General features: G+C 44.1%; 2 protein-coding genes and 1 non-coding gene across 3 annotated transcripts in view; all 3 read left to right on the forward strand.

Moving 5' to 3' along the window:
• The first annotated feature begins 16,250 nt into the window (after positions 1–16,250).
• On the forward strand, positions 16,251–42,336 carry LOC104678109 (pleckstrin homology domain-containing family B member 2-like). Its single transcript, XM_030933412.1, has 5 exons — positions 16,251–16,302; positions 20,979–21,131; positions 21,926–22,028; positions 35,497–35,605; positions 42,037–42,336. The coding sequence occupies exons 1-5, from the start codon at positions 16,266–16,268 to the stop codon at positions 42,145–42,147; spliced, it is 513 nt and encodes a 170-aa protein (XP_030789272.1). The 5' UTR covers positions 16,251–16,265; the 3' UTR covers positions 42,148–42,336.
• Positions 42,337–49,725: 7,389 nt separating this feature from the next.
• Positions 49,726–70,997, forward strand: part of LOC104664133 (POTE ankyrin domain family member B2-like) — a 31,903-nt gene continuing 10,631 nt past the window's right edge. Inside the window, 13 exon segments of the mRNA XM_030932017.1 lie at positions 49,726–49,843; positions 52,444–52,604; positions 52,701–52,789; positions 55,686–55,800; positions 55,960–56,133; positions 58,949–59,055; positions 60,726–60,863; positions 63,349–63,419; positions 66,417–66,460; positions 68,106–68,144; positions 69,861–69,905; positions 70,257–70,281; positions 70,979–70,997. The exon segment at positions 70,979–70,997 is cut by the window's right edge and continues 138 nt beyond it. Coding sequence (XP_030787877.1) covers positions 49,726–49,843; positions 52,444–52,604; positions 52,701–52,789; positions 55,686–55,800; positions 55,960–56,133; positions 58,949–59,055; positions 60,726–60,863; positions 63,349–63,419; positions 66,417–66,460; positions 68,106–68,144; positions 69,861–69,905; positions 70,257–70,281; positions 70,979–70,997 — 1,145 coding nt within the window.
• Positions 62,125–62,231, forward strand: LOC115898440. The gene has a single exon (XR_004058175.1). It is a non-coding gene; the product is annotated as a U6 spliceosomal RNA (small nuclear RNA).

The raw sequence follows: 70,997 nt of genomic DNA on the forward strand, positions 1-70,997 counted from the left end.
TTTCAAAACTACAGTAGACCTGTTTTTAGATTCTGGTCTTACCTAATTTTTTTTTTCAACTTTTATTATTTTCTGCAGTTTGGACCGAATTCTAAGTTTTCTTGGCTACAAGTCTTTAAAATAGTGTTTTCAATTTTTTTTCAATTAGTCCTAAACTAAGCTGTGGTTTCTTAAAACCCTGAGAACTGAAGCCAAACAACTTAAACTTGAGAAGAAAATAACAGCAACCTGTTTACATACATAAGCCACTTTCATACCTGCCTACTGATGTATGGACTGCAGAGTAATGTGGCTTATGTTTATTTTTCCAGGACTGCTCTTTGGTTTGTTGTTGTTTTTTCTCCCTTCCTCCCTCCCGCCTATTTTAACTTCACAGGATGTGAGACTTCACAACCTGCTAAAAATGAGCTTTTGGGACCTTTCTAGGAATAAACCCTCCTGGCCATGAGAGATCAGATGAAACCCGAGACCAGAGACTCATTTTCTTGTAAAATGCTTTCTCTAAAAGATTTTTTAACAAGAAAAGGGGGAAAATGTGAAAGGAAAATATCTTGGGCCCCTAAAATCACAAAGGAAAACTCAGGCTGGAAACGGCTTAGGGCCAACCTGCCTCCCATTCTATTCAAAGTCACTCCTCTGCTCACTGAGATAGATGTGTATCTGATTGGCTACTTTGGAGAATCATCAGAAACTCAAAAGAATGTAATCATTTGTGTATCACTGATCTGTGACCTGGAAGCTCCCTCCCTGCCTCCAGTTTTCCTTTGCTTCAAGTTGTCCCAGCTTTCTAGACCAAAGCAATGTACTTCTACATATATTGATAGATATCTCATGTCTCCCTAAAATGTGTAAAACCAAACTGTGCCCTGACCGCCTTGGGCACATGTTGTCATGACCCTGAGACTGGGTCACGAGTGTGTCCTCAATCTTGGCAAAATAAACTTTTTAAATTAACTAACACCTTCTTTTGAGTTTGCTGCTGGGCATCCTCCTTGTGTTCATTGTTTCCTGTGTTCATTCCTCCTGTGTTTCTCTGTTAATGCCCATCACAAATTGCTTGGGTAACTAAAGCTTTGGGAAGTAATTTAAAATGGAAGAGTGTGACTCTACCCTAGACTTCGTATGTGTAGGAACTGCTTTGGGAATGCGCGGCACTTCATCGTCCCATGGGATTTTTAGTAGTGTGTTGTTCCTGTTTGGAAAACAAAAATATCACATGGTCTGTGTTTTTATGTCAAGGGTGCAAGGGACCTTTTTACATGAATCAATGAAACTGCAGGACCTAGCATCTCTGTTTCATGCTACAGTGAGGATTTCTTGATGGAGAGAGCATTCTGAATCCTCCAGCAGTATTGAATATTATGCTTCAATATTGTTAAGCCTAGTCACCCTGCTGTGCCGTGGAACACCAGAGTACCTGCATGTCATCTGAGCATCCCTTTGTAGCCATTTCCAATTCTCCCCTCAGCCTCTGGTACCCACTGTTGACATTGTTGTTCTATGAGATTCACTTTGTTAGATTCCATGTGCATGAGATTATGCAGTACTTGTGTTTGTCTTCCTCTCCCTGGCTCATTTTTTTTAACTTAATGTCCTCCAGGTTTCTCCATCTTGCTGGTAGTGAACTGATGTCTGGAATTTTGATGGCTGAAGAGTATACCGTTGTGCATAAATCCTTCCATTCCTGCATTTTTTCAGCTGTGGAAAGACAAGTGGGTTGATTCTACACCTTGGTTATTGTCCAGAGTACTTCATGAAACACGGGAAGGGAGATCCCTCCTTAAGGTAGGTTTCCTTGGCTTTGCAGGTATGGCCAGTGTTGGGATGGCTGGAGGAACTGGTAGTTGTGGTGTTTCAGAAACCTCCAGCTGTCTCTCCCAGTGGGTATAAGAATTTGCATTCTCACCAGTAGTATGTAGGAGTTCCTGTGTCAGCAAATCTACACTGCCCTTATCTTCACAAAGTTGTATTGCTGTTCCTGGTCATACTCGTTCTCTGGGGAGTTTGACAGTATCTGAGTGTGGTTGAGATTTACAATTTGGGGGATGATTACTGATGTGGAGAAACTTTTCTGTTACCCGAGAGTCTGTTTGAGGTTTTTTCAGAAATGCCTATGCCAGTCCCCTGGGCATTTTTAGCGTGTGTATTGGTTTTTATGTTTTTGTCCACTTAGGACCATTAGTTCCTCGAATATGTTAGGTAAGAAGCCCTTCCAGATCCCAGTTTTCCATAATTTTCTTCCAGTCTGCAGGATGCCCTTTATTTGGGTTCACTATTTTCTCTCCTTTGTTGAAGCTGTGTGCAGCTCTGAAGTTGTCCTTAGTCTCACATGGTTACATTAGCTTTTGTTAGCAGTGATTTCTGTGTCCCTTTGAGAAGAAAAGCGAGATGGAGAAGCCATTGTATGGTCTATGGGTATTTGGTTCCTATGTCTTCCTTTTCTGTTTGTAGCTTAGGTTCACAGGTTCGGGTTTCCCCACAGTGGACACGCACCCTATGCGTTTTCCTTGGAGATTTTTGGTTTCAGAATTGCAGTTAGGTGTTCAGTGGATTTCGTGTCGCTTTTTGTGTCTTGCGTAGAGGAAGGGTTTATTTCAGTCCTTTGCACGTGACCCCCCAGTTTCCTCAACCTTTGCGCCTTTGGTGTGCTTTTGGGGGAAAACAAGAATCCCATGGGTTCAGTGTTCATAATTTTGGGTTGATTATTTGGCTCCTTCGTTGTGTCCATTCGGTTATCTTTCTGTGTTCATGCCGCTAATGGGTGGATTGGGCCACTCTAGGCTTTTTGTTTTGTTTTGTGTGTTTTCTTCCTTTTTTCTATTTCTGTTTCCAAAGCTGGGTTTTCTAAAATGATAGCTACTTTTATTGTGATCAAGGGGTACACCTGCAGATTCACTTCCCTACATGGTTATGCAGTAGAATTTTGATACTTGGGGTCCTAAAGTACCCGTCACCCAGATAGTGAACATAACACCAGTTGGGTCTGTCTTCCTCCAAGGCTCCCTGCCTCCCTTCTTTTTCTGTCTGGTAATACCCAGCATCTGTGGATTTCATCTTTATGTTGATGTGTATTGGGTGTTGAGCTTCCACTTACAAATGAGAACCTGCAGTGTTTGATCTTCTGTTCTTGCCTCAGTTGCTTAGCAGAGTGGCCTCCAGTTCCACCCATGTTCCTACTGAGGGCATGATTTTGTTTCTGTGTTTGATTTTCCTTAGTGGCTTTTTAGCATTCTGTGATGTATAGGTGCCACATTTTTAAAAATCAGATTTTCTGTTAATGTGCATCTAGGTCAGTTCTATGTCTTTATTCCTGTCAGTAACACTCCCGTGGACATGTGAGTGTCAGTGTCTTTTTGATAGATGCATGTATTTTTCCCTTGGGTAGATGCATGGGGTGGGATTGCTGGGTCAAAGCATAGCTCTGCTTTCTATCCTTTTTTTTTTTTTTCCAGAAATCTTCAGATTGGTTTCCATAGTTTGAGATCTAGTTTGTATTACCTCCAAGAGAATAGCTGTGTTTGATTTTCTCTGCTGCAACACCAGCGTGTTATGTTTTGACAGGACAAATGGCCACTCTGACCAGTGTGTGATGGCACTGGTACCTCATCTCTGATGATTAGTGATCTGGAGCATCCCCCAGGCCTGTTGGAATAGCAATCCCTTGGAAATGTCTTCTTAGTTACTACCCATATGTATGTTGCTCAGGCCACTGCGTGGCCCCAGCACGGTTGGTTTGCACTGGGACTTGGGGATTGTTTGTCGTCGTTACTCAGGACAAATGTTACACTGCTGTTTCTACAGTGAGTAGTGGGAGTGGCGTATGGGGACATACGCTTATGCCCACAGTTCCATCAGAAATCCCACTGCCTTAAGACAGTCTCACGGAAACCCAGTCCCAGCCTTGCAGCACTGGGTAGCCCTGTGGCATTTTGACATTGGGTGTGTCTGCATTGTTAAAGTCATCAGCACGTTGCCATGCATTTATCCACTTCTGTCAATGTTAAGGGAAGTTCATTGCCTCTGCTGCTTCAGTAACTGATGTCTGGTGCATCAACTGAATGCATTTCAGGCTTATAAGGAGTTCACCCAGATCTATGGGTAAAAAAGCTTTTCACCATGCCCACCTCCCCAGTGAGTGACCAGTGTCAGAGAGCTTTCGGAATAGCTGAACACCTGGCGGTTCCTGGAGGGAGGGTGGTGTGCCTGAACACTAACACCTTACCTTGCCCTATGCATCTCTTCATCTGTGTCCTTGTAATACCCTTTGTAATAAACTGGTAAATGTAAGTCATTGTTTACCTGAATTTCGTGAGCTGCTCTAGCAAATTAAACACAGGGAGGTATGGGAATTCTAATAGATCTAAAGAAAGAACTAAAGCAAAACTTACTATAAATAGAGAGTTTATTTAGGCCAGATTTGAGGACAGCATCCTGGGAAGCATGGATTCAAGTTGCCCTGAATATATGCTTCGAGTAGCAACAGTTATAAGTGGGATTTTAAAGGGCAAAAATGGGGAGAGTTTCTAAGTTGAACATAAACTATTGGTTGGCTGTATATTGTTCTTTGTATCACACATTCCAGCAACATGAAGAAAATGGTTGAGGGTCACATTGTGTAACTTGTAGTAACTGTCTTGGTAATTTATCAGCTTGTCTGGAAACTACAGGAAAGGGAAGATAGAAAAAACTCCAAGTCCCTTGACACGGTTAACCCTGAGTATGGTTGGGGCTGTGGTAACTAAAGACCCATTTTCTACACTTTGCCGGCTGTATGTTCTTCAGATTGCTCTGAGCTACTTTTCTTTCTCACTGACTTGAATCTAGTTGATCACATGTTCCAGAGGCCCTGGCTTGCAGCTAGTGTCTGAAGGGTGGGCAGTCTTGTGGGACTGGGCCTCACCTGTGGGATCTGATGCTATCTCCAGGTAGATAGTGTGACAGTTGAATTGCAGAACACCTAGTTGGTGTTCGCTGCAGAATTTTTTGTTGTTGTTGTTGAGACTGGGTCTCGCTCTTGCCCAGGCTGGAATGTAGTGGTGTGATCACGGCTCACTGCAGCCTCCCCATCCCAGGCTCACGTGGTCCTCTTACCTCAGCCCCAGAGTAGCTGGGACTACAGGTGTGCGCCACCATGCCCTGCTAATTTTTGTATGTTTTTGTATGGTTGGGGTTTCACCATGTTGCCCAGGCTGGTCTCAAACTCCTGAGCTCAAGTGGTCCCTCCACCTTCGCCTTCTAAAGTGTTGGGATTACAGATACGCGACACTGCGCATGGGCTTGCTGCATAATTGATTTCTTGCTTGGTATGTGGGGAGAAACCCTCACGCATTTGGTCACAGAAGTCTTCTATGTTGATTGTTGTGATGTGAGAGCAGAGGAAAAATAGTATCTTTTTCCACTCAGACTGATGATGCTCGCTCTGTACTCCTACTTCAGAGAGGTACTGAAAAGCTGATTGGAAGTCTGTGTGTTTGGTTCAAGTCTATCTCTTGGTGAGCTTCCCTGGAGGGTGTTAGGCAAAGATTGGCTTTTTCATTACAGAACACCCAGTTGTCAGTATCAGTGAACCTTTCCTCTTGGGACTGTGCCTTTGCTCAGAGCTCGAGTCTGGGAAGTAAGGAAGAAGACAGAGAATTTGACTTGCGCGGACTATATTCTCCTTCTAAGTGTGGCCTGTCACTTTGAGCTGTGTGTGGTGTGGCCACGCGCAGTCTCCAGAGACATCATCTTCAGGATCAGGGAGGGTCCCTGTCTACATGGGTGGGTGCCAGGTGACCCCTTTGAAGACTTTCCATTAATTCTCCTGATTTCTCCCCCACCTTTAGAATTCTCTTACCTCCAATTTCTGAATCTATTTTTATGTGGCAGGAGTTGGCTTGCTGTGTTTTGGCTTCTGTTACCACATGACAGAGCAGAAGTGGCCATATTTTATGTTAGTTGCCACTTGTCTGTTTGTCTTAGAACCTTCAAAATGTTGTGTCTCATCTGCTTTTGTCTGCTGCTGTTCTCTTTGTGGATTTATGCCTTGTTTTCTCCTTAACTCTCATTTTAGTTGCATTTCAGGAGGGAGTGGAGCTAGCCATCTGTGCTGCTTATAATTTCATCATTAATGCTGGAAATAGAGCAATCACCTGCATGTCGAGCTTCACATTACTGGTGCTTCTTTTCTTTCTTTTTTTTTTTTTTTTTTGAGACGGAGTTTTACTCTTTCACCCAAGCTGGAGTGAAGTGGCGCGATCTCGGCTCACTGCAACCTCCTCCTCCTGGATTCAAGCGATTCTCCTGCCTCAGCCTCCCAAGTAGCTGGGATTGCAGACACCCGCCACAACACCCAGCTAATTTTTGTATTTTTAGTAGAGACAGGGTTTCACCACGTTGGCCAGGCTGGTCTCAAACTCCTGACCTGCGGTGATCTGCCCACCTCAGCCTCCCAAATGCTGGGATTACAAGTGTGAGCCACCGCCCAGCTTGGTGTTTCTTATGTCTTGGATCCATGTTTCAGTGCCACTCTTGTGTCTTCTCCCTTTTAAAATAACTCCCCTGTGAATTGTAGTGTTGAGTGATAAGAACTATTAATTCTCTAGAAATACACAGGGAGAGAGAAGAACAGAAAGCTGGATGTTTCAAATCTGCCTTTTTTGTTTTTCCCTTTGAGGCTTGGGTCCTAGGTAACCTCCAGGCAGGGCAGGCCAGCCAGATCAGGACCAGGAATTGGTCTAGGCTGATGGGGAGGTGGAAGGGAGGGGATGCCTGTGCAGTAGTGATACGTAAGTCTCTGGGAGGCTGAAGGCATGTTGGTCAAGTGACAGTGTCCAAGTGATGATACTGTCCGATCCAGGTGAAGGTACCACAGGTACCTTAGGAGGCGTCCAGTGTCACAGAACTTTTATTATATATCCCCTTAGTTTCTTCTGACTTCTGGAGATTGGTGTGTAAGTGCTTGCTCAGCGGTGTAAGTCACTAAAAGCGGTATATTCCCAAAACCAACGTATTCCTTACTGTGTGAATCCGTGGTTGGTTTCCCCAGGGCCATTTCTCTCCAGCAGCTTGAGTTTAGGCTGGCTCAAAGCCTGCACCTGCAGTCTCCCCTGCTATCCAGGTTTCAGTACACGTGAACTCTCAACTCAGAAGTCTAGTCTTTTTGTCTTAAAAGGGAAATCCCAACATTTAGATAGTAAATGCAACAAATGACCCCTACTATTAACATAGTAACCATTTGCATTATCCAACGAGAGGCTATTACACAATTATCAAAGTGTTTCAGGCGTTTCAACCTTTTTTTTTTTTAAATCAAACCCACGGTCCTCAACTGTGTGAAATTGAACTCATACTGTTCTTAAGCCACTAATGAAGACATACTAATGAACACATGCTAATGAAGACTGGGTAATTTATAAAGGAAAGAGGTTTAATTGACTCACAGTTCCACGTGGCTGGGGAGGCCTCACTCTCATTGTGGAAGACAAATGATGAGCAAAGTTAGGTCTTACATGGCAGTAGGCAAGAGAGTTTGTGTGAGGGAACTCCCGTTTATTAAACCATCCGATCTTGTGAGACTTACTACCGTGAGAACAGTATGGGGGAAAAACTGCCCCCAAGATTCAGTTACCGTCCCTTGGCCCCGCCCTTGACACATGGGGATTTTTGCAATTCAAGGAGAGACTTGGGTGGGGACACAGCCAAACCATATCATTCTGCCCAGGTCCCTGCCACATCTCGTGTCCTCACATTTCAAAACCAATCATGCCTTCCCAACAGTCCCCCAAAGTCTTAACCCATTTTAGCATTAACTCAGAAGTCCACAGTCCAAAGTCTCATCTGAGATAAAGCAGGTCTCTTCTGCCTATGAGCCTGTAAAATCAAAAGCAAGTTAATTACTCCCTAGATACTATGGGGGTACAGCCATTGGGTAAATACACCTGTTCCAAATGGGAGAAATTGGCCAAAACGAAGGGACTGCAGGCCCCACGCAAGTCTGAAATCCAATGGGGCAGTCAAATCTTCCTTTTTTTTTTTTTTTTTTTTTTTTGGAGACAGAGTTTCACTCTTGTTGCCCAGGCTGGAGTGCAATGACCCGGTCTTGGCTCACTGCAGCCTCCACCTCCCAGGTTCAAGTGATTCTCCTGCCTCAGCCTCCTGAGTAGCTGGGATTACAGGTGCCCACTACCATGTCCAGCTAATTTTTATATTTTTAGTAGAGACGAGGTTTCACCATGTCACTCAGGCTGGTCTCAAACTCCTGACCTGACGCAATCTGCCTGCCTTGGCCTCCCAAAGTGCTGGGATTACAGGCGTGAGCCACTGAGCCTGGCCGGGGCAGTCAAATCTTGAAGCTCCAAAATGATTTCCCTTGACTCCATGTCTCACATCCAGGTCATGCTGATGTAAGAGGTGGGCTCCCATGGCCTTGGGCAGCTCCACCCATGTAGCTTTGCAGGATACAGACCCCCTTTTGGCAGCTTTCACTGGCTGGCATTGAGTGTCTGCAGCTTTCCAGATGCAGAATGCAAGTTGTTGGTGGATGTACCATTCTGGGGTCTGGAGGACAGTGGCCCTCTTCTCACAGCTCCAGTAGATAGTGCCCCAGTGGAGACTCACTGTGGGGGCTCCAACCCCATATTTCCCTTCCACAGTGCCCTAGTAGAGGTTCTCCATGAGGGCCCCACTCCTGCAGCAAATTTCTGCCTGGATCTCCAGGTATTTCCATACAACTTCTGAAATCTAGATGGGAGTTCCCAAACCCCAATTCTTGACTTCTGTGAACCTGCAGGATCAAAACCACATGAAAGCTGCCAAGGCTTGGGGCTTGCACCCTCTGAAACCACAGCCTGAGCTGTACCTTGGCCCCTTTTAGCCACTGCAGTAGCAGCTGGGACAGGGCACCAAGTCCCAAGGCTGCATGCAGCAGGGGGGCCCTGGGCCCGACCTGCAAAACCATTTTTTCCTTTTAGTCCTCCAGACCTGTAATGGCAGTGGCTGCTGCAAAGGTTTCTGACATGCCCTGGAGACTTTTTTTTTTTTTTTTTTTGAGACGGAGTCTTGCTCTGTCCCCCAGGCTGGAGTGCAGTGGTGCAATTTTGGCTCACTGCAAGCTCTGCCTCCCGAGTTCATGCCATTCTCCTGCCTCAGCCTCCTGAGTAGCTGGGACTACAGGTGCGCGCCACTTTTTTGTATCTTTGGTAGAGACGGGGTTTCACTGTGTTAGCCAGGATGGTCTCGATCTCCTGACCTCGTGATCCGCTTGCCTGGGCCTCTGAAAGTGTTGGGATTACAGGCATGACCTACAGTGAGCCACCATCCAGCCTTGCCCTGGAGACATTTTGCCTGTTGTCTTGGTGGTTATTACTTATGCAAATTTCTGCAGCAGGCTTGAATTTCTCCCCAGAAGGGTTTTTCTTTTCTATTGCATCATCAGTTGGCAAATTTTCCAAACTTTTATGCTCTGCTTCCTCTTGAATGCTTTGCTGCTTAGAAATTTCTTTTGCTAGATACACTAAATCATCTCTCTCAAGTTCAAACTTCCACAGGTCTCTAGGACGGGGACAAAATACCACCAGTCTCTTTACATAGCAATAGTGACCTTTACTCCAGTTCCCAACTAGTTCCTCATCTCCATCTGAGCCCACTGCAGCCTGGACCTTATTGTCCATATCACTGTCAGCATTTCGGTCAGAGCCACTCAGCAAGTCTCTAGGAAGTTCCAGACTTTACCACATCTTCCTGTCTTCTTCTCGGCCCTCCAAACTGTTCCAACCTTTGCCTTTTCCCAGTTCCACATTTTTAGTTATCTTTACAGTAGCATTCTGCTGTACTGGTACCAATTTACTGTATTAGTCTGTTCTCATGCTGCTAATAAAGATATACCCAAGACTGGGTGATTTATAAAAGAAGGAGGTGGCCAGGTGCAGTGACTCACGCCTGTAATCCCAGGACTTTGGGAGGCCGAGACGGGCAGATCACGAGGTCAGGAGATTGAGACCATCCTGGCTAACATGTTGAAACCCTGTCTCCACTAAAAATACAAAAAATTAGCAGGGCGTGGTGGCGGGCACCTGTAGTCCGTGCTACTTGGGAGGCTGAGACAGGAGAATGGTGTGAACCTGGGAGGGGGAGGTTGCAGTGAGCCGAGATCGTGCTACTGCACTCTGGCCTGGGTGACAGAGCAAGACTCCATCTCAAAAAAAAAAAAAAAAAAAAAAAAAAAAAAAACAGGAAGGAGGTTTAGTTGACTCACAGTTCACATGGGGAGGCCTCACAATCATGGTGGAAAGCGAATGAGGAACACAGTCATGTCTTACATAGTGGCAGGCAAGAGAGCTTGTGCGGGGAACTCCCATTTATAAAACTATCAGATCTCGTGAGACTTGTTCACTACCATGAGAACAGTATGGGGGAAACTGCCCCCATGATTCAGGTATCTCCACCTGGTCTCACTGTTGACATGTGGTGATTATTACAATTCAGGGTGAGATTTGGGTGGGAATACAGCCAAACCATTATCAGAAGGTATGTGTTTTTTTTTTGAGATGGAGTCTCACTCTTTTGCCAGGCTAGAGTGCAGTGGTGCGATCTTGACTCACTGCAACCTCCGCCTCCCAAGTTCAAGCGATTCTTCTGCCTCAGCCTCCCAAAGTGCTGGGATTACAGGCGTGAGCTACCACGCCCGACCAGAAGGTATATCTTTTCTCTAACACATTCTACTGTAATATATCTCATTTTAGTCATCTTATACTCAAGGTGCCTTTCAGCCTTGCTTGTAATGTACTGTAATTTTTACTTTGAATTTTACACTTGTGTCACAATTTAGCCATTAAATGCTCTTTCTTCACCTGAGTGGCTTCTTGATGCTTTCTGAAGGCACTCTTGAAAGCATCTGTGCTTTTTGGTAATAAGATATCCTGCCCCTAAACTGTAACTAGCTCATTTTCAAAGAGTACTGGCTCCTTTTAGAGGAGACTAGTGTTAGAGATGAAAATCTGGGCTCTGGGAGGTACATGAGATTGTTCCACAGAATGAGGAGAGATAGGATGACATGAGATAAGAAGCTACTTGAGTCAGCAGAGGAATTACTCTTTTAAAAAGTCAAGAGTTTCTTTTGCTGATTCCAGTTTAAGTTCTTTTCTGTCTCATGATCTGATTTCCCCTTTCTCTAATAGTTTTGAGTTATTTTATGTAGGCACACGAAAGATGTGTTTATAATGTCCTCTAGATGTAGACATTTCCATTTCTTTTTTCTTTTTGAATCTTACTCAAGTGGCCTGAATTGATTCCCAAGTCTGCCGTTCAGTTTCTCCTTGTTGCCATCCCTTGAGACTCAACTGCCTGAAAAGTAAGAGAAACCCAGGCTTGCCTCAAGGAAACACCAAAGAAAACATATGCACAACATTCTTGTATTAGTCTGTTCTCACACTCCTTTAAAGAACTACCTGAGACTGGGTAATTTATGAAGAAAAGAGGTTTAATTGACTCAGAGTTCTGCAGACTGTACAGGAGGCATGGCTGTGGAGTCCTCAGAAAACTTACAATCATGGCAGAAGGCGAAGGGGAAGCAGGTGTGTTTTCATGTGGCAGTAGGAGAGAGTGAACACACTTATAAATAACTAGATCTCCTGAGAAATCTATCACAAGACCAGCAACAGGGATAGATGCCCCCACGATCCAGTCACCTCCCACCAGGCCCCTCTGCCAACACTGGGGATTACAATTCAACATGAGATTTTGGGTGAGGACACAGAGCCAAACCATATAATCTGGCAAATCAGATGTTGACCCACACAATTAGTACTAAATACTCAGAGATACCAGGAAATCTCTGGGTCCTTAAGGTTTTACTTAAAACTCTCTTTTAACTCTTTATTGGCCAGGCACAGTGGCTCACGCTTGTAATCCCAGCACTTCAGGAGGCTAAGGTGGGCAGATCACCTGAGGTCAGGAGTTCAAGGCCAGACTGGTCAACATGGCGAAACCCCATCTCTACTAAAAATACAAAAATTAGCTGGGTGTGGTGATGCGTGCTTGTAATCCCAGTTACTTGGGAAACTAAGGCAGGAGAATTGCTTGAACCAGGGAGGTGGAGGTTGTAGTGAGCCGAGATCATGCCACTGCACTCCAGCCTGGATGACTGAGTGAGACTCTGTCACAAAAACAAAAACAAAAAAACTCTTTATCCTCATGGGTGCTAATGGTGGTAGTGTTAATCTTACGGCATGTAGGATTGTTGGGCTCAGATTCTTAAAGGCCTTTGAATAAATGAAGCCATTCTTAATCTCAGTGTTACACTAGTCTGACATTTTAACCATTAAGAATGATAGGAGGCTGGGTGCAGTGGCTCACGCTTGTAATCCCAGCGCTTTGAGAGGTCAGAGCAGGCGGATCACTTGAGCTCAGGAGTTTGAGACCATCCCTGCCAACATGGTGAAAGCCTCTCTCCACTAAAAATGCAAAAATTAGCTGGCTGTGGTGACACCTGTAATCGCAGCTACTTGGGAGGCTGAGGCACGAGAATCGCGGAGGTTGCAGTGAGCCTAGATAGTGCCATTGCACTCCAGTCTGGGTGACAGAGCTAAACTCTGCCCCCCCCCCCCAAAAAAAAAAAGAAAAAAGAAAAAGATAGCAGATGTAGCCAAATTATGTCAAGAACCATTAGAAGGCTGGCCATGGTGGCTCACACCTGTAATCCCAGCACTTGGAGAGGCTGAGGCAGGTAGATTGCCTGGCCAACATGGTGAAATCTTGTCTCTACTTAAAATACAAAAATTAGCTCGGTGTGATGGCACACGCCTGAAATTTTAGCTATTCAGGAGGCTGAGGCAGGAGAATCGCTTGAACCTGGGAGGTGGAGGCTGCAGCGAGCCGAGATCATTGCACTCCAGCCTGGGTGACAGCGCAGACAAAGAAACAAACAAAAAAAACCCATTAGATATGTAAAGAAATTCACCACAGACGTTCAGGAGACTCCTTTCTGTTACTCCACATTTTTATATTCAGCGTCCCGTAACCACCAGCGAAGTTGTATGGCTGCGTTTCAGTCAGGTTTTGTATTTGTTGTGACTAGGTAGTTATCAGTACATTTTCTAGTAATTTTTAGCCTGTTCTCATTTATTTTTTTTCATATGAAATATACTGAGAATTCACATTATGGATGCAGGAAGCTGTAGGATGAATACAAATATCTAGGATTTGACGTGAATGCGTACGTATTTTGCCCTCTCTTTTTTTGTGTTCTGGATTAATAACAGCACTGCACAGATGTGATGCTGTCTACAACATTCTTTGCTTTTTGTTTCGCCTGTTTCTTCTGCTGTATTAAGCTACATGAGAGTAGCATTTTGGCCTTGTCACTGCTGTATCCTTAGTGTCTAGGACAAGACTGGACACACATTAGGTGCTCTAAGAATATTTGTTTAATGAAAATATGATGCTGGTAGTTCTCCGCCTCAAACCCTTTTGGAAGTAAAATGATTGTTTTAGGATGTTTTAGGCTGTAAGTCGCAGGAAACCAAATTTAAACATCTTGAGTGATAAACCCATCATTCTGCTTAGTGGAAAGTCTTGGGTAAGGGTGGGTTTTGGGGGTTGGTGAAGTCAGTGGCTCAGCAGCGTGAGCTCTGCTGTCTCTGGGTCGGCTGCCCCAGCGGGTTCCTCATGGTCAGAAGGTGGCTGCCCGCACAGTGAGCCGCAGTGTTCACGTCATCTGGGAGACAGGGAGACTGGCTTTTGTTTGCTGGGGATTGTGTGTGTGAGAACCTAAATGCAGTAGAGAAAGGGGAAAAATGAAAAACATTTCCTTTCTTGGTAAGGACAGAAAGGATGAATTGAAGGATGAATTGAAGAAAACTGCGAAGAGAGCGAGAAGCTTCAGCGTGCATGCTTTTGGAGATGTTGAAGTATGGGGTTACTGAGGCTTGTGGAGCTCTTTTTAAAGGTTTGGAGGAAGATGAGAATTCAGCCGTGCTCAGATATGGGGAAGGAGCTACATGAGAGACAGTTGTTCTTCTGAGGTGCCCATTTGGGCTTTTGCTTGCCTTACAAACCTTAGCGCCTTAAAGAAATACCTAAAAAAGCTAAAGCAGAAAACAAAAATGGCCCATAGTCTTAGCTTCCAGATAATAACTAATGCTTTCAAAAAATGAAATGGGCTGGGTGTGGTGGCTCACGCCTGTAATCCCAGCACTTTGGGAGGCCGAGGGAGGTGGATCACCTGAGGTCAGGAGTTTGAGACCAGCCTGACCAATATTCTGAAACCCCATCTTTATTAAAAATATAAAAATTAGCCGGGCTTGTTGGCATGCGCCTGTAGTCCCAGCTACTCAGGAAGGCTGAGACAGGAAAATTGCTTGAACCTGGAGGGCGGAGATTGCAGTGAGCTGAGATTGCACCACTGCATTCCAGCCTGGGCATCGCAGTGAAACTCCATCTCAAAAAAACAAAACAAAACAAAACAAAACAAACAAACGTGCAAATTGTTAACTAATTTAAACAGTACAGGAAGGGGTAATGGGACCAGTTACCATCTTTGTTGTGTGACACACACAGAATCGCTGCATTGTGTTTCCAGAGACACATCCTTCACAGGTTTCAGGATTCCTCCCAGGAGGCAGCCTGTAGCACTTGCTGCTCCGCCTTGCCTGCCTGGTGATCTGTCCTGTGTGGAGGTGCCCGCTCAGCAGTCCTCCGTCGTGGGGCATGTTGGCGTGCTTCTGCAGTATATGTGATGTTGCAGCGAGTGTTTTTATATATATACGTATATACGTGTTGGTGAACCTCTGCACATAGTGAGGCAAATTCATGGTGAGATTGCTGGGTCAAAGTATGTGAACTATTAAAGTTTCGACAGATTTTGTCAAATTTCTCTCCGGAAAGGTTGCAGCAGTTTTCTTTCTGCCGTTGCACTTTCTCCTTGCTGGGTGTCTTGGCGGTTTTCATTTCTGCCCACCTGGGTACAGTAGTTAACTGTACAGCTGGAATTGTATCTGTTGAATTGAGTGGGAAATTCAGTGTCTTTTTACGAGTTTGTTGGTCCTTTGTCTTCCTTTTCTGTGAACTGCTAAATGATTGCCTTTTCTGGATGATGTGTGTGAACTTTGTAAGTGAAGGAAATAAGCTCCTTGCTGCCATATGGTTGTGAATATTTCTTCTTCTTCTGTTTCTTTTTTTTTTTTTGAGACAGAGTCTTACTCTGTCGCCCAAGCTGGAGTGTAGTGGTGTCTCGGCTCACCGCAACCTCCACCTCCTGGGTTCAAGTGATTCTCCTGCCTCAGCCTCCCGAGTAGCAAGATTACAGGTGCCCGCGACCACGCCTGGCAATTTTTTTTTTTTTTGAGACGGAGTCACCCAGGCTGGAGTGCAGCGGCAGCGTGACCTTGGCTCACTGCAACCTCCGCTTCCCGGGTTCAAGCGATTCAGCTACCTCAGCCTCCTGAGTAGCTGGGATTACAGGCACACACCACCACACCCAGCTAATTTTTGTATTTTTAGTAGAGACGGGGTTTCAGAATGTTGGTCAGGCTGGTCTCAAACTCCTGACCTCCTGATCTGCCTACCTCGGCCTCCCAAAGTGCTAGAATTACAGGCATGAGCCACTGTGCCCGGCCAATTTTTGTATTTTTAGTAGAGACAAGGTTTCACCATGTTGGCCAGGCTGGTCTCGAACTCGTAACCTCAGGTGATCCGCCCACCTCAGCCTGAGCCACCATGCCCAGCTGTGACTGTTTCTTCTAATTTATCGGTTTTAAAGTCACATTTAGCTTTTTTTCCATACAGAAGATTTAAATTTTTATGGAGTTGACTTTATGAACCTTTTTCTTGATGACTTTTGTGTTTTTTTGCCCTGACCTGGCCACTCCATGTCATTCACTGCTGACACCAGTGTAGCACCCCTGCCTGGGCCATGTGGACCCCACTGGGAACTCCAAATGTAGGCACCTGAGGGCTCCAGCAAGCCACGAGAATCCTCCATGTCCTTGACAGAGCTAAATGCTGTGTCCCTGGGGCTGCTTTATGTTTGTTGTGTGGTGTTAGACACAGGTGGGCTGGGTGCTGAGGCTGAAGGCTAGTGTGGGAGGAAGGGAGTGGGTATAGAGTGCAGGGCACATGGACCCCACTGAGGAGGTGTTTGTTAAATGCCAGGGGGGCACTGAGCTGAAATGGTCTTGGCTCTTCCTCAGCTGATCTGAAGGGGGTAAGGACAGAGACTCGGCCAGACAGGGTATTCTCTTTCTGGGTATGATTTTGAACCTGCCTGTTCTTGTTCTGTAGGTGAAGAGATGGCGTTTGTGAAGAGTGGCTGGTTGCTGCGACAGAGTGAGTACAGGATGTGCAGCCTGCGATCGGCATTGCTGAAGGGCAGTGTCTGTTTCTGTTTGCTTAAAGCTGATCATGTTTAAAAACAAATAACAAAGTTTTATGAGTGCTGTGGCCTTGAGTTTTCCCTTGGACATCCCTAGATCTCTGTGAACTGTCTTGCACACCACCAAGCTCCTCCTTGGTTGCTGAGTTGATAGGAACCAGGAAACAATGGCAGTCCCTGCTGCTTTCGCTCTCCTCACTAGCGTGCTGTATTTATTTTGTTTTACTTTATTTATTTATTTTTTTGAGACGGAGTTTCACTCTTGTTGTGGAGTGCAGTGGTGCGATCTCGGCTCACCACAGCCTCCGCCTCCTGGGTTCAAGCAATTCTCCTGCCTCAGCCTCCCGAGTAGCTGGGATCACAGGCATGTGCCACCATACATGGCTAATTTTGTATTTTTAGTAGAGAAGGGGTTTCTCCATGATGGCCAGGCTGGTCTCAAACTCCCGACCTCGGGTGATCTGCCCACCTTGGCTCCCAAAGTGTTGGGATTACAAGCGTGAGCCGCTGTGCCCAGTTATGTGCTTTATTATTAATGATGGATCTGGAACTGCCTGGATCTACCTGAGCCCAGCTGAGATCTGGCACAGAGGTGCTGGTCTCTCTGCCTCTGACCTCTGGGGATTGAGCAGTGACTCAGATTCTCAGATATTGGTGTCTTCGTAATTATGTGGCTGAAGAGTTGATCTGAGGCAATGAGTTTATCTAAAACCAAAACTTTCATGTCTCCAAAAGGACTAGAGAAGAGACTCAGTTCTTTTTTTATGGGATTGAGATCCACTTTCCTAGGCTTATCTCCACAAACCTATCTTTCATACACTGTCTGCTTATCTGTGAGGCTGTCACTCCAGATGGGATTCATACTGTGTTTTAAAGTGGGAAGAACCAGTCTTATTTATTAAAAAAGGAGCAAGCAGAATATTCTGTTATACTAGAAAGAGTGAAGTTAAGGGAAAAGTGACTACTATGTCATTTATGATTCTAGTCAAAAACTGAGTTGTATCACATACCATTGATTGTTCAGAGATGTGAGTTTATCTATGAGGGATACTTTCAGAAATTAGCTAAAGTCAAGTCTACCACTGAGAATTGATGGCATACCTGAGATGGTTTATCAAAACTATTTTTTTTTTTTTTTTTTTTTTTTTGAGACGGAGTCTCGCTCTGTCACCCAGGCTGGAGTGCAGTGGCTGGATCTCAGCTCACTGCAAGCTCCGCCTCCCGGGTTCACGCCATTCTCCTGCCTCAGCCTCCCGAGTAGCTGGGACTACAGGCGCCCACCACCTCACCCGCCTAGTTTTTTTGTATTTTTTAGTAGAGACGGGGTTTCACCGTGTTAGCCAGGATGGTCTCGATCTCCTGACCTCGTGATCCGCCCGTCTCGGCCTCCCAAAGTGCTGGGATTACAGGCTTGAGCCACTGCGCCCGGCCAAAAACTATTGTTTATGAATCGTTTGTGTTCCTGTTAAGAAGATTTTATGTGTATATTCTTAATTCTCACAACAGCTGTATGATAGGTAAATGGTATTATTTCCAGTTGAAGAAATTGAGATTCAGTGAGGTTAGGTAATTTGTCTAAGTGTAAACTATGGGTGACAAACCTACATTCAAAGTCAGAACTGTGTGATTTCAACACTGACACTATATGCACCCGGAGACCGGCCTTCAGCCTGTGTGTCTGTGACTAGTTCCATGGTCCCAACCTGGAGCTGAACCGTGTGCCCCCTTGTCTGTGATAGTCCTGTAGTCTTAGAATAGACAGAGGTGTCGTAATGTTAGCTTCACAAAGGAAGTCCTGGAGCCCCAAGTTTCCTAGTCTTGGGTTTTGTGGTCCCAGCCTCCCCATAGTCAGGGGACATGGGGACCCTTGCTCAGACCTTGAGGGTATGCCCTCCTTTGCTGGCCCTTCAGATGTCCTTTGGTGTTTCTCGTTGGGCTCTGCCACACCCTTGTTTGAGGGTAAGCTTTCCCTTTTCTGCCACAACTCGATGTAAGTGCTTTGTCAACATAGTGATCAATGACCCTTTGGACAATGTTGTGCTCCCCATCAGTGCCTAGCATGGTGACGTACATGAAATGGATGTACTTTAAATAAGTCACATAGACTTTTCCAGTATTCTGGTCCATAGGTGTTTCAGAAATGTGTATTCAGAAGACTTATCTATACATAACCCCATCCCCATACGTGTGGGTTAATTTTCCTTTTTTCCTGAAAGTAGAAATATCAATGCCAGTAAAACGAGGTGAGATGTATTACGTTCATGGAGTTGTAAAGTAGCAGAGACACACTGTGATGTGGTCACATGTAGGCAAAGCCGTCCTCAGGACTTCTTTTCCTGCCATTGCCACATATAGTGTTGGGCCCCGGTCCTGGCCTCTGGAGGACAGCCTGATTTGGGAGTCTGCAGCCAGGGCTTTAATGGCAGGTGAGATACTTGGGCAGAACTCCCTGACGCAGTGGTTCCACCTGTCTCTGTGTTTCTGTGACTCTATTTAGTAGGGCTTTTTGTTTGTTTGAGACAGAGTCTTGCTTTGTCACTCAGGCTGGAGTGCAATGGCATGATCTCGGCTCACTGCAACTTCTGCCTCCAGCTTCAAGCGATTTTCCTGCCTCAGCCTCCTGAGTAGCTGGGATTATAGGTATGCACCACCAGGCCCGGCTAATTTTTGTATCTTTAGTAGAGACGGCATTTCACCATATTGACCAGGCTGGTCTTGAACTCCTGACCTCATGGTCCGCCCGCCTTGGCCTCCCAAAGTGCTGAGATTACAGGCATGAGCCACCATGTCCGGCTTTTCTTTTTATTTTTAAGACAGGGTCTTGCCCTGTTGCCTAGGCTGGAGTGCAGTGGCGTGATAACTGCTCACTGTAGCCTTGATCTCCCAGGTTCAAGTGGGCCTCCTGCCTCAGAATCTCAAGTAGCTGGGACTGCTGGCCTGTGTTAGCATGTCTGCCTATTTTCCTCTTTGTAGGGATGGGGTCTTGCTATGCAGCCCAGGCTGGTCTCAAACTCCTGGGCTCAAGTGATCCTTCCACCTCAACCTCCCAAAGTGCTGGGATTACAGATACGAGCCATTGCGCCCAGCCTGTTTGGCAGTTTCTGCACAGCTTAGTCAGTCAATCAAATGGATGCTTGGGTATTACTTAGTGGTCAGTTGGGCAAGTGCAGTGGACACCCCTCCTGGTGAGGAGAGTGCCTGATACTGGCAAGAAAGCTGGATGGTATGTATCTGGTTGACACCAGTTGCAGGCACGGCAACATAAAGGGAAGTACATGAAATGGGATTGTGTGTGTTGGCCAAGAACAGGGTGAGGTGTACAGGAACAGAAGGTGTAGTGGGCAGCGAGTGGATGTGAGGAAGGTACAGAGATGACCGGAGCTACAACTGGCCTCTAAGTCCACTGCAGGGGTTTTCCCTTCATGCAGTCAAGGAAGTTACTGTTTTATAAAGTTAAAGGCCTGGTCCAAGATCACAAATGAAAGGTTGAATTTGCTCAAGCTGACAGAAATATGTGAGGTAGTAGGATGTGCACAGCGTGAGAGGCCAGGCAGGGCCTGGTCTATATCCTGCTGTGCTCATTTATCCAGTGTATGCATCAGGGGTGCCTTCCACACTGTAGGCTTCCTGTGGGAAATGGTAGGAGAGAGTATCTGTGAAAGCTCTTAAGGACAAGAAAAAATTGTGTTTTTTTTTTTTTAGACAGAGTCTTGCTCTGTCCCCCAGGTTGGAGGGCAGTGGTGTGATCTCGGTTCACTGCAACCTCCACCTCCTGGGTTCAAGCGATTCTCCTACTTCAGCGTCCCTAGTAGCTGGGATTACAGGCGCCCGCCACCAGGCCCAGCTAATTTTTTGCAGTTTTAGTAGAGACGGGATTTCACTGTCTTGTCCAGGCTGGTCTCGAACTCCTGGCCTCAAGTGATCCATCCGCCTCAGTCTCCCAAAGTGCTGGGATTACATGCGTGAGCCACCGCGCCTGACCAAAATGTGTTTCTTCAAAAGAGGTAGGTATTATTTTTATTTGCATATAGAGACTTTACAGTCCAGCATTTTCTGATCTTGCAAATGTACACAATATTTGGAAATTTAGAAACGTGAAAAGTTTGAAAGGTTTAAAGTTTAGTACTGTATGAGAATTAAATGTTAGATATGTTTCATTTGCTGAAAAGCAAGCTTTTTTTTTTTTTTTTTTTTTTAAATACCCTAATTTGAAAGTGTTGGGACTTCTAAGTTGGTTGGCAGCATTCTCTGTTGCTGGTGTGTGCTGCATGCAGCCTGCTAATGCACCAGTGGGTGGGCCCTGGGCTCGGCTTTCCCTTTCATTCTGAGGGACTGCTTTGGGTAATTCTATACCAGTGTCATTAAGGGGCCAGGGGAAGAGTTCTTTTTGTTTCTGCTGTGACTGTGTCCTTGCTCTTTTGGCTCAAAGCCAACCTTTCAGCTGGGCATGGCGGCATGTGCCTGCAGTTGCAGCTAAACGGGAGGCTGAAGTGGGAGGATTGCTTGAGCCCAGGAGTTCAAGGCTGCAGTGAGCTATGAGCATGTTTGTGAATAGCAACTGCATTCCAACTTGGGTGAAATAATAAGACTCTGTCTCTAAAAAAAGCCCAATCTTACTATTTTTTTCCAGGTACTATTTTGAAGCGCTGGAAGAAGAACTGGTTTGATCTGTGGTCGGATGGTCACCTAATCTATTATGATGACCAGACTCGGCAGAATATCGAGGATAAGGTCCACATGCCAGTGGACTGTATCAACATCTGCACGGGGCAGGAATGTCGGGGTGAGCTGGCCTGTCTTGGCCAACTTCTGTCTTCTGCTCTTCCTCTGTCTCGGTGGGAACTGGGTCCTCTTCCTTCCCCGTTCTGCTTTCATTAACAGATTGAAGAAGGGCTCCATCGCAGAGGGGCGGCCACAGTGGCACCCCGGGCACTTAGATTGTGAACCACATGGTCGGGGCAAATCAATTTTCTCACCTGAGTTAAACTCACAGTCCACGTGTCTTCTTCTCCTGGAGAGGGAACCAGAGCGCTGGGAACCTCAAGAAGCACAGGCCACCCTAGACCGTGTGGATTTTGTACTCAGAAACTGGCTTCTGTTTGATGGTGACCACAATCAGTTGCTTACAATCTGGGATGTCGGCCGGGTGTGGTGGCTCATGCCTGTAATCCCAGCACTGGGAGGCCGAGGTGGGTGGATCACGAGGTCAGGAGTTCAAGACCAGCCTGGCCAAGATGGTGAAATCCCATCTCTACTAAAAATACAAAAAAATTAGCCAGGTGTGGTGGCAGGTGCCTGTAATCTCAGCTACTTGTGAGGCCGAGGCAGAGAATTGCTTGAACCCGGGAGTCAGAGGTTGCAGTGAGCCGAATACATTTTGTAGACGTCATCTTGGCAGCTGATCCTGTCAGTCAGCCTAGCTGTGTTCTTTCTGCTTTATTGGAAAGGCAGGGGGTTCTTTCATAGATGTAGTGCTTGATTTATTGTCTAGTCCTTTGCTTCTCTGAGCTGGTAGTTCTTAGAAAATGTAAGAAGAAATCCTGAAAAAAGTTCTTTTCTTCTGCTTATTTTTCATAGATATTCAGCCTCCAGATGGAAAGTCAAAAGACTGCATGCTCCAGATTGTTTGTCGAGATGGGAAAACAATTAGTCTTTGTGCAGAAAGCACAGACAATTGCTTGTAAGTTTTGCTTTCTTACGTGTTTAATTTAAAAAGTATTTTCTGTTTTAACTTCTGATTACCAAAAAATGAAAAGAATGGGCATGGAGTTCTCTTTCAGGCATCAGAATAAGGGACTCAGTGGATGTGTGAGAGAAATGCAAGAGTCGCTTTTCCAATTCTGATTTCTGCCTCTCTGAGACTGACTGGGCCTATCGAATTGTGGAGGAAATGGCAGAAAGGAATAGCAGTCTCATCATGCTCTCTCTCTTTTTTTCTTTTTTCTTTTTTTTATTATTATACTTTAAGTTTTAGGGTACATGTGCACAACGTGCAGGTTTGTTACATATGTATACATGTGCCATGTTAGTGTGCTGCACCCATTAACTAGTCATTTACATTAGGTATGTCTCCCAGTGCCATCCCTCCCCCCTCCCCCCACCCCAAGACAGACCCCAGTGTGTGATGTTCCCCACCCTGTTTCCAAGTGCTCTCACTGTTCAATTCCCACCTATGAGTGAGAACATGCAGTGTTTGTTTTTTTTGTCCTTGCGATAGTTTGCACAGAATGATGGTTTCCAGCTTCATTCATGTCCCTACAAAGGACATGAACTAATCCTTTTTTTATGGCTGCATAGTATTCCATGGTGTATATGTGCCACATTTTCTTAATCCAGTCTATCATTGATGGACATTTGGGTTGGTTCCAAGTCTTTGCTATTGTGAATAGTGCCCCAGTAAACATACGTGTGTATGTATCTTTCTAGCAGCATGATTTATAATCCTTTGGGTATGTGCCCAGTAATGGGATGGCTGGATCAAATGGTATTTCTAGTTCTAGATCCTTGAGGAATCACCACACTGTCTTCCACAATGGTTGAACTAGTTGACAGTCCTACCAGCAGTGTAAAAGTGTTCCTATTTCTCCACATCCTCTCCAGCACCTGTTGTTTCCTGACTTTTTAATGATCGCCATTCTAACTGGTGTGAGATGGTATCTCATTGTGGATTTGATTTGCAGTTCTCTGATGACCGGTGATGATGAACATTTTTTCATGTGTCATGTTGGCTGCATAAATGTCTTCCTTTGAGAAGTGTCTGTTCATATCCTTTGCCCACTTTTTGATGGGGTCATCATGCTCTCTTTCATTATTAGATTCACAGTGGGTAATAGGCATAGTTGAAATAAAATGACCAGAAAAGCAAGAAAGTAAAGAGTGAGGAAACTCAGTTCCTAGGGCTCCTGTCACAAATTGCTGAACACTGAGTGACGGAAATGGCAGAAATTCATTGCCTCACAGTTCCGGAGGCTGCAAGTCTGGAATCAGTGTGTCAGCAGGTCCTTGCTCCCTCTGAGATGCTAGGTAGGATCCTTTCTTGCCTCTTCCTGGCTTCTAGTGGTTTCTGGTAGTCCTTGGTGTTCCTTGGCTGGCAGCCACATCACTCCAGTCTCTGCCTCTGTTGTCACATGGCCTTCTTCTGCTGTGTCTGTGTCCAGAATTCTCTTTTCTTATAAAGGACACCAGTCATAATGGATTAAGGACCCACCTTCATTCACTGTGACCTTATCTTAATTTGATTCCATATGCAAATATCCTGTTCCCAAATAAGGTCCCATTCCAGGGTACTGGGGATTAGGATTTATGCATATCTTTTTCAAGAGGACTCAATTCAACTCGTAATAGAGACCTTTGAGAAAGACAGTGAAATGGATTAGATCATCTTCCCTCAGGGGAAAACATTTCAGTGGTGCGACCAAATAAAGAAGTTTGATCTCAAGCACAAACTACAAACAGCCAAAGAAAGAAATAGATGATTCTACTAAGATGTTTTTTAATCCTTCCCGAATCCCAGAAGCAGTAACTAGATGAGGTAATTAAATCTTGCAAATTTTTGGTATTACCCTATAGTCTGGAGTGATGCTGATTAAGTGTAAGTTACTTTTTGGAAAAGCTCAGGAAAAAAGTCCTTGAGAATGTGATGTCCTTGGGGCCTCAGCAGAGGCTGGACGATTCTTCTCCCAGGACTCATCATTGCAGGGCACTGAAAGGCACTGAAGCTCACAGGAGTTGGGTAATTTTCTGGCTGGTGAAGTGAGCACTAGCATGGGACATTCAAAGGAATATGCCCAGAAGAGAGTGTAGGACCCAGATTTTTCAGAAAAGACTTACTGTTCTCAGAAGAAATTTCCTTCTCTTCTAGCCCTCTGCCCTCATATTACAGAATGTTGATTGTGAGGGTAACACCTAGCCATCAAACTGTTGCTGGGCTGGACTGAGGTGGAACAGGGTGGAACTACCAGTTGATACCAGATTAGGTAGGAAGAGTGTCAAGGAGAAATAACTCATGCTTTATGAGAGCAAACAAGTTTTATATATCACTTCCCATGTTAAACATGAGCAGGATGTAAGGAAGTGGCTTGGCAACTATGCAGATATACCATGAAGGAAAAATAAGAAAAGGAAAATGCAAGCCTCAGGAAAAGCTCCTAGAGTGGAGGAAAATAAAACCCAAGGAACAGAAGCAGAGTCTTCAGGAATGCTTTCCTGGCCACCATATTTAAAATTACATCTCCCTGTCCCCATACACACTCACCATGTACCAGCTGTTTATCTTGTTCATCATCTACTTTCATTAGAATATATGCTGTGTGAGGGCAGAGATTTATGTTTCTTTTCTCCTCTTTTGTGTCTGTAACCTAGAAGGTCTGTCGCTGTCAAGAGGGTGCCATTTACATTATCATCTGAGGAAAGTGGTCTTCCCTTGCATACAACCCCAAATGAAAAGTGAATCATTAGCATGGAGGGAAAGATTGGAGATACTCTCAGTGAGGGGAAAAAGATGAAAAGATCAGAGATATGTTGGAGTAAAAAAAGTTCAGAAAGATTATTGATGTTCATAAAGTGTAGAGCCCAAAAGAGGTAATTAGAAATTCAGGGCAAGAGAAATGTTCTGAAATAATCGAACAGAATTTGCAGACCAAAGGCCACACTAGACTCTTCCACCTGAAATGACAATAAAATCTATATAAGATACATGAATAATCCAGTATGATACCCTTTAGCAAAGTGAATGACAGTGGAATGCTGCATACAAAATCAGTTGGGGAATTTTGCAACTTAACTGCATTCCACAGAAAGCCAGAACACTTGGCTGGGTACAGTGACTCACGCTTGTAATCCCAGCACTTTGGGAGGCCAAGATGGATGGATCACCTGAGGTCAGGAGCTCGAGACCAGCCTGGCCAACAAGGTGAAACCTCGTCTCTACTAAAAATACAAAAATTAGCTGGGCGTGGTGGTGGGCACCTGTAATCCCAGCTGCTCGGGAGGCTGAGGCAGGAGAATTGCTTGAACCTGGGAGGCGGAGGTTGCAGTGAGCCAAGATTGCGCCACTGCACGCCAGCCTGGGCAACAGAGTGAGACTCCATCTCAAAAAAAAGAAAAATGCAAGAACACTTGAAAATAAATGAATACATCTTTCAACTCAGGGAGATAGTAAAATGAGAATAAAACATAAAAGGAATTGATGAAGATAGGAGGGATAGGGTCAGTAAAAAAAGTAGGAGATAAAGGAGTGAGGGAGTGCTCAAGAGAAGGCTTTTTTGTTTTTTGAGATGGAGTTTCGCTCTTGTCACCCAGGCTAGGGTGCAATGGCGTAATCTCCACTCATTGCTACCTCTGCCTCTTGGGTTCAAACAATTCTCCTGCCTCAGTCTCTGGAGTAGCTGGAATTACAGGCATGTGCCACCATGCCTGGCTAATTTTGTGTTTTAGTAGAAGCTTGGTTTTGCCATGTTGGCCAGGCTGGGCTCGAACTCCTAACCTCAGGTGATCACCTACCTTGACCTCCCAAAGTGCTGGGATTACGGGTGTGAGTCACCGTGCCCAGGTGAGAGACCGCTTTTTGTGTATCAATTAAGAAAGCTCTTGTGATACTTAAGATTCAGATATCTAGTTTTTTTGGCAATATAGTGGAAAGTAGGTAGGTATAGAGATTGTTAGAATAGTTTTGCAGGGCCATTTGGCAATACCTGCTGAAATAAATTATGTTTATATCCTTTGATGTGGCATTTTCAGTCTTTGGAATTTGCCCTATGGAAATGTCTACATAAGAGTGCAGGGGTAATAGGGATGTTAATAGTGTTCTTTTCTTCTTCTTTTTTTTTTTTTTCTTGAGATAGAGCCTCTGTCTGTCATCCAGGCTGGAGTCCACTGGTGTGATCTTGGCTCACTATAGCCTCAACCTCCCAGGCGCAAGCCATTCTCCCACCTCAGCCTCCCAAGTAGCTGGGACTACAGGCATGTGCCACCATGCCCAGCTAATGTTTGTCTTTTTTGTAGAGCTAGGATTTCACTATGTTGCCCAGGCTGGTTTTGAACTCCTGGGCTCAAGTGATCTCCCTGACTTGGCCTCTCGAAGTGCTGGGATTACAGGCATGAGGCACTACGTCTGGTCTCCAGCATTCTTTTTAATATTGAAAATTGCTAATAATCTAAATTTACTTGTATCATGGAATATTATATAGCTGTTAAAAAGGAAGAAGATCTGTGTGTATGCCATGAACTGACAAAGCAAGTGGCAGTGCATTTCACATTTATTAAAAAGTAAAGTAAAAAATATAGTATAGATTATGTTTTAAATATTATATATCTATTATAGATGTAATTTTTAAAAATGTATATTCCTAGTGCATGTCTCAAGTGGTTTGGGGCAAGGCCTGAAGACCTGTTCTTTAAACAGATCTTTTCAGGAATTCTGATGCCAACTCTGGTTTGAGAATCATTGAAATACTGGATTGCCTTAAATAAAGTACCCTTTTTCTTTTCTCCAGGGCCTGGAAATTTACACTCCAGGATTCTAGGACAAACACAGTAAGTTGCTAATGGCAATCACCTATAATTTTTTTTTTTTTTTTTTGACATGGTATCACTCTTTCACCCAGGCTTGAGTGCAGTGGTGCTATCTCAGCTCACTGCAGCTTCTACCTCCCGGGCTGGAGTGGTCCTCCCACCTCAGCCTCCCCTTCTCAGTAGCTGGGACTATAGGCCCATGCTGCCATGCCTAGCTTATTTAGAAAAATGTTTTTGTGGAGACGAGGTCTCACTGTGTTACCCATGCTGGTATCAAACTCCTGGGCTCAAGTGATCCTCCTACTTTCGCCTCTCAAAGTACTGGTATTACAGGTGTGAACCACCACACCTGGCCACCAGTAATGTTTTCACATGGTCTTACGTAACAATTGGAGAATGGGGAAAATGCGTTTCTTGGCCATCCAGCCATGAATGGGCAGGTAGCACTGGGCAGGCGCCTTTCACCAACAGTGAGCAAGCTGGGTTTGTCAGACGTTTTTGGCAGGAAGCACCCTCCTCACACAAGCATGCTTGTTCCTGTGTTGCTTTCTAGAAACGTTTGTATTTCTCAAAGTTCTGCAACACTTTGAATTCTGCCGTGGTTTGCAGTAAAGGCTTAGAAAGAACTGCAGGATCCTTGTCATGCATGGGAACTCAGCCTTGTGAAACAAACATTTTTGTGACTTGTACTTGTCTCTTGTCCTGTTTCTGGCCTTAGGAGGTCACTGAGACAGAGAACCTCATTTGTAAGAGCCTTGTAATGCCATCTTTATCTGTCAGGGATCAAGGGAGTGTTACTCTGGTCAGAGTTTTCATTCTTTAGATGGGATTTCCCCTTCCTTTATCTTTGTAAGAAAAGAAAAAGGTGGATCAAGCTTACAGAAGAATGTGTGCATATGGGAGAAGAAAGTAAAAGGCTTAATATCCAAGTATCAGTGTTCTCTTCTTTTGTTAGCACAACACAACTTCATTCTAAGCTTACTCTACAGCTGCAGTTACCTTTTCTTCATGAAAATCCTTTTTTTGGGGTAAAATTAGTATTAACGATCCATATAGTTAAGGGCAAGCTCCACAAATGATTCTTTGTGTGAATTTTTTTTTTTTTTTTTTTTTTTTTTTGAGCCAGTCTTGCTCTGTTGCCCAGGCTGGAGTGAAGTGGAGCGATCTTGGCTCACTGCAACCTTTGCCTCCCGGGTTCAAGCAGTTCTCCTTTCTCAGCCTCCTGAATAGCTGGGATTACAGGAGCGTGCCACCACACCCAGCTAGTTTTTGTATTTTGAGTAGAGATGGGGTTTCACCATGTTGGTCAGGCTGCTCTTGAACTCCTGACCTCATGATCTGCCCACCTCGGCCTCCCAAAATGCTGGGATTACAGGCGTGAGCCATTGCACCTGGCCACATTTTTTTTTGTTTGTTTTAAGAGCTAACATGTTTTTCTTTAAATTACATTGGGGAGTAATTTAATGAAGAATTTTGTTTTTTAAGGTAAAAAACAGACTGTGTATAGGACATATCTCTGATACGTTTTAGATTATAGGGTTTTTATTTGTGAATAAAGGACTGTTGAGAGTGCTGTAACATCTTTATTTCTTTGGAGATAGAGTCTCGCCCTGTTGCCTGGGCTGGAGTGCAGTGACCCGATCTTGGCTCACTGCAGTCTGGAGCTTCCGGGCTCAAGTGATCCTTGAGATTTAGACCCTTGAGTAACTGGGGCCATAAGCACCGTGCCCAGTTAATTTCTTGTTTTTTTTTTGTAGAGATGGGCTCTCCCTCTGTTGCCTAGGCTGGCCTTGGAACTCCTGGGCTCTAGCAATCCTCTCACTCACCCTCCCAAAGTGTTGGGATTACAGATGTGAGCCATTGCACCTGGCCTGAAGTAACATCTTTTAAAAGGCATTGGGTAACAGTGGGGCCTCTGAGTGCCTTCCTGGCTGTGAGAGCTGTAATCCTGTTAGGGGTTGACTGAGGACCACTTTGCTCCTGCATTTAGAGGATACCAGAGTTAGGGCTGGGGGCCCCCACTGGATGGGGAGTTTTTCCTATTTTGCAGAGAGCTATATATCTTTTTGTCTTTTAAAATTTTTAATTTGCTAAATAAAAGGGACAATGCACAGCATCATTGAGCACACAGGTGCTGGGAAGCTGTCCTGCCTTCACCCTCTCCTCTCTCCCGCAGGCGTATGTGGGCTCTGCAGTCATGACTGATGAGACATCCGTGGTTTCCTCGCCTCCCCCATACATGGCCTATGCTGCACCAGCCCCGAGGTAGGGAGAACCCTGAGCCTTTAGGTGAGGGAAGCCTGGGGTCTCTGCTGCTGTCCTGCTTTGTTTTTTGAATGAAATTAGAAATGTACTCTAAACCTTTTCTTCTTAAAACAGATGATTTCTTAACAACTTTTGTTTTCATGAAATAAAGCAACTATTTTATATAGGTCAGCACATTGTAATGTGCTGTATTAATGTGTAACAAGTTTTTAAGATAGACCTAAAAATGCATCATGTTAATGATAGTTGCTTTGGGTAATGAGATTTTGATGACCTGTAGTTTATATGGAATGAATTAATTGAATTCTCCTTATAGTCAGAAAAAAATGCTATATTTTGGGGAAAATAGCCCTTACAAAAATCATGTCAAATACTTTGGGATGTCCTCTTGTTGGGGTGTTTGGGGTGCTGACTGAGCTGGTTTGTATGTAAGTCTGTTGTGTGGATCACGCTGCTTTTTTTTTTTTCTTTGAGACGGAGTTTTGCTCTTCTTGCCCAGGCTGGAGAGCAGCGGCACTGTCTCGGCTCACTGCAACCTCTGCCTCCCAGGTACAAGCGGTTCTCCTGCCTCAGCCTTCCGTGTAGCTGGGATTACAGGCGCTTGCCACCATGCCCGGCTAATTTTTTGTATTTTTAGTAGAGGTGGGGTTTCACCATGATGGCCAGGCTGCTCTCGAACTCCTGACCACAGGTGATCCACCTGCATCTGCCTCTCAAAGTGCTGGGATTACAGGCGTGAGCCACGGTGCCTGGCTGGCACTTGTAAACTTTCTAAGCTCACTTACTGTAGTTCCTTTTTCTCTAGATTCTTTGGGGTATACTACATAGGCAGTCATGTCATCTACAAATAGGAACAGTTTTCTTTGTAACCTGTATGCCTTCTGTTTCCTTACCTTGCCTTATTGCCTTGGTTAGACCTTCAAATATTATGTTAAATAGCAGTAGTGAGATAAGACATCCTTGCCTTGTTCCTGATTTTAGGGGGGATGTATTCAATGTTTTTCTTTTTTTTTTTTTGAAACAGAGCCTCACTCTGTCGCCCAGGCTGGAGTGCAATGGCATGATCTCGGCTTACTGCAAGCTCCACCTCCCGGGTTCACGCCATTCTCCTGCCTCAGCCTCCCGAGTAGCTGGGACTACAGGCACCTGCCACCATGCCCGTCTAAATTTTTTTATTTATTTTTATTTTTTTGGCATTTTTAGTAGAGATGGGATTTCACCATGTTATCCAGGGTGGTCTCGATCTCCTGACCTCATGATCCACCCACCTCTGCCTCCCAAACTTTTGGGATTATAGGCGTGAGCCACTGCGTCCGGCCAATGTATTCAGTTTTAAGTATGCATTCATTTAGTATTAATGTACTGTTTAATTCAGTATTTAGTTAGTATTGAATTTAGTTTTACATATGCATTTATTTAGTATTTAATGCATTCATTAAGTATGCTGTTAGCTGGAGGTTTTTTATATTTATTCTTTATCAGGTTTAGGAATTCCCTTTTTCTAGTTTCCAGGAGTGTTTACCGTGACGGGGTGTCAGTTGTCTGCCTGCCTGCCTGCCTTCCTGCCTGCCTTCCTTCCTGCCTGCCTGCCTGCCTGCCTTCCTTCCTGCCTGCCTTCCTTCCTTCCTGCCTGCCTGCCTTCCTGCCTTCCCTCCTCCTTCCTCCTTCCTCCCTCCCCTCCCTTCCCCCCCTTCCCTTCCCCTTCCCTCCCCTCCCCTCCCCCCCCCGCTCCGCTCCCCTTCCCCCTCCCCTCCCCTCCCCCTTCCCTCCCCTCCCCTCCCCTCCCACCCTTCCCTCCCCTCCCCTCCCCTCCTTCCCCACCCAGAGATGAAGACTCACTCTCTTGCCCAGGATGGAGTGCAATGGTACTATCATTAGCTCACTTCAGCCTGGAATTCCCTGGGCTGAGGCAATCATCCTGCCTCAGCCTCCTGAGCTACCATGGCTGCAAAAAAAATTTTTTTTTTTGATAGAGACAGAGTCTTGCTCTGTTGCCCAGGGTGGTCTTGAACTCCTGGCCTCGAGTGATCCTCCTGCTTCGGCCTCCGAAAGTGATTTTGTTAAATACTTTTTCTACAGTAATTAATATGATTGTGAGGTTTTGTTTTTCTTTTTAGCCTGCTAATATGGTGGATTATAGTGTTTGGCTTTCACATACTGAACCAGCCTTGCATTCCCTGGAATAAAGTCTACTTGGTCATGGTGTGTGATTCTTTTTATTTATTGCTGAATTAAATTTGCTAATATTTGTTAAGGATTTTTGCATCTATATTTATGAAGGATATTGGTCTATAGTTTTCTGTCTTTGTGCTGTGTCTTATTTTATCAAGGCAATAGTGACCTTATAGAATAAATCGGAAAGTGTTTTCTGCTCTTTTCTGAGAGAAATTGTGTAGAATTGGCGTTAATTCTTCTTTAAAATTTGGTAGAAATCTCCAGTGAAACTATCAGGTCCTAGAGATTTCTTTTTTGGGAGAGTTTTAGTGACAACATCTGTTTTCTTTTTCCTTTTTTTTTTTGTTTTGAGACGGAGTCTCACTCTGTCGCCCATGCTGAGTGCAGTGGTGCGATCTTGGCTCACTGCAAGCTCCACCTCCTGGGTTCACACCATTCTCCTGCCTCAGCCTCCCGAGTAGCTGGGACTACAGGTGCCGCCACCATGCCCAGTGAATTTTTTGTATTTTTTAGTAGAGACGGGGTTTCACCATGTTAGTCAGGATGGTCTTGATCTCCTTACCTCGTGATCCACCCGCCTCAGCCTCCCAAAGTGCTGGGATTACAGGCGTGAGCTACCACGCCCAGCCTCTTTTTCCTTTGTTTGGCTTAACCAACACACATCTATTTGTCCCAGTTCTGGAGGCTGAAGGCCCAAGATCAAGGTGCTGGCAGTGTTGGTTCTCCTGAGGCCCCTCCTGAGCTTGCACATGGCCTCCTCCTCCCTGTATCCTCATATGACCTTTCCCTCCAGGCCTACTGCAGATGCAGCTTTCTTAATAGTGACTGGTCTACTCAGATTCTCTAGTTTGCATGGAGTAGGTTTTGATAGTTTGTAGTGTTTGTGGAATTGTTCCTTTTCTTATAAGTTGTCTGACTTACGTGTGTAGAGTTCTTTATAGTGTTTTCTTATTATCCTTGTGATGTCTGCAGAGTCTGTAGTAAAAATCCTCCAGTTCATTCTTTCCTGATACTGGTAATTTGTCTTTGCTCTTTTTGACAGTTTACTAAAGGTTTTATTAATTTTATAAATAGTTTCAAAGAAATAGCTTTTCATTTTATTCACATTTTCTGTTTTTCAATTTCATTGATTGTACTCTTTTATTTCCTTCCTTCTGCTTGCTCTGTGGACTTTGGTTTTCAAAAGTTTGACTGTACTGTGTATTTGTATGGATTTCTTTGGGATTATCCTGTTTGGTATTCATTCAGCTTCTTGAATATATGGGCCTGGGTTTTTGCTAACTTGGGAAAATTTTAAACCATTATTCTTTTTTTTTTTTTTTGAGACGAAGTCTCGCTCTGTGGCCCAGGCTGGAGTGCAGTGGCGCGATCTCGGTTCACTGCAAGCTCCGCCTCCCGGGTTCACGCTATTCTCCTGCCTCAGCCTCCGGAGTAGCTGGGACTACAGGTGCCCACCACCACGCCCGGCTAATTTTTTTGTGTGTTTTAGTAGAGACGGGGTTTCACTGTGTTAGCTAGGATGGTCTGGATCTCCTGACCTCATGATCTGCCCATCTTGGCCTGCCAAAGTGCTGGGATTACAGGCATGAGCTACCACGCCCGGCCTTAAACCATTATTCTTGAGTGCTTTTCCAACCTCAGCCTCCTTCTACTCCCTTTGGCACTCTGATGATATCCCTGTTAGTCTGATGTGTTCCAGAGATGCTCTTTTCTTTCTTTTTTTTTTTTACTTCGATCTATTTCTCCTCTGTTGTGTTCTGATTGGGTAATTTCTACCCTTTATATTCATGTTTGTGGATTCCTTCCTTTTGTCATCTCCATTATGTTGTTGGGCTCATTCGTTGAATTATTTAAATTGGTTATTGTATTCTGAAATTTTTATTTGGTTATTCTTTGTATCTTGATATATAAAAAATTGAATGTATGTCCCTACTTTTTACTGAGATTTTTCTGTTTTATGGTTGATATTTTATATTTTTTATTTATTTCAAGTATTTTCATAATTGCTTGTTGAAAAGTTTTTACGATAGCTGCTTTAAAAATCTTTCCAGATAATTCCAACATCTTTGCCATCTTTGTGTTTGTGTTTTTTGCTGTCTTTTCTCATTTATTTGAGATCTTCCTGGTTCTTGGTGTGATGAATGGCTTTTGATCAAAAGCTGGACATTTTAAGGACTGTAAGACTCTGAATCTTACTTAAATCTCATGTTTTAGTAGACCTGCTTCTCGGGGGCTGCTTTATTGCTGCCAGGTAGAGGTGGAAGTCCAGGCTCGCCTTGAGCCTCAGTTGACACCCATGGGCCAGGTTTCCTGTCGCTGTGGAGGGAGTTGTGAATTTCGGTTCTCACTAGATCTGCACTGAGACCACCCTGTCTGAGAATAGGAGAGGCTCTTTCTTTTTTTTCCTTTTTCTTTTTTTAGACGGAGTTTCGCTCTGTCGCCCAGGCTGGAGTGCAGTGGCCGGATCTCAGCTCACTGCAAGCTCCGCCTCCCGGGTTTACGCCATTCTCCTGCCTCAGCCTCCCGAGTAGCTGGGACTACAGGCGCCCGCCACCTCGCCTGGCTAGTTTTTTTTTGTATTTTTTAGTAGAGACAGGGTTTCACTGTGTTAGCCAGGATGGTCTCGATCTCCTGACTTCGTGATCCGCCCGTCTTGGCCTCCCAAAGTGCTGGGATTACAGGCTTGAGCCACCGTGCTCGGCCGAGAGGCTCTTTCTTACTGCTTCCCCCAGAGCCTCCGCTGATACCATGGTTGCCACTGAGACGTCCTGAAAGGACTCACTCTCCACTTGGTCTCTGCTGACCCCATCTCAGTGGAATAGGGAGGGCACCTTGTTTCTGCTGGGTGGGAGTGGGGTTCTAGCTCCCCACATGGTCTCCGTGGGCACCACCCAGCGGGATGGGGGCGTTTTGTTTCCATCTGGCAGGGAAGAAATTCTCAGCCCCCTACTCAGTCTTACTCGACGGTGTTATGAGGACCCGGCGGTGCCTTGCTGTATACAGCCTGCTGAGCACGGAAATTCAGGCTCTTCACGCTTGGCCTTTGCTGGTGTGAGGCTGGAGGTTTTTCTGTGGTGGTTCCCTGGAGTAGAGAGGTTCTTGTCTAAAAACGTTCTGTCCTGCTAGGTTGCTCCTTTCCTTCTTAGATTCTTTGTTAAAGAGAGCAGCTCTTCTCAGGGTCTTTTTGGTCTGCACTGATTGGCACTTCCAGCTTGCCACCTTCCGCATTACCCAGTGTGGGATGTGTGAAGCCAAAAGGAAACCCAGGTCCTCCCTCAGGTGCTAAAGTTCCTCGTCCGTCTGTCTTCTCCTCACTCTTCAGTCTTCTTGTGTTTGCTTTGTATACAATGTCCAGAGATTGTAGTTGTATTTAGCAGGAGGAATACAGGAAAGAATGTCTACTCCATCTTCTAGAAGTGGGAGTCTTGTCTCCTGCTTTTGTAAGATAACAGGTTTAGATCTACACACACATTTGCCTGGCTACATCTCTGTTCTCCCTGTATCAGAGCACTTGTCACAGAATGACAGTGATTGTGCAAGTATGTCTGATCTCCTCTCACCTGTGAGTATGCCAGGAAGGCCAGTCTTTGATTTCAGTATTTCTCAGCACATAGTGGGCATTCACTGCCGGTTGAGGTGGGTCCGCTGCCCATTTCTAGCCATGTCTTTTCATAGGTGTGTGCAGCCGGAAAACCATCAGTCACCTGCCCAGGTACCACACCTCAGGACACCCTCATCTTCCATATTGTGCCTGGCATTGCTGAACTTGGGCCAGAGAGGGTTCTGCTTCTAGGCTGGCTTTGCCTGGAGGATAGTGGTTTTGGTGAATCTCCTTATCACCTTGTCCAATCTTACCATTTTACAGATGGGCAAAGGAAGGCCTAGGTAGGTGACTTACTGAAGGTCAGGTTAACAGCACAACTGAATTGAAATCCAAATCTCATGCAAGTCCAGTTCTCTTATTTTGTTGTGTTTTTCTGCCTTCTTCATTCTGTAGCCTGAAAGTGGGCTCCAGTTGTAGCTTTTGTTTGTTTTTTAGTAGTTTTAAAACAGGGGGCATAACCACACTGTTTCACGTTTTGTTTTGTCTTTTTAATTGACTGTTAAATTTTATTGATTGCAACCTGGAGACCACAATTTTAATACATTACTAGAAGTTTCACAGTTGTGTTTCTAATGGGCTTGTTTCTTTTCAGCAGGCATACGGCTGTGGGCCATACAGTGGTGCGTACCCGCCAGGAACTCAAGTTGTCTATGCTGCGAATGGGCAGGCGTATGCCGTGCCCTACCAGTACCCCTATGCAGGTAACTCAAGCCAGCCTTTCATTCCTCATTTCTGTCCATTTGCTGAGTAGACCAGACAGACCTGTAAACATTTTTATTTTTCAGTTTAAGGTTAAGTGAGCTATATTTTCTGGTTATAGACCACAAATCACTGTTACTATGCTTTAAAAAAGCCTTTGGTAGTTTCATACTGCTCTACAAAGCTAGAGTAGGCTTGATATTTAGAACTTTGCTAATTGTGTCCGGATTAGTTCTCAGAGAATTTTGTACTTACTGGGATTCACTTACATTGAGAAGCAGCCAGAGTGAGAGGCCCATTTTAAGGGATGAGAGGGACCTTTCAGCTGTTCTTCTGGTGAGGTCCTTGGAAAGTTATCACTACTGAGGTGATGTTCTGTTTCACAGTGAAGTAGAGGCCTGGAAAGGGCTTGTATTTATTCTGGGCTTGGAGTCTGTTCTTTCTGTTCTTCACCTTACATGAAACACATGGCAGGCCTGAGTAGCTGGTGTAGGGGTATCATGTAGGGTCTCCTGGGCAAGGCGGTTGGCAGGGTGGAGGTGTGGGACAATGCTGGCCTCTGCTGGGGCTGCAGTGAGGATGGGGAGGGCAGAACTGTGGCCGATGGCCCCTGTGAAGTGAGGCTGGCCAGGCACAGTGGGCACAGCACCATAGCGCAGGATGCACGGGTGGGTGGGCTGGAGCCAGAGGCTGAGCTCAGGAGAGACAGGAATGTGGGGGTTTGCAGGAGGAGTAGTAGTCCCGGGCTGTGAGCAAAACTAGCATGGTGTCTCAGTGCAGAGGCAGTGGGAGGTGAGCTGGTACCAGAAGGGTGGGTCACTGATAGTGGTGCCCAGAGAAGTCAAGGAGGCCTCTGGTTACAATCCTAGATGGTGTCCTTGTAGTTGTTGGTGGTTGTTTTGGCTTTTGATGCATTTAGCACTTAAAATGGGTTCTGGAGTAGAAATAGAGAAATTTCATACTCCTCTCTTTTGGGAATCTGAGGCACATTCACTCAACTAGCATGGACTTTGGAGGATCCTGCTTTGCTTGACCTTTTTTCATGTCAAGTTGAAAACCCTTAAAATAATAAGGAATTATGACATTAAATATTTGTCCATTGTCTTGTGAGCCTAGCACAAATACTTTTGTTTGAATTACAGTAAGTCCTCACTTAACATCAACAGTAGATTCTTGGAAACTCTGAGTTTCAGTGAAACAACATGTAATTAAACTGATTTTACCACAGATTAATTGGTATAAACAAGAGTTAAGTTTCTGTGGATTATTTTTGGTCACAAAAACATCACCACTTTTAATATTAACCATTGAAATTAATGTGAGGTATACATACATGTAAGATTAATAAAGACAAGATAATTATTTACCCAGTTTTTTCAGTTCATGGCCATGGGTGGCTGGACCCTCTCCCAGCAGCTCAGGGCTCAAGGTGGGAATGCACCATGGATAGGATCCTGTCTCATTGAAGGGCACACTCACCCACACCCCTCTCACTCCGACTGGGACAGTTAGACATGCTGATTCACCTAAGGGACACATCTTTGGGATGGGAAGGAACTGAACTATCCCAAGAAAACCCATGCAAACATGGAAAAAACCTTCACACTCTACACAGGCGGTGCCCCAGAGGGGAGTCAATTCTTTTCTTCTTATTAATGTTATAATGAAAACAAATTAAATGAAACAGTGTTATTTGAGGACCTCCTGTACTTCCTCCATATAAAATATTTTCTCCTTATAATCATGCATTTGTATTTCTAGTCTTGTTTTTAAATTATATGCATTGAATCCCAAGTGCTACGTAATACTCATAAGTATTTTTAGTAATTGCCTATTATCATATTGGTTGATGTATTACTAAACCTTCCAGTATTGGCTGTTTTTTTCCTCTCTCTTTTTTTTTTTTTCTTTTTTTGCTATTGTAGATACTTCTTTGAACATCTTTAATCATTTTCCTTTTTGTTCTTATTGAATATGCATTAGAATATATTTCTTTTTTTTTTTGAGATGGAGTTCCATTCTTGTTGCCCAGACTGGAGTGCAATGGCATGATCTCGGCTCATTACAACCTCTGCCTCCTGGGTTCAAGTGATTCTCCTGCCTCAGCCTCCCAAGTAGCTGGAATCACAGGCATGTGCCACCATACCCGGCTAATTTTGTGTTTTTAGTAGAGATGGTTTCACCATGTTGACCAGTCTGGTCTCAAACTCATGACCTCAGGTGATCCCATCCGCCTTGGCCTCCCAAAGTGCTGGTATTACAGGTGTGAGCCACCCTGCCCAGCCTAGAATATAGTTCCTTTTTTTTTCCCCCCAACTAGAATATATCTCTATATGCAGACAGGCCCCAACTCAGGATGGTTTGACTTAATGATTTTTTGACTTTACAATGGTACGAAAACAATGTACATTTAGTAGAAACCGTACTTCAGGTACTCCTACCCCCATTCTGTTTTTCAGTCTCAGTGTAGTACTCATTCAGTTACATGAGATCTTCGACACTTGATTGTAGTAGACTTTGTGTTAGTTGATTTTCCCAGCTACAGACTAATGTTAGTGCTCTGAGCAGTTGAAGGTAGGCTGTGTTAAGGTATGATGTTCAGTAGATTAGGCATATTAAATGCATTTTGACTATGATGTTTCAACTTACGATGAGTTTATTGGGAGGTAACCCCATTGTAAGTTGAGGAGCATCTCTATTAATATGTCAGAAGGCATAGACATTTTTGAGGGTTCTTTTGGATATGATTTAAAAATATAAACGCTTTCAAACATAAAAAAATAGGGATGATGGTATAATGAACTATCATATGTCCATCACTGGCTTCAACAGTTACCACATCGTGTCTAATCTTTTATCTCTACCTCAGCCTCCTTTCTCTACCTCTGGATTAGTTTAAGGGACATCCCAGATTTTTAATCATTTCAACTCTTAATGTTACATTAAATCTGGATAGCATTTTACCAAGTTGATCCCAAAATGGTTTTCCAACTTATAATGCTACTAGCAGTTACTGATGCAGTGGTTTATCTGTAATCTCATAAAGATTGCTTGTTGTGCTCTGAAAGTTTTGATAGCTTCAGTAGGTCTGAAGTGGAATCATCGAGTTGCTTTAGTTTATATCCCCTTTTATGAATGATTTTCCTTTTGCACATTTTTCTGTTGGGATCCCATGGGGTGGTGAGTTTTAAGCCTCAGCCTTGCCCAGCAAGCCTCTTTCTCAGCTTCCAACCCACAGAATAGGGCAGTTGCCGCTGTTTTCTTCCTGCACAGAGAGCACAGATATTGCGGACGTGGTTGTTTAGGGCACTTCCGGAAATGAGTCCATCCTTGCCCTTAGCTCTTGTCAGCAGAGTAGAAGTAGCACTCTCACAGGCAGTACTCGGAATGCTTGCCGCATAAGGGGCTGGATCAGTGGGCACTGTGCAGCCTGTCTCAGGGTGGTGACCAGGCAGCCCCCAGACCTGCTTGCTGTGGAAGGCTCAGGTGGGTTTGTGGTTGATACACAGCAGCTTGTGCTGACAACCAGATGGGTACTTTGCCACCTCCATGCCATCCTGTCTGCCAGGGTCTCAGAGCCTAGAGCTAGTCCACAAGAACCCTCCTAGTCACACACAGAGCTGGTTAAGGCTTTCTGTTGAGTGTGATTGGGACCAGTGGTTGGTCAGCCAATTGAGAAAGTACAGAGTACTGTAGACGTTCTGTAAACATTGTGCTGCAATTTCACCCACTAGTGGGTGCTCGTTCGGCTCTCTCATAATGTGGGGTTAAGGTGTTTGCTTTGAGTTGGCTCCTTTGGTTGGAGTCTTCTATTTCTGTCTTGTAGAGACCATCCTCATGACACGTCATTGCACTGCAGTTTCCAGGGGTAAGTCCAAGAGCAGACTTCTAGATTTTGAGACTATAGTGCTCCCATCCTCCCATCTTTTATAGTTTTCTCAATTCCCTGATTTGATGGTAATTTGTAAAAGTACCTTCCTTTATTTAGTTTTCCTGTAGTATCTTAGTTGCCGTAGAAACTGTGTCTGCCTTTTCCTCATTCACATTTTGACCATTTATGTAGTACTAGTTAAATTAGGCAATTAAAATAGTGTGACCTGGAAGCATCCACAGCTGACTCTGGCAAGGACTGAGTTCAGTGCAGGAGCAGAGCTCAGCAGCAGCCACAGGAGAGTGGCCTGGTCCTGCAGCCAGCAGACCTCAGCATGACCTGCAAGGGCAGGAGAATGCAGATTTTCCAGGAGAGCTTTTCATTAGGTCAGCTCACAGGTTCCATCGTGTTACATTTGGCTAGTTGGAGTTAACATTACTGAACGTTTTAAAATGTCAGGGCTGTGAAAGTAAATGCCATAATTCCCTAGTTTTGAAATTTAAACATTGCAAAAATAATCACTTGCTTCCAATACTGTTACCTGTACGAGGTCAGCCCTTAGATTTACGGTGGTTTCATTGTACTACTCTGTGCCTTTTGATTTTTGTCATTCATCATCCTCTGTTGTGTTTGAGGCATTAGTGGGTATAAATGCATACTCTAGCCAGAGTGCCTGGGTTTGTGTGCCCTTACTGTCCTTCACCATTGTGTGCCTCGGTTTGCCCATCTGCAGAATAGGGATAAGAGCACACTCAGTTGAGTAAGAGCATTTCAGTGTATGTAGTGCTGCAAGTGGTTGGAAATGTTCACCTTTGTTATCACTGAGGGTTTCACTTCTGCTCTTCATCCACATGGGCACATCACTAGTGAGTAGTTTGTTTTTTTTCTTTTCTTTTTCTTTTTTTTTTTTTTTTGTGGTGGGGGGAGAGAGTCTCTCTCTGTTGCCCAGACCCTGGATTGCAGTGGCAGGATCTCAGCTCACTGCAGCCCCTGCCTCCCAGGTTCAAGCAATTCTCATGCCTCAGCGTGGGATTACGGGCATGCGCCACTACCCCTGGCTAATTTTTTTTTTTTTTTTTTTTTTTTTTTTTTTTTTTTTTTTTTTTTTGGTAAATTTTGAAGAGACAGGGTTTCACCGTGTTGGCCAGGCTGGTCTAAAACTTCTGGCCTCAAATGATCCACCCGCCTCAGCCTCCCAAAGTGCTGGTATTACAGGTGCCAGCCATCAAGCCTGGCCAGCCAGCCTTTGAACCATTAAAGGAATAGAGGATCAAGGAGGAAAGTTAACCCTATTAATACGTGAGCAGTTTGAAAGCTATTTAGCTACTAGGCATTGTAGCTGTGAAGCATGGAAGAGAGCAAAAGTACATTTCCAGTTGTAAATTTTAGTCTTGCAAATTAAATATTAAATTTGTCTGTGGTTTGTTTTTTTGAAGTTTTCACGTCTTAACATAAATATTTTTTCTCCATAAAGACATGTAGTAAAAAAGAGTAGGCTGGGCCGGGTACGGTGACTCACGCCTGTAATCCCAGCACTTTGGGAGGCCCGAGGCAGGCAGATCACGAGGTCAGGAGATTGAGACCATCCTGGCTAACACGGTGAAACCCCGTCTCTACTAAAAATACAAAACATTAGCCAGGCGTGGTGGCGGGCGCCTGTAGTCCCAGCTACTCGGGAGGCTGAGGCAAGAGAATGGCGTGAACCAGGGAGGCGGAGCTTGCAGTGGCCCGAGATGGAGCCACTGCATTCCATCCTGGGTGACAGGGTGAGATTCTGTCTCAAAAAACAAAAAAAAAAAAAAAAAAAAAGAAGAGTAGACCGGGTGCTGTGGCTCACACCTGTAATCTCAGCACTTGGGGAGGCCGAGGTAGGTGGATCACTTGAGATCAGGAGTTTGAGACCATCCTGGCCAACATGGTGAAACCCTGTCTCTACTAAAAATACAAAAATTAGCCGGGCATGGTGGCAGGCGCCTGTAGTCCCAGTTACTCAGGAAGCTGAGGTGGGAGAATAGCTTGAACCTGGGAAGTGGAGGTTGCAGTTAGCTGAGATCATGCCACTGCATTCCAGCCTGGGCACAGAGCAAGACTCCATCTCCAAAAAAAAAAAAAAAAAAAGCAAGTTATATGTGCAGATTTAAGGTTTAATTTAAAAATTGGTTTGCATGCATACTAAGAAGCTAATTTGCTTTAAGTGAGCATTTCCTTTTTGGGCTTTTGTTGGGCACCGTGTGTCTCCCGTGTTCCCCATTTGTCTGCCACCCAGTAAGTGTCGTGTGGAGGGCTGATGTAGAAATCAAAGGCTGGGATCTGAAGGCTTCTTTAGGGTTCTACTCTTTGCAGATTAGGGACCTTGTCCCTTAGTGAGCTGAGGATCTTGGTTTCCTCCCAGTGCGGTTTCAGGGATGTGGGCCACACGATGTGCCTGCTACGGAGGAGGGCTGGGGCGCCAGTGTGACAGGAGACAGCAGATCCCTTTTGTGAAAGGAGAACTGGCACTTCACGTGATGTTAAACTTCACAAACTGCTGCTTAGAGATCTGCTACTTTCCTTCTTTTTTAGGACTTTATGGACAGCAGCCTAACCAAGTCATCATTCGAGAGCGGTATTGAGACAACGACAGTGACCTGGCACTGGGCATGCTGGCAGGAGCAGCCACGGGCATGGCCTTAGGGTCTCTATTTTGGGTCTTCTAGGGGCCTCAAGGTCTTGATGTGCGTAGCTTCTGATAACCCTGTGTGCAATAATATGATTTGCAGGGCATTTCTGTTTGTGGCAAATGTTTTTAATAATAGTTTTAATCGTTCCTTTGAAAGTAGTGATGTCATAATTGTAACTAATCCACATAAGTACCACAGAGAAAGGTTTGAGCTGTGCTGTTGTGTTCCAATGCTGGCTCTCCGGGGTACTGGCTCTCCGGGGCACTGGCTCATTCCAAGACTGTCTTTGTGCACTTCTCGGAACACCTTATTTGAGCATACCTGTTTTGAAAGGCATTTTCTTTTTAGAGTTCGGTGTAGTGCTTAAGAGTTAATTTATTTTCATGTTATGCCAGTAATATAGTGTTGTATGCCTAATGAGTGATTGTGGCAAGAAAAGCTATAGCTTTCCATTTAACTTTTTCAAACCACAGACCAGAACTGGTTGCTTGTTACTTTAGGAGTTGTGGGTTGGTAAGCTCCCAGGTACTTCCCGGGGCCATGGTGTGAGAGCCCCTGTCCTGCCCTCTGGGGTTCCACGGGCCCCCGGCAAGGCCTACGGCTCAGGATGACGGGGCACAGCCCGCCTTTGAGAAATGATGCTTCAGAAGTCTGCCTGACTCTAGCTGCTGCTTCTCACCTTATTCTTGTATGGTTTTGGTAGCCATACTTGGAGAACGTTTCTCGCATTAGGAATTGATTTGAGCCTGCAAGTTTGAGGGCTTTATCCTTTAAAACTTGGAGAAGCCAGAACAATAACAAACAAGTGTGTGGAGGTGTGTGGAGGCAGATTTGCTTTATTCCAAGAGAGCTGTTTGAGTGTGTGTCTGCCTAAGCCTCCTGATAGCCTGTTTTTCTACTTGCTGAGGGAGTAATGTTAAAGGAACAGTGAGGGAGTGGAAGGAGAGCCTCAGTTAGGGCGTTCCCATTTCAGGCCTTCGTGGGGTTGCACTGTCCGGGAGATGCTCTCTCATCTCTCTGAAGGCCCATCCTGTGCAGAAATGGGGCCCTGTGGCTGTTCACTGAGCACCAGGGCAGACCGTAGCTGAGCAGACTTGGGTTATGGATGGAAAATGGGGCCCAGGGACCCTCAGGACACAGGGACCGGCTCAAGGTACCACTCAGCCTGGCCAGGATCCCCAGCCTTGCTTTTGTTCTTGATCTCTTTGTGATAGAGAAGCTTAGAACATTGAATTTTGAGCCCCAAAATGTGTGAGTCTTTGGAAAAACCATTCTAGCCTTTCTGTCAAATGCTCTTATGTTCAATATTATGAAGTATGTATTTGAAATATTCACATTTCTGTTATTTCTTGTTTTTAAGCTCTGAATTATTCCAGTTTTCTGTCCTGCATGCTTTCAACAGTGTGCTTTTACAGAGGCAGTTTAGCACAGTCAATGTCCCTGCCCCACACTCCTTATGGTCCTGTTGTCCTGAAAATACACTCCAGGTAGCACAGACTTGTTATTTTGCCTGGCTGGTTACACACATGCTGTCTTGCTTTGCTGCTCAGCCACCTCCCTCTGAGGCCAACTTAGGCCAACCTACCTGGGACTCCATCTGAAGTCAGACGCCAGAGAAACTGAGTGGTGACCACGGGTCTGCTTTTCTCTCTGATCCTCGGGGACTTGTTGACATGGGAGTATCTGTTCCCACATGGAAGGATGTGTGTTTATCTCTCATCTCTGAATAGATGTATGACAAGTCTAGTGTCCATGGTTTAAAATGTTGCTTTGAGGATTCTCCATCCTGTATAAGAAGAATGACTTTCTTCAGATTATAATCGTTATTAAAGCTGTATGTACACTTTACTTAAAAACTATTAACAGTTTTTCATGTTGCACTGGTAGTTTTGAACTTGGAATTACTGGGTGAGAATTCCAGGAACCACAGAGTATTGATTTTTGCTGCCAAAATGCTATTGAGGCAGATGTCCCTGTGCTCCCTTGGCTGCTTCTGGCCGAAGGGCAGAGGTGTGGACTGAAGCTTGGGCACTCATGTGTGTCCCCTCCCCAGTCCCCATCCCAGTGGGGCCAGCCTCATTAGGCAGCCATAGATGAGCCTGGAACTTGACTGTCACTAGTGACTTGATCCTGGTATGAAATGCATACTGGGGATAAGGTCGCTCAGGTATTTTATTTCTTGGCCACAACTCCCATAGATGCCAATGTTTTGATAGCCTCAGTTTCTCAACGATGTCCTTTGTTTACAGTGCTACACTTCATATAAGTCAAGAAGTACTTGAGTTAGAAGAAACTTCTTATTCAGGTTTGAGTAAGCTTTCATGTGTACTTTTAAATAATCCATACCTTGAAGAGGTTGGCCAGTGACATTATATACATGCTGATCCTGTTGTTCTTTTCATTCCTTGAGTCAGCTTCAGGGTCTTGGATATTAAAGAGGAGAGGGAGAACTGTTAATGTTTCAGATCATCATTTGTGAACAAGGCCAGACTTTGCCCATTTTAGGTTATCCAGGACTCAAGGTAGCCAGCCATCTGGATCTTAAGAAGGTCCTGCAGTTGAGATAAAATGAGCCAAGTGTATTTTCCACAAGTTTTGATCCTGTGTAATATTTCTTTTTCCTTCCCTAGTGTGTGTAGATAAAGGCATGGAATGCAGTTCCACTTTCTCCCCAGAGTTGATCTTTTTGTGTTTGCTTTCCCGTCTCTAGTATTCTGTTGTGTCTAGAGAACTGATTTTTTCCTACATATGCAGATTGTACATTTGTAAGTGAAAATGTCAGTACATTAAAGCATTAACCTTAAAGCATGTTTCCTTGTGACTTCTGTGTCTTTAAAAAAGTACTTTGTAGTAACATACTTTCAGCTTTTTCTGCTGTCATGGATCGTAAGAATGCCATTTATTGAGAACCTATCAAATGCTAGAATATATCGTCACATCAGAGACAACTCACTGCATTCTTAGTGACTCTGTAAGGGAGGTATTCTCCAAGTTCCACTGGAGGGACCAAGGCCCAGAAGTTAAATAATTTACTCAGGAGCGTGCAGGTAGCAGGTCTCCACATCTGAGGTTAAAACGCCTTCTTGTTCCCTGTGCCATGTGCATATCAGATTTCCACAAACAGGAGTGGCCTGTGTAGTCACACTCTTGGGATGGCTGTGAGAAAACGGACAGTTTTTCCCACCCACATCCCCCGGCAGTGTGTGTCCAGTAACTTCTCCAGCATCTTTGGATACATGACTTTGTTTTTCGTTATTTTTATTTTTAAACTTTTATTATTTTTTTTGAGACGGAGTCTGGCTCTGTCGCCCAGGTTGGAGTGCAGTGGCGCCATCTCGGCTCACTGCAAGCTCCGCCTCCTGGGTTCACGCCATTCTCCTGCCTCAGCCTCCCGAGTAGCTGGGACTACAGGCGCCGGCGCCGCCACCTCGCCCGGCTAATATTTTGTACTTTTAGTAGAGACGGGGTTTCACCGTGTTAGCCAGGGTGGTCTCCATCTCCTGACCTCGTGATCCGCCCGCCTCAGCCTCCCACAGTGCTGGGATTACAGATGTGAGCCACCACGCCCGGCCAGTTATTTTTGTTTTAAAAAATCATTTTAGTTCCTGAATTGCCTCCCTCTCCTCTGGGCTAGCTTTTCTGGCTGCCTCCCAGGTTGCAGACCCTGGCTATGTGGTGATCGCGTTTGCCGGTGACAGTTAAGTTAGGGAAGCCACACCCTGGAGGCTCTGTCTCTTGCTTTTGTTTGTTTAGACAAGAATCCTCTGATGTTTTGACTGGAGACCATGTTTCTGGAGGGGTTGGGCTGAGGTGGTGTCATCCACACACAGACTTTCTAGCCTATCCCATCTTCTCTTGGGCTGGCCTTCCTGCTTCCTCTGGCCCCTAGGGGTTTTGTGTTGTGTTGTTTTGTTTTGTTTTGTTTTTTGAGAGGAGTCTCGCTCTGTTGCCAGGCTGGAGTGCAATGGCACGATCTCAGCTCACTGCAACCTCTGACTCCAGGGTTCAAGCGATTCTCCTGCCTCAGTTTCCTGAGTAGCTGGGATTACAGGCACACGTTGTCATGCCCAGCTAATTTTTGTATTGTTAGTAGAAACAGGGTTTCACCATGTTGGCCAGGATGGTCTCAGTCCCTTGACCTCGTGATCCGCCTGCCTGGGCCTCCCAAAATGCTGGGATTACAGGCATGAGCCACCGCGCCCGGCCCCCTAAGGTTTGTTTTTAACTTACTTTCATGAATAGATTATACATAGCTCAAAAATTAACAACAAAAAGGTACATTCAGTGAAAGGTCTTTCATCTGCCCAGTACCACTGATAGTGGTTTATCCTTAATGGGTTTCTTTATGCATTGTAAGCTAGTACAAGATGAATTTTCTTTCTTTTTTACACAAAAGTAGTATATGGTATACAACAGTGGTGCTTGAATCAATCTCAGTATGATTTTACACTACTAAGTTTTTGAGCCCCCAAAGAGCTTTTAAAATGTGATTTATATCAGCTGGGCGCGGTGGCTCACCCCTGTAATCCCAGCACTTTGGGAGGCCAAGACGGGCAGATCACGAGGTCAGGAGATTGAGACCATCCTGGCTAACATGGTGAAACCCCATCTCTACTAAAAATACAAAAAATTAGGCAGGCATAGTGGTGGGTGCCTGTAGTTCCAGCTACTCGGGAGGCTGAGGCAGGAGAATGGCGTGAACCCCGGAGGCGGAACTTGCAGTGAGCCGAGATGGTGCCACTGCACTCCAGCCTGGGCGACAGAGCGAGACTCCGTCTCAAAAAAAAAAAAAAGTGATTTATATCAATATTATATTAGAAAATAAAATTGAGATTTAGAAAATGATAAACCCATTGTATAGTGATATTTATTTTTATTTAATTTTTTGTGTGTGTGTGTGAGAAAGAGTCTCGAACTGTCACCCAGGGTGAAGTGCAGTGGTGCAATCTTGGCTTACCGTATCCTCTGCCCCCAGGTTCAAGCAATTCTCCTGCCTCAGCCTTCTGAGTAGCTGGGATTACAAGCACCTGCCACCACGCCTGGCTAATTTTGTATTTTTTTTTTAGTAGAGACAGGGTTTCATCATGTTGGCCAGGCTGGTCTCAAACTTCTGACCTCAGGTGATCTGCCCGCCTTGGTCTCCCAAAGTGCCGGCCACCCAGAGTGACTTTTCAGTTTCACTCTTGTTGCCCAGGCTGGAGTGCAATGGTGTGATCTGGGCTCACTGCAACCTCTGCCTCCCAGGCTTCAAGCGATTCTCCTGCCTCAGCCTCCCGAGTAGCTGGGATTACAGGCGCCCGCCCCCATGCCCGGCTAATTTTTTTTTGTATGTTTAGTAGAGATGGCATTTCATCATGTTGGCCAGGCTGGTCTCGAACTCCTGACCTCAGGTGATCTGCCCGCCTCGGCCTCCCAAATCGCTGAGATCACAGGCGTGAGCCACTGTGCCCGGCCTATAGCGACATTTTAAAAGAACGTAGAAAACTTATTCTTCAAAACAGAATCAGTGAAGCCTGACATTGTTTTCACATCACAATTTTCTTTAGTGCCATGCTTTGTAGAAGACAGCTGGATTTTCATCTTTGCATTCGAACTGTCGTGACGCTTTTTGGTTGGGATATATGAAGGATGTACATCCTTATACTGTTGTGTAGTTGGAAAGGGAGCACCTAGCGGACCCCTTAAAAGGATCCTGGGCAGTCTCAGGGTCCTTGGGTCAGACCTTAAAAACTGCTCTGTATGTTGTTCTGTGCCTAAATTTTTCACTTAACATACCTGCTATTTCTGTATCGGCACTTAAAGAACCTGTTTATTCGTCTTATTTGTCCCATAGTTTGTCCAATACCATTTTGACTTTTTCTATAGCTAACAATGCTAGGATGTACCAGTTACTGCTGGTTGGGGGCTCTTCAGTGTGGTGTGGAACTAGTTGGTGACTAAAAGTTCCTGCAGTGCAGCTCACAGCTCACCTCCAGGATCACCAGGATCTAGAAGCGGAAGTCAGCGCTGTACACACGAGGTTAACACGAGGTAAACTGCTGTAGTAAGCCATCCCAGATCAGCTGAACGCAGAAAAAGCTCTATTTCTTGTCTTGTCTTTTTCTTTTTTTGAGACAGCATTTCTTGTTGCCCAGGCTGGCGCGCAATGGTGGGATCTCGGCTCACCACAACCTCCACCTCACAGGTTCAAGTGATTCTCCTGCCTCAGCCTCCTGAGTAGCTGGGATTACAGGCGTGCACCACCACACCCAGCTAACTTTGTATTTTAAGTTGAGACAGGGTTTCACCATGTTGGTCAGGCTGGTCTTAAACTCCCAACCTCAGGTGATCCGCCCGCCTCGGGCTCCCAAAGTGCTGGGATTACAGGCTTGAGCCACCGCACCTGACGGAAAAGCTCTATTTCTTGTTCAAGTCGCAGTCCATTGTGGGTTCAAAAGGGATGAGAGGCCTCTGCTCCAGGCTGTTGTTCAGGGACCAAAGCTGCTTTTCTCTCTTTGCCTTGGACTCCGCTGTGGGAATTTAACACAACCTGCTGGAAGAAAAGACAGTGAAGGCCGGGCGCGGTGGCTCACACCTGTAATCCCAGCACTTTGGGAGGCTGAGGCGGGCAGATCACGAGGTCAGGAGATCGAGACCATCCTGGCTAACACAGTGAAACCCCATCTCTACTAAAACTGCAAAAAATTAGCCGGGTGTGGTGACAGATACCTGTCATCCCAGCTACTCGGGAGGCTGAGGCAGGAGAATGGCATGAACCCAGGAGGCAGAGCTTGCAGTGAGCCGAGATAGCGCCACTGCACTCCAGCCTGGGCAACAGAGGGAGACTGTGTCTCAAAAAAAAAAAAAAAAAAGAGAGAGTGAGGACACACCCATCCTCAGCTCTGGAGTGGCGCTCCCCTTCCAGTGGTGAGAGCTAATCATGTGGCCTGGGCTCAGTGCTTGAAGTCTGGGAGGTGTTGTCTGAGCTCAGGAAGAAATGGCCCTTGCCTCAGCTACTGGTAAACGCAACAGGCCGTAGTTAATGACAGATCATGATTGTCAAGTATCGTCAATTCTCGGTGGAAGCTGGGTTTGTACTAACTTTCCTTTGCAGAGTTTTTACTGATTAATAAAGCCCGTGGTTGCGTATTACAAGCAGATCGTTAGTTCACACAACACAAATGTCATTTGGTCACGGATAGTTTTGTTGCTGTTCAATCGTTTCTTTCCCTACTTATCAACTGGTGTGGATGGACCTAGAGAAGATAATCACCCTTTCCGACAAGGAATATGGTTCCTTCATCCATTTGTCCTTTATTAAATTAAAGTCATGCTGAGGATGACGCGTTATTGTCGCTGGTTGTCCTGCTGCCCCTTCCCTGTGAGCAGCTTGTAAGTTCCTGCCTGATGCCGAATGCCTGTCCATGTCATCTTGCCCACCAGAGGAACAGAGTCCAAGCCTAACGGGTGGTGTGCCGTGCCTGGGGGAAGGGGGTGTGAGTGTGTCATGTTTGAGCAGGTGCTTTAGGAAGCAGAGGGGGCCTCTGCAGCCTTCTCATCCTTTTCCCCACTGCAGGAGCTGTTCCCTCCCCTGTGGTCCCAGATAGGACTCATGGGGCAGAGCCTTCACAGCTGCCCCTCAGGGGCTCCATGTCACGGAAGGCAGGGGGAGCATTGTTTGCCGTACAGCAAAGCTGACCAGGATGAGCTGCCACTGGGTGCTGTGCCAGGTGAGGGGGCACAGCAATCAGCGAGACCGTACTTGGAGAGGGGGCAGTGGGAGGACTGCCCAGGCCGCACCAGAGTGATGGGTCCGGATAACACCCCACTATGTGGGGTCCAGATTACACCACACCACGTGGGGCCCCAGGGTCAGGGCTTGCCCTTCTGAGCCTTTTCATCTCTGTGAATGACGGGAGGGGAGGGGTGACGCCACGCCCACAGGGCTGGTAGAGGACTACGTGGCCTGAGTGTGTAGGAAGGCTGAGCACGGTGCTGGGCACGCTGAGTCCTCTGTAGGTGTGACCCTTCCTCTGTTCCTTTTTTCCTGAGCTGCTCTTCTGTTATTTGTAAAACTGGGTGACGGTGTCTCCATAGTCCTCGAAGATGAGACCACTCCCTTCTTGTTCTCATGGGCAGAGAAGGCCCTGCCCCGGCCACGCCTGAGCTTTGCAGGTGGGAAGGGCTTCCTCTGCCCCTCCACGGAGTGTAAACATGGAGTCTTGGCGTTTCTGTATTCCCAGGACCCTTTACTGGTCTTTGCATAATACCCCACTTTTACTCTTCTTGCAGAACTTTCTCCCTTCAACCACTAACCTAAGCTGGTGGACACGGGGGTAATGAGGCACGGTGGCAGTGATGTCTGGCCTGAGCCATCAGCAGGCATTTTCCAGCTGTGTGCTCTGGGGGGCAGCTCGCCTCTGCGTTTCCCCTTTTGTTTACGACAGGTGCAGTAGGAGCACCCTGAAGACTGTGATGGGCATTCACTGAGTCAGCACAGGCGGGAGGCACAGAGAGTGGTGCTGGGAACCTTTGTAACTACTGACAATAAATGTTTCTCATGATGCAGGCATACAGATGAGGTGACAGATGTGGTGGGCCAGCCCTGAGGCACCTGGACAGGTCTGAGGTCCTGCCTGGCTTGGTGGTTGGCTCTGGGACCTGTGGGACCCCAGCAGGCAGGGAGCAGGCAGTGTGGGCTGGGCTGGGGCAGAGGCTACCCTGGCACCTTGCTCTCATTTTACCTGGTATTGGGGGCAAAAGTTGGCCACCTTGCCAAGGTCTTGGGAATCCTGAGGACCACACTCCAGTGGCCAGGAGCAGGTTAGAAATGCATTTTCCTGGGACTTAAAGCCACAACGTCCTGTGGGAGTCTGGGGTGGCCCGAGTCTGCATTTCCACCTGCCCTCAGGTGATTCTCTGAAGCCTTGACTCCCCTGGTCCTGGCCTCCAAGCCCTGCCCTTTCTGAGACCTCTGCCTTCCTCTCTCCTCTTCCTCCCTGCTCACCTAACTGACCTCTGCTGAGCTGCTGGACAGGTGTCCCCTCCTCTAGGAGGCCTCCTAGCCTACCCTCCAGCTCAGCACAATGCTGAGAGAAGTGACACTGGATAGTATGGCCTTCTCCCCTCCTGTGGTGTGGCTGAGCCCACGGACAGTCACTGGCCAGTGGGAGGAAGGAAGGGGCCCAGCACTGGCTTTGCATGGCTCTCTGAGCGTGACCCTGCCTGGGAACTGGGAATCAGGTCAGAGGTAACTCCTCCTGGGCCCCAGGGGAGCTGGCAGCTCCACCAGACCCTCCACTGCGGTGTCATCAGAATGACAGTTCTCAAACAGGGTCATCTCCAAAGGGCAGTGAGCTAGGTGCTCCTGTGCAGCACCCCAGGCAGGCCCTGCCCCCTTCTTTCACTAACCTGTCAGAGGCCAGGTGAGCAGCTTGTGTGTTCCTGGCTCAGTGCCTGGGCAGGTGTGCTGGGCAGGGCCCATTCTCAGGAGCCGTCTTGCCTGCCTGGTGCAGACAAACCCAGGCTGTGACCTGCTCAACAGATGTGCAGCAGGGACCCCTAGGGAGGTCTCTGGGGCTGCACTGATTTCAAAAGGTTATCACTTCTGTGGGCACGGACGTGGATAGTGTGGGAACGTGGCCTTTCCAGCCTCGGTGGCCTACTCTATAAGGAAGGTATAGTAATAACAGTACCACCCAGTAGGCACTCGGTAGGAGCGCAGACATCCCTTCATTCCTTTCCCAGACCCATGGCTTGGTCCCGGACCAGCAGCACAGCAGCCTCCAGGAACCTCTTAGAAGTGCAGATTCTCTAGCAGTTCCGAGTTTTCCAGCAGTTTCCTGAGTCAGGGACAGCACTCAGGGTGATGCCATTGTAGGTTCAAGTTTGAGGACCACTGGTCTAGAATGGACTCACTCCCCTTCCTCCTTCCTCTCTGCCCCTTCCTGCGCTCACTCCTGCTGGCCGGCACTTCCTCCATGCAGCTGCTGGTTTCTGAGGGCCGCCACCAGGTGTCAGGGCAGCCTCAGGAATGTTCTGGCTGTCCCACCTTCCCTGCCAGCCTGGCCTCTGCTGCCTCAGGAGATGTCCTGAGAAGGGAAGCGGCATCCTGAGCTTCTCACAGGATGAGCGTTTCCCTGTGCTTTTCCAACGGCTCAGGGTGAGTCATCTGGGCCCGAAGGCAGCAGATATGTCAGCATCCTCTGTGGTAGGGGCAGGGACAACCCCACAGCACCTAGTGGGATGTTGTGAGATTTAGGGGGCACGCCCAACTCCTCCTCTACTCCTGCCCTAAGTCCTAAGTCCTCAGTCTCTTATTCTGCCCTAGGAGGCTTCTCCAACCACCCTACTCTGTACCCCATTGTGACTCTGGCCAGGGCCTTAGACCCTCCACCCAGTCCAGTCCTCGCAGTGGGCCTCCCAGGCCTGTCCTGCTGTGCCAATGCTGAGGCCGACTTTGGGCTACTGGTCCAGGCCCTGCCCGGTCCTGTAACTACACGTCCCTAACCACCACCACAGGCTTGGTGGGCCACAAACCTCCTCCTGAACACAGCCCACCAGGCTTTGCCCATGGTCCCCTCCCAGCTTGCCCGCTCCAGCTCCCCTGAGTTCAAAGCCAGCCCACACCTTCCCATGCACTGGACACCCTCCCCGGCACTGGTGCAGGAGGCTGAGTAGGGCAGGCAAGGTCTCTGCCTGCAGCCACACCAACCCAGTGGCTACCCTCGCAGCGGGGCTGGGCAGAGCATCGGGAGGACTGCCCGGGTCACAGAAGGGCATATGCTGGATTCCAGGCGAGGAGCTGCTGTGCTAGGCCCCTAGGCGGGAGTGGCTATGGGCCATGGGCTGCAGGGGCAGCTAACAAAACAATGCCATTAAAAATGGGCAAAGGACAGGAATAGAGACATACAAATGGCTAAGATGTATATGAGAAAATGCTCAACATCATTGATCAGGGAAATACAAATCAAAACCGCAGCGAGATATTATCTCACCTCGGTTAGAATAGGTATTATTAATAAAACAAAAGATAACAGATGCTGGTGAGAATGCAGAGAAATGGAAACTCTGCTACACTGTCAGTAGGAAAGCGAATCAGTACAAGCATGATGGAAACCAGTATAGAGAATTCTAAAAACACCGAAAAATAGAGCTACTGTATGGTCCAGCAATCTCACTGGGGGGGAGGTATTCATCCAAAAGAAAAAGTTCAGTGTAACAAAGGGTAGCTTGCACGCTTGTGTTTATCACAGCATTATTCACAATAGCAAAGATACAGAGTCAATGCAAGTATTCACCAACTGATGAATGGGTAAGTAAGATGTGCTAAATATACACAGTAGAATACTATTTGGCATAACAAATAATGAAATCATGTCATTTTCAGAAATAAGGGCAAATCTGGAAGTCATTGAGTAAAATAAGCCAGGCACAGAAGGACAAATACCGCAGGTTGTCACTCACATGTGGGAGCTAAAAAAACTTGATCTCATGGACACAGAGAATATGATGGCAGTTACCAGAGGCCAGGAAGACGGGGTGTGGAAGGGAGAATGAAGAGAAGTTGGCTATTGGGTACAGACCTACAGTTAGAAGAAATAAGCTGTAATGTTTGACAGCAGACTATGGTGACTAAGTAACAATATTATGTGCAAATATTCAAAGTAACCAGAATACACATTTTATGCATGTAACAAGCGTTTGTATGTACCCTACTAAGAGTTAAATATTATGGGTCAATAAGATAGAGAGGTTATGCCCCAGCCTCGAGAGGGGCTCCTTGGATCTGCACAGCACATCCTGCCCACCTGCATCCTCTGCTCCACTGTGCTGGTCATATCTGGGCCTTCATGCTCCGGTCCCCAAGGCAGGTGGTGCTGACTCAGGTGGCCACGCTGTGGATCTGGGTGTTGGTGGCCCTGAGGGTGTGTGCTAGAGGCTTCCTGCTCTTCTTGTTCCACTGGGACCAGACGGAGCCAGGCAGTGACAGGGTACCACCCTCTTGACCAGATCCTGGAACACAGGAGTGTCACCTGGCCCCTCCTCATCCCAACTTAGTGCCCAAAGTACCCCTGGGTCTGGCATGGCTGGGCTGGAACTCGGGATGCAGCTCAAGCCTTGTGGCATTTCTGGGTTCTCTGTCCACTGAGGGTGCCAACCCCCTTGGTGCACGTTTACCTGTGTAACAAACCGGCACATCCTGCACCTGTACCCCTGAATGTAAACGTTGAGAAAAGCTCCACAAATAGTTTCATAAATCCATTTTAAAAAGAGAAAATTTATAACAGTCTTAAATCCTAATAGGAAAGATTGGAAATATCTGATGTACATACATTGTGTAAATCTAAGTATTGAAAAAAATGAGCCCATGGTATTTATTTGAATTTCCAGGTTTTCTTTGGCTTAAAGATTTTTGAAAACCAAAGTAAGAATTAGTTTATTTTAGAAATTTGTTTTTGTTTTCACCTCAGCCTTCTTATTCCATAGTTTTTTTAAGAACTAAAATTTATCTAAATGCTGGTCATCTGACTGGAACCACCCCAGACCTGTTATAACATATTCTACTTAATGTAAGGCACCAGGGGTTGTATGATGCCCCGTTACTTTATGTCTCAATAAGAGAATTATTTAAATGCTGCCAATTATAGTAAATCATGAATTATAAGTGGTATTTCAGTGGAGACAACATGGAGACAATGATCATCTTAGAATCACTGAAATACAACGTTACCTGTAGTCTTTAAAACATACCTGAAAGTGTAGGTATAATTGTATCATCTCACTTAATTCAAATGTCTTTTGGGTATTAGTAAAAATTATAATATCTAACAATTATTGAGCTGTTCTTTGTGTTAGGAACTATTCTATATCTTTTGCATAGAGTCTCATTTTTTTTTTTTTTTTTTTTGAGGCGGAGTCTCGCTCTGTCCCCCGGACTGGAGTGCAGTGGCCAGATCTCAGCTCACTGCAAGCTCCGCCTCCCGGGTTTACGCCATTCTCCTGCCTCAGCCTCCCGAGTAGCTGGGACTACAGGCGCCCGCCACCTCGCCCAGCTAGTTTTTTTTTGTATTTTTAGTAGAGACGGGGTTTCATCGTGTTAGCCAGGATGGTCTACGATCTCCTGACCTCGTGATCCGCCCGTCTCGGCCTCCCAAAGTGCTGGGATTACAGGCTTGAGCCACCGCGCCCGGCCTGCATAGAGTCTCATTTAAGCATTACAGTGGTTTCCTGTGAGAAAGCTACTATTTTCATTCCCATTTTATTGATGAGGAAACTGAGACACCAAAAGGCTAAGCAACAGCTGGGAAGTGACAGAGCTTCAAGTAGGGTTCCAGCCCAAGCTGAATGTCATCCAAGGGCTGTTCTCTTTCTATTCAGATAGGCTGCTCTTTCATTAATACAGCGAGTAATGAGAGGTAATAAATAGTGTGCTTTCTTCATGGGAAAATTAAATGTTTGTTTTGAAGGCAGAGTAATATGAGGCTATTCAGTGTTTGCAATTACACAAATCATTGATGTGCCTGTAGCTAGTGCACTACAATTTCCTAAAAAGTCTTCTCACTCTCCTAGGACTGCTCTACATCTGGCCTCTGCCAATGGGAATTCAGAAGTAGTAAAACTCCTGCTGGACAGACAATGTCAACTTAATGTCCTTGACAACAAAAACAGGACAGCTCTGACAAAGGTATGCAGTAGCCAACTATATCAGCGTGAGATGGGTTTGATTTCAATACATAGCATAAAAATGAGTTTTCTCCTTTAAATGTAACTGGTTGGTGAAAGCTGTGGAATGTTACTTTGAATTCCTAGCATTTGTAATTTGTTTTTGGTATAACACTGACAGGCCATACAATGCCAAGAAGATGAATGTGCGTTAATGTTGCTAGAACATGGCACTGATCCAAATATTCCAGATGAGTTTGGAAATACCGCTCTACACTATGCTGTCTACAATGAAGATAAATTAATGGCCAAAGCACTGCTTTTACATGGTGCTGCTATTGAATCAAAAAACAAGGTTTAGATCTACCAGTTTTCTTTTCAAAATACTGAAATGCATTCATTTTAACAGTGACCTGTGTAAGGGCCAGTTTTCCATATTTGGAAGCTCAAGCATAACCTGAATGAAAATATTTTGAAATGACTTAATTATCTAAGATTTTGTTTTAAATATTATTACTTTCAAAGAAGCATTCAAGGGTACAGTTTTTTTTTTTAATGCACTTGTGGTAAATACTTTTTTTGAAAACACTGAATTGGTAAAAGGTAATACTTATTATTTTTGAATTTTTCCCTCCTAGGTTTTTTTTTTTTTTCCCTAATGAATGTAAAATGGCAAAATTTGCCCTGAAATAGGTTTTACTTGCAAACTCCAAGAACACTTAAACATGTTTCAGTGAATAGAAATCCTGCTGCTTTGGCAAGTTCCTAAAAGACAGTAATAGATATGAGGTGATGCACCTCTCAGTGGCAAGGCTTAAGATATTTCTGATTGCTCATGAGGCAGAAGTGGAAAGGGAAAAAGAGCAATCAGAAATACCAAGGCCAATTTGGGAATTAGGTAATAGAGGGAAAAGACCATGGAGAGGTTGTGTGTGCATGTGTGTGTGTGTGTGTGTGTGTGTGTGTGTTTCTATCTGTGTGTTGTTCATTTATTTGTTTCCTTTGTATGGTGAGACAAGGTTCTCTTCAATTTTAGAGAATGACAGTTTTCATTTTGGGGGAGGGAGTTAGTGAGTTGTGAACTGCCCAGAGATCAATTTTAGGAGGCCTCTGAAGAACCAGATAGGCAGTGAATAGGTGGTCATGTAATGGGAAACCCTTGAGCAGAGGGAATAACAAGTAATTAACTGACTTAGTATCCTATTCTGGTAGAAATGGCCAATTAGAGTCTCAACTCTGCTTTCAAATCTAGAGTGTCTGGATGGAAAGGTGGGAGATAAGGAGCTTTAAGTAACAAGATCAAGTTGGATTTTGAGTTTACTAGACCTTGTTCTTCTCTTACCGGGGAAAATTATGTGATGTTTTCAGCAAATGAGTCTGTCTCCTACACTTTCCTCTTTTTGGCCAAATCTTCAAATGAGAAAGGGAATTGGTCACGTGGGTGAGAAATGAGACTGAAGTAACTGTTGTACTAGCTTCCAGCTAGAATTTTGCATCCCAGTAACCTGAGGAAAATTTTTAAATAATCAATAAGTCTAGGCTTTTTCCTGAAGATTTTGATAGAGTAAGTCCAATAAAGCCTAGATATGTATGTTTAAAAATGTTTTCTTGAAGCCAGGCATGGTGGTGCATGGCTGTAGTCCCAGCTGCTAGGGAGGCTGAGAGGGGAGGATTGCTTGAGCTCAGGAGTTTGAGTCTAGCCTGGTTAACATAATGAGACCCTGTCTCTAACAACAATAACAACAACAACAATTTTCTCAAAATCTGGATACACACCTGCTTAAGAACCACTGAATACATAAATGTAATATGTAAATTCTTATATCTCTGAAACTTAAGATATCTGTAGAAGAGTTGGAGTTGGATATGTGCTGATTTCTTTAAATCTTTCCTATCCAATTACATTAATCTGACTTTTTTTTTTTGAGATGTGGTTCCACTCTGTTTCCCAGTCTGGAGTGCAGCCCCGACCTCCCCAAGCCCAGATGGTCCTCCAACCTCAGTTTTTGTATTTCCCTTTTTTTTTTTTTTTTTTTTTTTTTTAGTAGAGATAAGGTTTTTGCCATGTTTCTCAGGCTGGTCTTGAACTCCTGGGCTCCAGTGATTCACCTGCCTCAGCCTCCCAAAATACTAGGATTATGGGTGTGAACCACCATTCCTGGCCTAGTTTGACTTTTATCTCTGTGGTGAGACATTAAAATGAATATTATTGGCAGTATCTATCAGCTTACAGAGTAATACCCTTTCCTTCCTACTGTCAGTTATTCGCTGCCATTCAGAAGGTCTTTAGAAATGTGCGGTGAGTAGTCTTTGAGTAAGTAGAGATGATCCTCTCAGGATTTTGTGTCTCTTTGTTATCATTCAAGTGCTTAGGTCAGTAAGTTGTTGTTAAGAGCAGAGTTTTCTCAATTAGAACTGTAGCAAATTCTAAACCGTGTTTTTGTCAATTGAAGCTGTATTATGGACTATCCAGTGTGTCTCTTAAGTATGTAGAGCTTTGGCATAATCAGCATGGCAGTTTTAAACACTAGAAACCATGGAGTTATTAAGAATACAGATAGGAATTCTGTTAATTTAGTTTCAGTAGTCCTATGAACTGATTATCTATTTAGTTAACAATCTGGAAAAATTAAATACAGATAGATTTTAAATAAATAACTGTTGGGAATTTTTTTCAAATGGGCAGTATGAGTATTAATAGCAATTTTTATTGCACGTTGGAGCTTGAACTTTTGGTAAAACATGTGAAACTAAAGAAATATTTTCCATGCAAATTATTGCTTTATACACAACAATTTATCTTAGGGTGGAGGATGTAGGGACAAAAGATCCAGCCCCTGCCCTCAAGAAGCTCTTTGTTTAGATGGGAAAAATATTATCATGTAATAATAGCATGCCAAATGCTGGGTTAGAAGCAGAGTCTTGGAAGCAGTAAATGTTGAAAGTGAGTTTTTGAGATGATCAGAGTTGATGTGGTGAGGCAGAGAAGGGGTGTTTCCAAGGGAAGGAGCAGCATGTGGGAAAGCACAGAAGATTGAGAAGGAAGCAGCTACATTTTCTTTACTTTGTATACGTGTAAGTCCGTAGGATCTTATATAAAGTTTCTGCTTCCGTTGAGGAATGTGTACTTTTTTGAATTACATTTGTTTTTGCTTTATATTGTTTTACAGCATGGCCTCACACCACTGTTACTTGGTGTACATGAACAAAAACAGCAAGTGGTGAAATTTTTAATCAAGAAAAAAGCTAATTTAAATGCACTTGATAGATATGGAAGGTATAGTTATTTCTTTTAATCTATGTGCTGTTAACTAGATTGATAGCTGTCACTCAAGTCATAAATATTAAATTAATAAGATTAATGTGTACTTATTGGGACATAGTGATCAGTATCAACACAAATCAGTCAGGTAGAAAAACAATTATTTGGACTGGGCAACATAAAGAACAGTTTTAGTAAGATTCATCTTCTCTTATTGTATTGACTGATGTTCTTTGTTGTATGATGTTTTGGTTACATGATCTTATGTTAGCTAGAGGGATTTCATATTAATGTTATGAAGTGTGAACTTTAACTTTCAGTTTACTTTATGACTCAGTATTGAACTTCTTACCCCTTCCTACCAGTTTTTCACCTCTGTGTCTTATATGCTTTTCCACTAAATATGCTGTAGTCAACATAAACAGGGGCTGAAAATTCTTTTGTCTTTTCAATGACTCTGCTTTAAGTTGCTTTCTTTGAAGAATATTAATGTTAGCTTATCCCTACATGACAATTAATTGCTATTCCCACATACTGTGGGTTCAACAGCTTTCTTCCTTTTTTATTTCCAGTGTATTTTGATGTTTTTATTTTTAATTGCTATGGAAAGAGGGAGTGAAGATAGTTTTAAGTGGATACACTTTTCCTTTCATGAAGGCAAGCTGTAGGTGGGTGATAAAGAGAAAAGAGCTAGGCTTTGGATTCACACAAGTCTGAGTTTAATTCCTAGCTTTCTTACCTGCTAGGTGTGTGACCTTGGAAATGTTATTTACTACCAAATATGTTGTCATATATGAAAAGTAGGAGAATATATCCTTCAAAGTTGACTGTGCATAATAAGTAAGAGAGATATATATGGCACTTAATTCAGTGCCTAGTACATGTTTATTGGCATCATTAACTGACACTCCTGTGACTACTATTCTTTTTTTGTTTGTTTGTTTTTTGTTTTTTGTTTTTTGAGACGGAGTCTTGCTCCGTCACCCAGGCTGGAGTGCAGTGGCCGGATCTCAGCTCACTGCAAGCACCGCCTCCCGGGTTTACGCCATTCTCCTGCCTCAGCCTCCCGAGTAGCTGGGACTACAAGCGCCCGCCACCTCGCCCGGCTAGTTTTTTTTTTTATATATTTTTTAGAAGAGACGGGGTTTCACCGGGTTAGCCAGGATGGTCTCGATCTCCTGACCTTGTGATCCGCCCGTCTCGGCCTCCCAAAGTGCTGGGATTACAGGCTTGAGCCACCGCGCCCGGCCGTGACTACTATTCTTACCATTATTATTATTACTGCTTTCAGCATGCAGAGAGCTCCTGTTTATCTTATCCCTAGCTGATTTTCTATTACAGCATATCAGTCTAGGGAAGCTGTGATGAAATCTTCACTTAAATCTTTGTCCACTTCAGATAAGTGGCCCTAACATTGTTTCTTGCCCATCAAAGGACTTTAAATTAGCTTCTACTCTGCAATGCCCCAGTGAGATAAGAGGTTTCCTTTTTGTCCCTTCCTTTTAACCTTGGTGGTATTTTACAAAGATGAACACTTGAGCACCCAAGATGCTCTGTCTTTCGGGTGCATGTAAATGTTTGATTCTGCATGGAGAGACAGGATGTTAAACTGGTAAAATATATCAAATTAGCTTTAAAAATAACTGTATTGCAGTTCCTAAGGGAGAAATTATCTGTCATTTTAGAACTGCTCTCATACTTGCTGTACGTTGTGGATCAGCAAGTATAGTCAGCCTTCTACTTGAGCAAAATATTGATGTATCTTCTCAAGATCTATCTGGACAGACGACGAGAGAGTATGCTGTTTCTAGTCATCATAATGTGTAAGTGTTTACGTTAAAAGTCGAGTTAATGCTACATTGAGGTTTAAAATAATTGTAACAATTGCATCTTACATATCAGGTGCGATGTCATAGTTCTGTTCAGGTAGTTTTAGAATGGCAGTGAGTTAGTCCCCTGCAGCAGCCAGAAATCAGACATAAAGCAAGACAAGTTAGAAGTACCAGTGGGTGGACGATTCTTTATCTCAGGACTTTTAAGACCTTGATCCTTAGAGATCCCAACATTGTTCATTTCATCCAAGTATAACACCTATGCAGGGGATAAAAAATGGTGTCACATCTTTGATTCTTCTGATTAGTTATTTAGGTCTTGAAATGTCCAGTTTAGCAGAAAGTCTTGTACTGTCTTCTGGGGACTGTCTCCTACATACTCCATGAATTTTTCAAGAACCAAAGGGGTTCACTGAATCCAAGGAAGACAGTCCCTTTTATCAAGTCAGAAGGAGGAGGAAAAAAAGGACATTCCAGTCATTATGTTGTTTCCATTGTTTCTGTTGCTACATTGTTGCCACTCAAACTGGTCCTGCTGCCTCGTAATGGTTGACCTTTGACACCAAGATGCCCTTACTGATTCAGATCCCTCAAGCCTTCCTGGCAATTCATACGGTGACTTTGAAGTTACAACGTATTTTAGTTCCCATACCTATGCTTATATGCTTAGCCATTGTTCCCAAAGCACCAGCACCCTGCTCTGGCTGCTGGGCATCCTGACTTTATCTGCAAAGTGAGCAGATTGACCCTTCCCCCCACATTCAGAACCTAATGTGGAACCCACATCTTAGCCAAGAATTAGCTGAGACCTTCATGGTAAGAGATCCTTTGAGGCGGTTGTTGGTCTTTTCTCTAGCAGATATTAGGTGGGCTTGTTCTAAAGGGTCAGAGGGGTTCAAATAACGTGGGAGAAAGAGATCAGTGTTTGTTTCTTCTTCTTTGCTACCAGATCTGTGCTGTGAGGCCCCTTTATATCCTGTAGAGAACCTTAGGCAGGAGAAAGTCCCATATGAACCTTCTCCAAGCAGGGGCTCCCGGTTGTGGTTGGCCCCTTGAGTGATCTGTTTTACATGATAATGAAAATCGTCCAAGCTACTTCTATCTCTAGCTCAAGATTTTAAAATATTTTCAAATTCTACCTCATAGGAAGCCATTGAAGAGAATTCTCAGAATCTCAAGTAGGTTAGTTGGACTTAACAGAGCCAAGCCTCGTCCATGACTCATCACTAATCATGTGTAAAAGTAGGGCTTTGTGCTTGCTTCAGCGGCACATATCCTAAAATCAGAACAATACAGAGAAAATTAGTGTGGCTTCTGCATAAGGAGGCAGCACAGATTTTTGAAGCATTCCATATTCTGTGCAGTCACTGGAAGGTCATTTGACTATTTGCTGACTAGCTGTAAGGAAACACTGTGAAGCAAAGCAAAAGATGGGTGCCACCAAAATACTGAAATTGTGATTTGCACTGCAAAAATTGTCATGTAAGATGGTCTATGAGATGACTTAGAGCCAAATAACATGTTTGGGGCAAAATTATATTGTTAGCATGTATGTCGAAAATTAGAAAATGTCAACTTGCAACTTCTTCATGGAAACTAAAAAAAATAAAAGTAGAGTTTTGGTCTCCCCTGCCAGCTGGCATTGAACATCAATATAAAGCATTATCCTAACAAACATCTGGCTCAGAGTTGGAGTCTCTAGAGAGGGATCATTGGTCCAAGCCAGGTCTTAACATCCACTGGTTTTTCTACCCTTGGTGTGATTGGTCAACTCCATAATAGTGGATGGTCACATTAGCTACTTTAATGAGACATTTATGAATAAATTTAGTTACAAACTATGACATAGTTGAGATGCCCTGAATTATAAGCCATAAGGAGTAGGACAACTGAAAAGCAAAATTAACACTTAATAACATTTTCTGAAAACTACATTTGCATATTAGAACCTACGAACAAAATACACATTGGGTTTTATTTGGGATTCCACGATAATTTTAGTCATAAAGTTTAGGAACAGATTATTCCATTGCTTTACTATTTCTCTGAGCATTTAAAAAATATCTTGTTAAATCTTTATAACAACCTGGTGCAATATGAAATAAGGCAGCAAAGTCCTCACTTTGTTGAAGAAGGCATTGAGCCTAAGAGAAGCAACTTGTCCAAAAACAAATAGCTGTTCATTATGGAGCTAGGACTTATGCAGAGCTGGGACACTTTCTATTATGTCATGATAATGTAAGCTAATTTACCGGGTCACAATGCCCTTGATTTGTGAGTATTTCACCTTACATTGTTTTCTTCTTTAATTAGAAGCTTAAAGAGAAGTTTGTAGAATGTACTCATAAGTGAATGGGGTAATACTGTTAAGTTCTGATATTATGATATTAGAAATACTCTAAGAATTTTACATTTGGTAAGTATTTTTTATGTCAGTATTAAAATAGTAATTTGGTTTATTGCATTTTATACATAGAATTTGCCAATTATTTTCTGACTACAAAGAAAAACGAATGCTAAAAATCTCTTCTGAAAACAGCAATCCAGGTAAGACTTGTGATAGTGAATTACTTTAGGTCAGTTGTCCCCAACCTTTTTGGCACCAGGGACTGGTTTTGTGGAAGACAATCTTTCCATGGGCTGAGGGAAGGTGGGAGTGGTTTCAGAATTATTCAATCATGTTACATTTATGGTGCTACTTTATTTATATTATTATTACGTTGTAATATATAATGAAATAATTATACAACTTAGCATCATGTAGAATCCGTGGAAGCTCTGAGCTTATTTTTCTGCAACTAGACGGTCTCATCTGGGGGCAAAGTGAGACAGTGACAGATCATCAGGCATTAGATTCTCATACGAAGCACACACACACAACGTAGATCCCTCAGATGGGCAGTTCACAACAGGGTTCCTGCTCCAATGAGTATCAAATTCTCTGACTGGTGTGACTGGAGGCAGAGTTCAGGCAGTAATATGAGCCTTGGGATGTGGCTGTAAACACAGGTGAAGCTTCCCTGGCTTGCCTGCTGCTCACCTCCTCCTGTGTGGTGTGGTTCATAATAGTCCATGGACTGGTCCCAGTCTGTGGCCTGGGGGTTGTGGACCCCTGCTCTGGGTGGTCCTACCATAGATAAAAAAAGTGAAAGTAAGGAATTTTTGATCACAAGAATGCTGAAGCACAAGTCGTGTTACATATGCTTGTCCCAACAAGGTTTCACTATTACTGATTTCATTCCTCCTCATTTGAAGTTGGAAAGAGATACATTTACTTTGTTGGAACAAGATGTGTTCTACCTGCTGGTTAATTGTCATGATGACAATAATTTTGTTAGAACAAGATGCTCTGCTACCATTTGCCAAAAGATTGCCATAATAAATATACAAATTGCCCAACTCTAGGCTCAGCAGATTCTAATAAAAGTAGAAAAATGTTTCACAATAACAAAAACGCTAGTATGCTACTGGGTTGTGGACACCTGATACATTGCATAATCCAAACTGTATGAGGACACCTTTAGCTGTCTGTTTATCGAAGCGCTTCTGTAAGGTAGGTTTTATAAATTGCAGGAGACAAAGATGGAACAGATGTAGCTTTGATCTTTAAGGTGCTCATAATAGAGCTGTCTCCATTTCTGTGCTTTTTCAACAGAATTTTCAAAGAAAACATTTCTATTTATGTTTTAACTTGTCCACTTAACAAATAACTATCAAATATCTTTTAGATACTAACCATTTTTGTAATGTACACAACACAAACAATTAAAAATACAGACAGGAGCTTGTGGTTATCATTGTCATTTTTATTATTTTACTACTTTATTCAGTGCTTACTGTGTGCTAGATGCCCACTGGAAGCTTATAATTATGATTTATTATATATTGATTATGTGCCAGACATATGTGATGAGGAACAAAAGTTTTGGGAAAAAAGCAGGTGTGATTTAAGGTAAACATGCAGAGTGAGAAGAATTTTTCTAGGTAAGAAGCAGAAGAATAATGTTTGGCAGAAGGAACATGCGACGAGTTTGTGTGTTTGCCAGAAGGAACATCTAACGAGATTGCCTGTTTGGCAGAAAGAGCGGCAAGTGCAAAAGACAAGATGCTTGAGTGAACTTTGCAGGGTTTCTGAGCAGTTCACTTTTGCTTGTACCAAAAGTGTGAGATACCAGAGGTTGGGAATGAGGTGAATACTTAGCTAAGGCAAGTTTATGGTAGACTTTTTAATACTGTAGAAATGAGTAGGTCTTATCCTGTGGGCCACGGGAAATTTACCAGATAGAATGCTTTGGACTGCAAATACTGACGAGCAGTGGCTAAAACAGTAGGAACCAGAGTTGTTTTGGTTGTTCAGTGATATCTTAGGTATCCCACTTGTTTCTCTTTCAGCTGTGCTGTTGGCAGTGTTTTATTCATGTCTCCTTTCATGGTTGGCTAATCGCAGCAGCTCCAAACATCTTGTTCTCACAGCACAACATCACAAGAGCTGCTTTTCTTCACATGTGTCTTTTAAACAGGGAGAAAACTTAGAAGCATGCAAGGGGCTTCCTGTAACATTTCATTGGCTGGGTCACACCACATGCTCATTCCCAAACCAGGCACTGGGAAGGCAAATATGTGATTAGCTTAGAATAAACGTTTCTGTTTCTGAGGCTGAGGAGGGAGGGGGATTGGGATAATAAATATCCCAATAGACTTGTGTTTCTTCTGCAAGGAAGAATAAGGCATGACTATTGCTAGGGAGCCCACAGTGTTTGCTGCAGAGGCTCATTGGAGACATTTGAGCAGGGGAATCGCAGGATTAAATTTGAGTACTAAGGCCTTCTGGTCATGGTGTAAAACGGGTTAGCAAGCTTTTTCGGTAAAGGACCAGGTGGGTAATATTTGAGGTTATGTGGTCTCTGTCGTATCTACTTACCCTGCTGTTGTTTGCTGTTGTAGTGTGAAAGCCACGATGATTCTATGTAAGCAAACAGGCATGACTGAGCTCCTATAAAACTTTATTTACAAAGCCATACGGAGATTAGATTTAGCCTGTGGCCTATAGTTTGCTGGGATTGATGGAAGGGAACCAGGTAAAGAAACCAGGAGACAAAGGAAGCTTTTGCAGTAGTGAGCTATAGTTTTCTTGTCACACATCCTTGGACTAGTATCAATGTATTACAAGGTTTTCACCCATCCATGGTGAAATAAAGTTCAGAATCTCAGTTACTCATTTTAATATGTTGGCCTTTTTTTGGTGTTATGCTTTTTTTCATTTGTTTTGCTTAATTTTTTTCATGTAAAAAACGCATTAATAGTTGGCATTTTCTTTTAAATAAAAACCATTTTGTGAATGTTTATGTTCACAGTGGTAGTGGGAATATAAAGCAGAGGCAGAAAAGAGGTAAAGTCAATATGATTGAGTGATAATTGAATGAGAAAGGTTTGGGGCACAGAGAGAAATGTCGGATGATTTCCAGCTTTGCAGGTTATACACTAGTATTTAACCTGGATGTGAGGCTTTCATAATCTGCCTTCTGCCCCACTCTCCGTCTTTAGCCCTTTTCCCTGTGTGCCCTTTCTCTGGCATGACTGAGCTGCTGGTAATGCCCTGCTCACTCATCCTTCTATTGCAGGCAAATCCTTTCCCTCTTTCAGGCCTCGCTCCTGCTCTTGCTGCTGCATGGCATGCTGTCACCCTTTCCTGCCTCTGCCCTTTTAATCTGGCTAGCCTCAATATTTCAGTCTCGGCTTAGGCATGCGTTCTAGAAAAGCCATTCCTGACATGCCTTATTTTCATTCTTTTTAAACCCTAATGCCTAGCGTGTATGTAGCAGGACTCAGTAAGAAATTTCTGAGTGAAATGTGAGTAAGACGATGTGCAGGACTATCCTCTGCAGTCTTGGAGCAGAGGGGACAGACACGTAGAGGAATAATGCACAGTTCAGGTGGTAAAGATGCAGTAGAAAAATCGCTGAAGTACTAAGGCAGCCTCAGGGAGGGAGGTACCTGTTTATTTGGGGAAAGGCATGCAGAATCAAGGAAGACTTCACATAGCATTGTTTTAAGAGATGAAAATAAGGCTGAGTGTGGTGGCTCATGCCTGTAATCCCAGCATTTTGGGAGGCTGGAGCGGGTAGATCACAAGGTCAGAAGATCAGGACCATCCTGGCCAATGGTGAAACCCCATCTCTACTACAAATACGAAAATTAGCTGGGTATGGTGGTGTGTGCCTGTAATCCTGGCTTGACAGGAGAATCACTTGTACCAGGGAGTCGGAGGTTGCAGTGAGCTGAGAATGCACCATTGCACTCCAGCCTGGTGACAGAGTAAGACCCCAGCTAAAAAGAAAAAAAAAATAAATTTGTCAGAATCCTGGCGGGAAACATTTTAGATGTTAGGAAGACATTGTATACTAATAAAGGTGTCAGTAGTAATTTTGGAAATCATTTATAAGGTACTATTGCTGCAAAAAACAGGAGGCAGGAGAGACCCTGTGGGTGAAACAGGGGGATTTCATTTAGGTGCACATCAGCTCAGCAGATTTGCATCCAAAAGCTGAGCTCTGAACAAAGGGGGGGGCTTGGCTTATATAGGCAAGCTTCCAGAAGCAGAATAAAGGCAATTTATCATATAGTGACAGTTTTGCAACCCCAGCATAGCCTGTGACCTTGCAGCTGCTTTGAAGGAAAACAGGAACTTGAAAAATATACGCATTTATAAAAATAGGTATGAGTAAATGCTGAGGGGAAGGGGAGACGGGAAAGGAATTTGTTTTCTTAACCTTGCTCTGGGATGTCTGGAGCCCATACCTGTGGGCTCTGGCTTCTCAGACAGGGTCACCACGACCTTTCCTGGGCCCTGCCTGTTGCTATCCTTAGAGTCAGAGTAGCTAAGTGCAGGAAAACTAAATTTTCTTTTCATTACATTTACTGCTTCACTGTTAGGAAGTGGAGAACAACATACCGTGTCACCTTATACGTTTCTACTGTATTTTAAAGTTGTGTTTCTGGTGGTTTTGTTCATTTCTGTTGGGTGGATGAATTTGTGAGTGAATCACATCAAGTGTCTCCCCAGGTGGTTTGTTGAAGTTTTGGAGAATTATTTCCTAAGTAACTATTTCATGAAAGACTAAACCCTGAATTTATGAAATAAAATAAAATGTTGTCTTAAATCTATTTTTATAAAGATAGTAGTTTTTAACTGTTCTAAGTGGTTCATTTTAACTGAATACATGGATTTCTCAGTCACAAAGGCTTAAAGGCAGTGAAAATAGCCAGCCAGAGGCATGGAAACTTTTAAATTTAAATTTTTGACTTAGTGTTGTTTTCTTTGCTTTGATAATATTAGATAGTCCAAATGAAATTACCTTTCGGGCTAGGTTTTGAGAATCAATAGATTCTTTTTTAAAAGAATTTTAAAATAGATTCTGAAAATTTATTTTAATTCAGCAATCTCATTAACAGAAGAATCAATGGATTCTAATTGACATTTGATATTTAACTTCAAAAACATAACCACTGTAAAATTTAAAATACTCTAATTTTGCAGTATTCTTATTTAAAATATTCTCATCTGCCTTTTTGATTAGCTTATAGCTAATCTTTCCTTTTGGAATAGAGGCAAAAACAAATTCCAGAACTTTGTTCTTTTATTTTTAAAACACCCTAGCATGATAAAGAAAGTAACATCAGGCTGGGCGCGGTGGCTTAAGCCTGTAATCCCAGCACTTTGGGAGGCTGAGACGGGTGGATCGCGAGGTCAAGAGATCGAGACCAACCTAGCTAACATGGTGAAACCCCGTCTCTACTAAAAAATACAAAAAACTAGCCGGGCGAGTTGGCGGGCGCCTGTAGTCCCATATACTTGGGAGGCTGAGGCAGGAGAATGGCATAAACCCGGGAGGCGGAGCTTGCAGTGAGCTGAGATCCGGCCACTGCACTCCAGCCTGGGCGACAGAGCGAGACTCCGTCTCAAAAAAAAAAAAAAAAAAAAAAAGAAAGTAACATCAATTATTGGATTATATCATTAAGCAGTAGAATTATGAACATTGTAATCCTGATGGTCCCTGAGCTGAATTCATGGTTAAGGAGCAATCATGGCTAGTGATTGAAAATCTGCAGTTTTCTATTGTCAGTCACTGATACCAAGGTTAAAGATATATTCTGCCTTGTGAGGTCTCTCATTGACCTCAGCGTTTCTGTTCAGGGAGGGAACCAGGTTCATAAAAGCAACTCAACTGCCTATTCCAAGAATCATATCTTGCAGAATGGGATCTTTGGTGTTGGGGCACAAACACAGTAACATTCGAACTTACCTCAGTTGCAGAAAATCAGTACAGATTATTAAACAGTTTTATCCACTGTCATTAGTACACATTAGAATATATTAGAACTGGACTTAAGCAGATAATCTAGATACATAACACTCTCATATTACAGCATATAATTTCAATTAAAATTTAAGAATTTGCATTTCTTTCTGTTTGGTGTTTATTTCAGCTCCTAATAATTTAAAGCGTGCCTACAGTTCAGTTAGGAATCTTTTAGAAAAGGACTTCAGTGCACTGTAGGGGCTCACTAGTTAGGGTTTCGTGAGGTAAACCCTTTTCAAGTGAGGAAGCCTTTGGAACACTACAAATCATCTGCTAATTCATTTTTGGTAGATTTAACACATAACAAGTTAAGTTTAGTCCAAACAAATGGTGAAAAGTTAAGTTTGCTGGTTCATGTTTTTCTTCTCCCTTTGTCTAAGGTGAATAATTTTTCACATGTTAGAAGCCAATGATGTGGCAATAGCTACATGTAGATTAAAAAGTTAATTCTTAATTTTAATTATTTAATTATTTTAACAGTTAAATTTTAATTTTAATTATTTTCTTATTTTTCATTGTCCATACTTGATTACTGAAGAATAAAATTATTTTAAAAACATGAATTCCAAAAGAGGAGACATCACAGAAATACAGCAAGCAGATTAACCTTCTGTTTTTGCATTTGCAGAAAATGTCTGAAGAACCAGAAATAAATAAGGATTGTGATAGAGAGGTATACCTTTATATTCAAATGTTTCTGTTGAATTAGATTTTTATGTTACATTGCTTAACAAAGTGTAGTAAGTTTAGGCATACATGATCCTATCGTGTAAGTAGCATAAATCATCAGTGAAAATTTTAATATTTAACTCAGAAATAATTCTGTATACTGAGTTTTGAAGAGATGCAAACCCTAGAGATGTTCTTTCATTATTATGGAATAATCCTGAATGGTGCCTTAAAATGCTAAGTAATGCCACTTTAGGAGCTTTGGATCAGTCGTTTTATCTTTCTTGGTTTTAGTCTGATTATCAATAGATAATGTGGCTAAAGAAGACAGTTTCTTATTCTGTGTATTTTCCAGCTGGAAAATTGTATGGCTATTGAATGTGAAATCTGGGGAGCATCTCATTTTCTGGAATTCCACGCTTGTACCTCAGCAGTTTCACTCTGCTCCTTGTGTTGTGGCAAACTTTTGTTCCCGTGTTTCAGGGAGCACCATCATGTTTTCGATATCCCAGGAACCAAATGAAAAAGGAATGATCAAAGGCAGTGGGAGAAGAGTATCTTAGTGCAGAAAAGGGCAATCTTCCTTTCCACTCCTGAAGCCCCACAGTGTCTCATCCTCTAAATCTGACTGTTGAATGTCAAATCTAGGTGGTAAAGACAGGAGACCACATAAAGACAGGAGACCACAATTTACGTCTTTGTCTTTTTATGTGTGTGTTCCCACGAGTCAAATGGGATAAATACATATATAAGATTCTGAAGAGTGGTTGGGAATAAAAGCATAAAATGAAGGAGGGCCCTTTTTGCATTTTGGAAAATTCTGTTTTATTCAGTCAAACAGAAATCAAGCAAATGTTTCAAAAATTTTAGTGAGATACTAATGATAATGATATCATAAAATTATATGCTAATAGTTCTGTATATATGATTAAATTTAAATGTGAAATATTTTTAATGACTAAAATAATGATTTAATAATGAACAGTTTGTTCAAGTGATAAAATCAATTGAAAAGATCCTTTCTATTCAATAAAGCGATAACCATCCTTAATATCAAACTTCCACTCAAGGTTGAAGAAGTGAAGAAGCACGGAAG

This window comes from Rhinopithecus roxellana, chromosome 6 (genome assembly GCF_007565055.1).
Source record: "Rhinopithecus roxellana isolate Shanxi Qingling chromosome 6, ASM756505v1, whole genome shotgun sequence".
Classification (NCBI taxonomy): domain Eukaryota; kingdom Metazoa; phylum Chordata; class Mammalia; order Primates; family Cercopithecidae; genus Rhinopithecus; species Rhinopithecus roxellana.

Coding starts and splice junctions, on each gene's coding strand:
- LOC104678109 (XM_030933412.1), top strand. CDS start 16,266: ATGGCGTTTGTGAAGAGTGGCTGGTTGCTGCGACAGA. Junction 16,303..20,978: donor TGGCTGGTTGCTGCGACAGA/GTGAGTACAGGA, acceptor ATTTTTTTCCAG/GTACTATTTTGAAGCGCTGG. Junction 35,606..42,036: donor CTACCAGTACCCCTATGCAG/GTAACTCAAGCC, acceptor CTTCTTTTTTAG/GACTTTATGGACAGCAGCCT.